At 42.3% G+C, this 72,089-nt stretch overlaps 1 protein-coding gene across 1 annotated transcript; it reads left to right on the top strand.

Moving 5' to 3' along the window:
- Window positions 1-33,819: 33,819 nt before the first annotated feature.
- On the top strand, window positions 33,820-66,662 carry eya1 (EYA transcriptional coactivator and phosphatase 1; the record flags this gene model as incomplete). The annotated part of the gene is made up of 16 exons (XM_080489899.1): window positions 33,820-33,943; window positions 35,938-36,015; window positions 37,633-37,699; window positions 38,093-38,238; window positions 39,102-39,224; window positions 43,233-43,315; window positions 43,905-44,091; window positions 44,622-44,761; window positions 45,509-45,592; window positions 49,050-49,139; window positions 59,267-59,325; window positions 59,423-59,583; window positions 59,804-59,918; window positions 60,271-60,392; window positions 61,176-61,276; window positions 64,442-66,662. The coding sequence occupies 16 exons, from the start codon at window positions 33,820-33,822 to the stop codon at window positions 64,520-64,522; spliced, it is 1,761 nt and encodes a 586-aa protein (XP_080346025.1). The 3' UTR covers window positions 64,523-66,662.
- Between the last annotated feature and the right edge of the window lie 5,427 nt (window positions 66,663-72,089).

The raw sequence follows: 72,089 nt of genomic DNA, 5'->3' as shown, positions 1-72,089 counted from the left end.
TTTACGACCTTTACGCATCTGTGCGCTCTTTTTTTCCCCCCTCCGTGACGCAGCGGAGCGAGAAAATCACCTTAAAGTCCGAGTTTCTGGAGCGGGAGACCTGTTGCATGCAGTGACTGCGCTGGAAAAACACGCAGAAAGGGTAAGAATCGACTTGTTTGTTGTGTTTTTAAAGTGTTTTCCTCGCTGTCTGTAGTTGTTGTGTGTGAGTTTGACTCATGGCGGATTGACAGCGTCGTATTGAGTCTTTTCCAAACTGGGCGGTGACACAGTGAATTACAGGGAAACATCAGCTGAGCAAAGATCTGTACACAGTGATCATGACAAGGGCAAAGTCAGTTTCTTTTTTTATAAATGCGTATATTTGTATGTTTTTAATCTATTTTAATTTCTGAGTTATTCACTTTGACTACTTACATGCATTCTCACATTAAACACACAAATATGCACAAATGATAACTCGGGGAAGAAGCAATAGATTATAGTCACATTAGTTTAGTTTTTGGTTTTCACTACTTTAAATATTACAATAGCATATACAAATCTAGCACATACTGTATAACTATATTCGTCTTCCCATCAGTCAATAAATAGGTCAGTAGTCTCATCCCCCTGGATCCATTTACCAGCTAATACAACTATGAACTCACTCACATCTCTTTAACAAATGTTCTGATTTCTTAAGTGTCCATGTAGTTGACATCAAATTTGACCTTTAGAGAAACTGCAGTGAGTTTGAGGACAAGTGGACCACACTAGTAGACTCCAAAGGTTTCATCAGTGCAAAACAGTAAAAGTACAATATGGAAATGTCTCCACTTGCTTTGACAAAACATGAACACGTTCATTGTTTTAAGTCCAGTTTCAAAATGTATACCATTTAAAAAAAACAAAAAGTAAAATAAAAAGTCCTGCTGCAATATCCAGTAAACAACCCAAAATCAATCATTTGTGGCTCGTCATTTCTTTTTTAATTTCATTGCAAACAAAAATACTTGTGTTTTATTTGCTGAGCGATCTGGTATTCTGTCTGCTGCAGTGTTACTGCAGGACTTCTACAGCCTTCGCTTCTTATACATTCATTCACACATTACAGGTTAATAAGGGAGCAAAGGTTGAATACATAACAGTATGTTCCCAAACGGATAAACTAGAAACAACATTTACTTTAATGTCTTCACGCTCAAATTGACCTTCTTGTGGGCCTTATGTTTGAGACCACTGACTTAGTGCTCTACAGTCTACAACATCACATTTATTTAAATTGTTTCTATGTTTTCTCCAATCATAATTGATCATTTAAATGACAAACTCTTGATATGGTTATGTTCAAGTTGGTTTTTGGAAGTAATATGTGGTTGGTTCATTGTATGCACGATATACACGATTGTGTTGTAGTTCTGTAGTGTATTATATTGTACATATATTGCACATATTGTATTATTGAGTTATATGCATGTTTAATGTGGGATCCCCTTCAAAATTGGTTGTTTTATCTCAAGGGGCATTTCCCTTCAAACATTACATTAATTCAGTCGTATTTTAGTTTATTGGTAGTTTTATGACAACATTTTCAGGTACTTGGATACAGTTTGCACCATGTATTCTGCTACTTTTTAAGTGATACTGCACAGGCCCACAATCTTAAGTTAATGTTTATCTTGCAGCCAGTAACTTTTTCCATCTTCCAAAAAACATGTTTTAATCTACATATGTTTCCGATAAACTGTCATAGTGTAATATTAGATTCTGTATTGTTTGAGAAATGTTTGCGTTTTGTAGGAGTAAATTGAATAAAATGTCTGCTTTTGCCAATGTAATAAAAACCCTGGTGTAATTGAAGCTAATGCTCTGAATACTTTTCCTTTCACAGTGGGTTACAGCAGTCAGAAGATCACTGAATAGATGGAACAGTAATGACTAATTTGAGTACTTTTTTACCTCTGAAAGTAGTTAGTTAGTGTTTTGTGTTTAAATCACTGCATTGCTGCCCTATAATTCCACTTTTCTTTTCTCTCCATGTGTTGACGGGCCTTAATAGCACATGTTGCATGAAGAATCATGGGTTCAATCACACAGAATCCAGGTGACGCAGGTATAGTCCAAACTGGATAAGGGACATTTGTCAAAATATCATTTGGCCTAAGTTACCAGCAGTTGTACTTCGGCTCGGCGCTCATTCATTCTGCCCTGGACAGCAGTCATTTTTCTGTTTAATTATTTCCTCTTTCGCTGCGCCCCACATTCGACAGTGATGGATAACAGGTTAAAAATGGACATTTTCTCCTCAGTTAGTGTATGTTGGATTGAGTCAGGCACGCATGGCGTTCCTCCCTCAGACCGAAGCGCCTTGGAAAGATTCTGTTCCCCTCTGCTTTTCCCATTCCAATATGATACCGTTTGTCTTCATTTGCTTCTGAGTGGACGTTATTTTCATGATGTATCGCTCAAGCACATCGGCGAGACAGAAGTGTAGGTTATGTCAGCGATATGCCATCGCGATCACAGTGTTTTCAGAGAGCGAGGCCTTCTGCTGGTTCCCCAGGACTGAGCGAGTGTCTCTCCTGACCCACTGTGGAAAGACGGCGGTTCCTCCACTCTGTGTTTTCCTTTGTCTCGCTGAACAAATCGTCAAATACCAGTAGTTGTGAGGAAGCTGCCATATTTATACACCTGGTTAAATGTCATTATGAGGTTACTGCTGAGGATTGAAGGACCAAAGAAAGAGCAAAGCTCATAAGTGATTTTTACCTTGTTCATCTGCAGCGTCCTTATTTCTGATTTGATCTCAAGTAATAATATAAACTGAATGTTTAGCAAAAACTAGTGTAAAGGGTTCGGATATAATTTCATCATACATCATTTAAATGTTTGGTTTTTTGTATATTAAACCTATGTTTATGCACTTTACCTCAGGGGTGTCAAACACGTTTTTGTTCAGGGCCACCATAATAACCTTTAAACCGTAAAACTATATTTTGCAAAGCCAAGTAATTACTAATGGAAATGGCTACAATCTCAATATAAAGCCAATTTTAATAAAACCTCCTGGTGGAAAATACAGTGAAATGTTAAAAAAAAAAACATCTTTCGTTGTTGCATTATTCATATTTTTACAAACTCACCCAACATTGTAGCTCGCTTTCATGCTGATATCTCAGCTCGGGTCTCAGTGTTGGATTGTGTCTGTTACTCTAAAAAAAAGAAAATTCTAAAAAGATCGGGGTTTATGTTTAAATTTTTACAATTCACGTGGTGGCTTGGCGTCCAGATTAGAGCCTCCTGCAGGCCTGTTCCGACCCACAAGCCTTATGCTTAACACCCCTGCTATACATCTTTAATCAACCTTTTGATTATTTTCCCAGAGTACTGCTTCTTTTGTGAAATATCAGAGTACACTGAACGTGTCCATCTGGCTGACGTTAGCCAATAAAACTCAGATTATCTCAATTTAGCGCATAAAACGTGTGTTTTGTCTGTAAAACGTTCATTGTGACTTCTTGGCAAAAAAAATCCTTCACTGTTGGAAAGTCTTTTTCTTTTCCTTTCATATTTTGCCATATTTGTAAGGAGGATGCATTTGTGGGATGAACAGTAGTTTGACATTGGCAGAGAAGATGCAGAGGATTTTAATGGATGCTCACATTGTTACATCCCCTCTTTGGGGGTTGCCCTGCAGAAATATTGCCCACGTTATGAAAAGTAAGGAATATCCTCAGAATCCACGACTCTATAAATGACATATTTCCCTGTGATTTGTGCCCATCAGATTTTACAGCTCTTCAGTTTCCACAGGATGATCTCACACTCTCTGAATGCCGTATTTTATAGACCTATTTATTGACAATGTGGAATATCTTGTTTTACTCTGACCTTCTTCTTTGTTGCTTTTTGCGCCGTCACTGTTCGACCTGAGATGAAACAGCTGCAACCCAAAGATTCAGAGTTCACAATTGAGTCCCTTTTAAAAAGTGTGGTTGCACAGCAGGAATACTGCAATGTATCATGTCTGCAGCAATGAATAGAACAGTTTTCATTCACACATGTACCAGATTCCCTACCGTACTGTACATGTGCTTCATGTTTTCTTTAAGACTCGACTTCAGAGGAGAGTTCTCTGGTCTGCTCTCCTTATTTTTGAAGTTACATGCTCCTCCAATTACTGGGGCCACGCAGCCTCCCCTATGGTGTCCTTGGACAGCTCTTTCAGTGCCTGAAAATGTTGCGGACCATTAATTCTGGATTGTCTTCATGTGTTTGCATAATTTCCCCTTCGTAACAATTTTCTTTCCCCATTTTCTCAAGTCTGTGCTCTCCAGTTAATATGTTTCTCTTATACAAATATGTTTGAGTCTTCAGTTTTATGACATTTTTTTTTTTTTCTTTTTTCCCCGACACCACTGACAGTTGTTAAACTTTTACATCAGCCTTGTTTTACGGCTTCCAGCTTGTCAGCTGTGTGCTGTACACAGCCTGCGTTTTACAGCCGGTGTGCTGGTGTCGCCTATTCAAACTCCTCACCTGCTAACATAAAAGTTTACACATGTATTCAATAATCTTCCTTTTATCAAATCTTCTGGAAATATGTAAAGTCACAAACACGTCATAGTTGTCACTTTTACCTTACCATACCTTAAATGTTTTGTAATTTCTTTCCACTCTTTTTTTTAATTTTTTTATTCCAGTTAGACTAATTTGCTGTCAGGCAGGAGGTTGTTTTTGCAACTCAGGCAGACTCCAGAAATTAATTTATCCAAATAACCAAGTCCTCCTGGGCCATGGAGGTTGGGACACTGAAGTGGCCCTGGTAGGGCAAAGCCGTCTTTTGAAGTCTGGAATGTTTTGGCTGACTTAGAGCAGGCGACTGGAGAGGGGGGGATCATTTTCACTGACCCATGGGATTTTTAACCATTTTCATATACTGAGAACAAAACAAAGTGAGGATAAATGTATGAGCTGATTTGCATTGACTTTGCTATCAAAGAACGAGAGGCGGGCACGAAAAACAACAACCCGAGCCTGAATTAGAGGAGCAGTAGTTTCCTCTTTTGTGGATTCGTGCGCGATGCAATTGATGGTTTGTAATGTTTAACAAAAAAATTTGTCGGTATATCAGTGATGTAATTCTGTTAAATCTGTTGCTGTCAAGCTCAAACCACTTCAGGACCTCACAAACTGCAGGCTATAAGGCCTGTTTTTTACAAAAATAAATAAATATATCCAGACATATAATTAAAACCTCATTATTAATGCTCCATAATTGCTAATTAGATGGTCATTTGAAGTCAACCTGAGCCCATATCAACAATCCAAACACTTCAATTATGCACTTTATTTGTATTAATACGCTCATTAGGCTCAGGCACACTGGTGTATAATTTGTTACGTCCACTGTTAGAAAATCTCTGCAGTAGTAACATTAATAATACTATGTCCTATTTATATATTGGATCCTTTTAAAGACTTTAATTACAACACTGAAATGGCATGCTTTTATTAAACCAGCCTAAGGAAATGGAAGTGCAGGAAACCAGGCGGTCTTGAGTAACGGGCCACTTGAGTTTCCAGTGTAATAAATAATTCACAGGTCCTGTGTGATGAGCTGCTGAGGACAGAAATCCCTAATGACAGCTTTTTATAACCTATGACTCAGCTCCCCATTATGCTTCTGACATCCCTACACAGACCACATCCCCTCTGCATGCTCGCTGCTTGCTCTTCTCTCACCCTCCACTGCTTCGCCTGCTGCATTGACAAAAAGGAGTTATATTACAAAGTACTATACATACAGTCACTTAATGAAAGAAGCTAAAATGGAAAACATGTTCGAATTAGATTATTGCAGACTGAATTTATTCCATCGACGCATTATTGGGAAATCTACATTTAATCTTGTGTTTGAAAGTGTTTATTTTGAATGCATTTTTTTTCCATATCAATGCAGGCTAATGGAATAAATAAAGTCTCGCAGCAAATGATCAATTCAATCAGTGTTTGTAATAATGTTGTTATGTCTGTCTTGATGGCGAGCTGACGTTAATCACGTTACTGAAAATGGGAAGATTGCATTGTCACCAGTACGTCTGGCTATTTCTTTAATGTGTCTTCGTCTCAGCCAATTTGCTCTGACTAATTTCTATTATTTCCTTCTTAAGGTGCTTACAGGAAGAGGGAAGCAAAACTCATTGTCTGTTGCCGCTGCGGCTGTGCATGTGAGGTAAGAAAGTCTCGACAAATTTTCTCCACTCTCTCTTTCAATTATAGCTGTGTGATTTTAGACAAAAGACATGCCATTGTGGCGCTCTCTTTGATTATAGCTTCAAGTCTGTGGTGTTTTGTTGTGCACTCACAGACAGCCTTTGTCACGCTCGTGCAACCGCAGACAGTCCGAGATCATCTTCTGATATACAAAATCCACGACCGAAGCCTCTTCACGCAGTCTGACTATGAGCTTCAGCTGCTAACAACCAATAGAAATACAGCAGAGAATGACATGACGATCAAAACAACACCAACACTGTACTCGACGTGAAAAGCTGGACCACGTCCACATTCTCCATCCACCTCCGTAACAAACTTTATCCATGTAAATGAATGCGACTCGATTCACTTGGTTATTTCCTGAAGGCACAGGCGGCACACACACTGTAGATATCATGCGGTCAAACTTGCTGTTGTACCCAAGTTTATGAAATGCTTGTCACAGTGGAGCAGGTAACAAACTTTATATTTCTGCTCACAATGCACAGTTTGTAAGCGTTTCCTACCTGTTTCCCACTATCATAAATTTTAGCAGGCTGTGAGCCAATTTCTTCAAATGAATCCATTATTGGTTTCAGATGTTACTGGCGGAGGAAAGTACATTTGACCACATTTTCACCTGATATGCTCCGTATTTACAATATTGAGTAAGAAACGTACATTTAAGACACATTTCCTACAATGAATTCCTACACATCCTTGCAGTACACGTACTCGGTCACTATTTGGCCATCTGGTAGCAAGTTTTTTTTTTTTTTTTGGGCCCAATTTGCCAACCCCTGCTTTTAAAGTGCAGTGGTTTTTGATTGGCATAATGACACCATACCCCCCTGAGGAAGGTCAGCGTGAGCAACATCTGGGTCCTTTGTGCAGTTTGCAGCTCCCACAGTGAAAAGGCAAGGCCTCATATGGTTTTGGTCGATATCATTATTGTTATCATTTCCAAACCTCAGTTCTCCCTAAGAATAGGTGCTTAATTTTAGATGCACAAAAAGATCCAGTTACTCAGGCCTGCTAGTGGTTGTCCCCGGAGTTAGTGCTAGGAAATAAATCTGGTCGCCTTGATTAAGTACTTGACAATAGAGTTAGCACAGCCCTAGCAGTTTATAGTAACACAACGGACACGGGCAATTAGGCCCACCGAGTAATTTACAGTACTGCTTGCAGGTGGTGACCCGGTACGAGCTTGGGACCACCGTAGAAACAAATTAGGTAGTATAAGCAGAGAGAGTAGCTGCTCTGTTTGACTTCCAAATGAAGCAAAGCAATCAAAGATTAGAAAAAGCTTGACAGGTATTTCGGATTTGTTATGATTCTGTTTTTGTGAAAGCCATAACACATGGCACCGGGTTTTGTTGTCCCAAAATTTTTTCTGGAGAATGAATGATCACTTTTATACGTTGTTGATCTTTTTACGTCAGCATGGACCGTTCTCCTCTCACTGCTACCTATTAATTGTGAAATACTGTAGGTCTTGGCCATTTCATTTTACTGCTTCTTCCTGCTGAACCTGGTGTGAAAGGCTGCTGTTCTTAAATAGGTGTGTAAAAGCAAAAGCGGAGAAAGTTCCCCCAGCGCCAGCTCGCTCCAGCATTATGTCATCAGAGTCAAAAAGGCACCGCTGAAGAAAAATCGCTTGTTTCGCACATAATAGACACCTTAACACATTGGATCATTGGAGTTGGATATATGGCAACTTCTTTTTACTGTTTACGACAGACAGTGGCCGCCTTGACAAGGATTTTTTATTTTTTTATTTTTTTCAGATTGCAGACTACATCCATCTTCTTGTACCACATTATTCAGTTCAGAGTCTTGTTATTGTGGTCCCATTCACACAAAAATGTTTCAAGTGAAAACGCATTGTTTTCCCTTTAGGTTTTGCCTTGACACAGCAACGTTTTGAAAATGATGTACATTTACACAGAAATTGCATAAATGGTGAAAATGATGTAGTGTCCATGTTGAGCCACTAGTAGGTGCTGTTGTTTGTTTTTGAAATTAACTCATCCATATGCCAGACGACAAACTTGCATTGCTTGTCCAGGTGACTGTCAACTATAAAAACAAATTCCACCTTGGGAGGCTTTGTCAAAAAAAGTTGCGTTTTCAATGGCTCCAAGTACTGTTGTTGTGAAACGGAGAGCGGAAACACAATGAAAGTTTTCCGTTGTCGTTTGAAAAGCGTGTTGTGTACACAGGGCCTATATGTAAAGGCCGGGTAAACCTTGGGTTGATTGCCAGTCCATCGCAGGCTAAACACAGAGAGACAGACCCAAACCAACACATGCGCGAGGAGAACATGCGAACTCAACACAAAAAGGCCCCCAAACCAACTCAAAGCGAGCATGCTCACCACTGCGGACTCCTCTCATCCTAAAATACAAAACATTTGGTGTCCAGGGTTTGTTCGATTTTCTGTACTCCACAGGCAGAAGCCTCACTTCAGGTTTTACGACGTGGCACTCCCAGTGTGACTCTGTCTGTGGCTTAGCAGCCTTTTGCACAGGTCAGCTACTGGACTGCAGAGTGGCAGGACACTTGGATTAACTGATCCCCACTGTCAGCACACTGGTCTTAGCGTGGGGTGATTTCATCAAGGCCACCACAGTGTAGTGGTTTCTCTGCTCCCCATGATGGACCACTGCTGGGTTAGTTTCCTCAGCAAGCCTGTTCCATTTAGCAGGGACGCGTCCTGTGCTGCCAATGCACTTTCATCATGTGGTACTCCTGGTAGGTGTTCGATTTGCAGTTTGGGTCAGATTCTCAGGTTAAGTTTATTTTTGGTTAGTTCTTTATGTCGGGCTTCAGAGTTTGCATATCCTCCCTTTGCATTCAGGTTTTCTCCAGACAGTCCAAAGACATGCATTTGAGGATAATGTTTTACTTTGATTGCCTGTAATTCTGTCTGTCTGTTTGTGCCGTCATGTACTCAGGACCGGCTCAGCGTGTCCCCTTCATTGGATTTTGCCAAATAGCAGATGACATGACCGGGATGGATGCTACATTTATGCCAGTCTTGCCAAGCAGAGGGCCTCACCAGACATTTGGACAGCGTGATATATTACTAATCCAGCATGATCACAGTATCAGCATTCGTAATTTTCACATCACAAAACACTGGCTGATAAGTCATGTTTCAGTGCACTGCGCATTCACGCTCTGCATGTCTACATATCTGGCCAATCAGATGGAGCCCTGCTCCACTACATTATGTTGACAAAGGATTGTATTTCACTTCATTTCAACGTCACATAAGACCTGGTGACAACCGGGCAGAAGTAAGGCGCACACAAACAACACGATTACCACAATCAACAAAGCCAGTAAACTGCACAGGATTTTTTTTTTTTTAAAAAACAAGTAAAACACACATAGTTTGGTTAAAATTAGGTCCAAGATGAGGAAAAGCAGCGTTATTTTGAAGTACAAATCCCAAAGTACTAAATTATTTAACGTCATGTTTGTTTATTGGAAGTCATCTTACGATACTTGTCACAACTTTAACTTATATCATGCAGGACTAACAGGCATAAACTACACTTGAGAGCAGATTGCATAGATTCTCCAAAGTCACACTTTTTTTTTTTATGAAATCATAGTTTAAAGATGCTTGTAAATTAGAATTAGACCAATAAAGGAATTAAAGAAAATAAACATTTTGTACAAATGAAAAACCTTTTCCTCAGCTTCTAGTTAGAATCATTTGCATCGACAGTGAAGGAATGTCACCTTTTTTTTTTTTTTCCCCCCATGTATTTAATATCTAATCAGCACTTATGCTGCTGATGTTTAATCTTCCATTAGCCTTTAGGTGACATGTAACAGCATCAGCCTTGTTGTCTTGTTTGCCAATCAGAGGCAGGTTGAGTGACAGCCACAGAACAGCACATCTCTTATGTAAACCCTTTCTCCAGCGCCACGAAATTAGAGTGCCTGTTGCTACACACTGCTGCCTCCTGCCCTGCTCCTGCACAAATGAGAAAGTAAAGCACTCTGGTTCAGAAGTTCACATTTTGGATGCATGCCGGAACTACTTAAAGCCGGTGACGTTTTTCAGGGAACAGGTGGTCAGAGTGACATAATTCTGGCTCACCGTTGTGATCCTTAGAAATTAGCCCCTGTTACTCTGCCAGAATGGTTATTACTCTGTCAATATCCATGAGTGCGGGTTTATCCGACTTTTTATTAATATAAATAAATGAAGAGATAACATATTACCACTTGCACTTCTTTTCAGCTGCTTGAATCTTCTTAAATATTCCCGTAAAGATACAAATCACACACACGCACTGTCATCTTTGACATGTCTCGAGGCTCGGCTGAGAAAGTTATTTATTCTCATCCACTGTCAACTACTGGCACATATGCGTTAGAGAGGAATGCCATTCAGAATGCAGAAAATATATTTAGTTCTCGCCAACAGACAGCAAAAGGCACCAGTGGGTCTAGCCCCGGTGTGAGAACAGTTATTTCTGTCGCAGTATGGACTTTCAATTACTGTAATCTGCTGCTTCACTCCTTCAAGAACCTCAGAGCTGATTAACTATTAACACCCATCAAATGTGATGCCTGCTGCACATATGCAGCAAAAAAGTAGCCACATTTTATTTTCAAATACATTCTTGAAGGGTTTCTTCTTGCCTTTAACAAAATTATTATTTGTGTATCTTGCCTGGCGTGGACATTAATGATAGCGGAATGAAAAATCTGATTGCATGAAAGGGTTAATATGACAGATTGAAGTTATTATTTTGAGATTCTTTGAGCCCATTAATAGGTAGACACTTATGGACAGTGGAAATACCCCACAGCTGCAGCTGGCTGTTGCTCCATCTGTGACCCTCAGAAAACACTCAAACTTCACTACCATTCAGACTTTGAGCCGTACGCACATGTGTCCAACAGACACACACACACACACACAGATCTGTGGTTTTCACTCGCAGTGTTGTCGATCATGCTGTTATGCCAGACGTGTGAATGAAGAATTTATTTTCAATCTGCTTGATTTGTTACCGACATTCAGCATCACATGCAAGTTGCTGGTAAGACCAAAGATTGTGCAGGGTTTTTATTTGAGGCCGCCCTGTGAGGTCTGTGCTTATATTTAGAGAGGGTTTTTATCTAAAACTGGGCAAATCTATTGACAAAGCCAAGTGATTCAACGGGGATGAACTGAGAACAATGCCCAGATAAGTGAATTACCTACCGGGTAGGAACACACAGGGGTTTTGTCCTAAAGCTATAGGCAACTGACAGGCCATCTGTTTGCATTAGGAAACAGTTGAGCAGCTCCTGCAAACACAACTTATCCTGTTTAATTGGTGCATAATTCCTGCAAAGTTGTCATATGTGTCTGTTTTTCTTGCCCTGTGCAAACAGTATAGAGGAGTGTGAATGGCCATTGAGTAGTTAAGTGATGGCTTCTCTGGACGGCCCAAAAGTGGCAGGAACTGTGTAAACATTCCGGAGTCTTCGGTCAACAAAGTCGTATTGTTCTTTTTGGAGCAATCGGCCAGAGAATTCCCTTCAGAATTCACGAGCGCCATAGTCGCATGCGTCCAATGAAAGGTATAGAATTGTTTGCGATCAGCCTACATGCATGTCATGCAAATTTAAACACAAATCGTTTCTTTAAAAAATTATAGTTAGTTATGAGTTCAAAGTGACTAGATATATAGAGAGAGAGATTTTGACAAAAATGCTATGGGTCTGATAAACAATGCTAAAATGCATGCTTGCACATCGGTCAACAAAGTATAACAAAGGATTATTAAAGTTATTTTCTTTTATGTTAATACTTGTGTCCATCATGGAAAGATTGGATGAGTAGCCGCAAGCATACATTTAAATCTGATAGCATGGAGTTATGCGTGTTGATGGGAGAAGTGAACCAAGATATCAGATAGTGACAGTTAAAAATAACTCAATTTGGCCCCAAAACACATACAACACGGTAGATAATCTGTCACGAATTTGACGATGTGGGAAAAACATCAAGAAATTAAGAAGCAATGGCAAGACCTGAAAAGAACAAAAGAGAAACTATCCTCTAATAAATGTGATCGGTGGAATCAAGAAAGACATTTCTGCACAATAACAACATCAATCTCTGCCGAGCATATTTTCATTCTTCTTTTAAATGTTTGGAATGCAATTATAGTCAAAAACAATTGCCTTCAAGCTTTATAAATCACAGTTTGTGTGGTCAGTTAATTTATTGACATAAACGCCCATATCTTGCAGCAGTTAGTGTCAAGTCAGTAAATCAGCTTCCACATGTGTTTGCGCATCATATCGAGTTTGCAGGCATTTTTACAAACCTTTATTAGGTCTGGGCCTTGGGACAAAGTTGTACCACGAAGCACAATTTCTAATCGCAGGGAAAATTACACTAATGTGGATTGGTTTTGGAAGCAACAACAACACAAACCAGACATTGTTTTGGGGAAATGAAGCATTAAATTGTTCAGAATAGATCACAGTTCCTCCAAACCACTCACTGCTTCATTTGCACCCCAGCTATGCCAGAAAAACAACATTTTTTTTGATTCATTTAGCATGCTACGGTCATTGCTCCCCTAATAAATCTATTGTGGTAATCTGGGAAACAAATGTTTTGTTTAGTTTTTTTTCCTTCTACAAATGATGCATAAACCAGTGCAGCCATTTTGGGATCCGCAGAGTGTTAATGGGGTGCGGAGCAACAACTTCTTCTGCAGTCAGACAACTGTTTGGGCTTAAATGTGCAGTGACGCCTCACCACAGTGAACCAGCTGAAGGAAGGAAGCTATCCGTTTGTCATGATATATAATGATTGATGCCCCAGCTCACTGAGGCGACAGCATTCCTGAGTGTGTTCATTATTATTAATGGAATGCAACAGAAAATAGAGAAAATCTCACGACTCAGCTGGTAAAAGTTTAAAATATCCCTGCACATAATCGTTGTAGTGACCATTAAAATGGATCATCTTTCATGCATTTAATTAAATGTATTGAATAACTTTCACTGAGACTCGGTTGGTGTCTGTTGCCCTGCATTAATGAAGTGATTCACTAAAGATAATGTAAGTGAGCAAGATGCTTGGCAGATTTCGAATGAAACACAAATATGGATCATAGGAATGTAATTCCACACACGCAGCATTCGTTTCCTTTCACAACTATCTCTGCTCAAACTTTGGAACAAAATCCATCAGTGTGGACTAAAATAATCACAGATAAATTCCTCCCCCTGGTCTCTAATTTGCAGCCGTGAGCCAACAATACCTTCACCTTCTCTCTGTGCTCAAACTTTTTAAATGTCCTGGAGGAGTTCTTGTTTGAGTCCCAAACCTACTGAGATCTCTAATGAAGGCTTTACCTTCCAGGCAAGCATATTTCTCCAAATGACAGTAATTTACATATGATGTATTTAGAGAAGGAGAGGGCAGGCTAATTCTATTTGGAGATTTTCCTTTGTTTTAGGAGTCATTAGCAGCTCGCTCAAATCTAATTTTTACAATTTCATCAGGCCATCTTGGAAAGCCTCTGTGAGCTCATCAGAGAGGAGCATTTATTGCTAAGTGTTCTCTATTGCATTAGCACACAATAAAGCGGCCAGGGACTGCTACAGACGTTTATGTGGAATCCAGTTAACACTCTGCCAATTCGTTTTTTATTGGGACACAATCAATTTTTATTCATTTTAAAGCCAGAATGCTTTCTTTCATTGTGTTCCTACCCCAGCTTATTATGCCCTAAACTAATTACTCAGTTGTTTTCACAAAATGCTAATGTTTATGTTGAAGATTTCCTCTTAGAAATAGAGGCCTGACGTGCATGTGCATACACTTCCAGGTCACTTTAACCGTCATAATTGCAGTCATTTCATTTGTAGAAGTGCGGCGAGAACAGCGAGGTTTTAATGACATAAATTTTAAGAATTCCAATGAGAGTGCTCATTCAAAAAGCAAGGTTTGGCATGCGAGTCAGTGAATTATAACTTGGAGAAAACAAAAAAGGCTGTCCTCAAGTAGTCATGTAGTCAAAGCTGTTAAACCGTCAAGAGATGTTTTGTCAAAGAAGTGTCATTGTCCATTGTCCATTTTTGAAAAAGGGAACAATGTGAATGCACATTTTGACTTTATCCTCAACAAAACTTCCTCGTTCATTTGTCTCAATTGTTTTGTTATAAGAGTGGCACAGTGTGTTATCTCTCAAGTGGAAGTGCCGGTTTTCAGTCTAGACTTACTATTTAAATACTGAAATAGACCCTTGATTCGGCCTATTCCGGGAACATTTGATCAACATGCTTGTTTGCTACCATAACAGACAACATTGTGTTTTGGAGCCCTGTTGTTTGTATGTAAATTGTAGTAATACGCAAGAATCGTATAATTGCTGTTTAAAATGTCTGTGGATGAGCCAGCACTGCCTGAAATGATCACGTCTGTAGATGCTACCTTTGGTAGTTTTGCTATTTACTGTTACTGTTTGTTTGGAGGGCTGACGGCTCTGCTCGTGTGGTGGAGATGTGGCTTCAAGTTATCTCAGTGCGAGTTATATGAGTGCATCCTCACTGCGAAGTAATAATTAGAGTGCTTAAGTGCTCCTGGAGAGAAGACAAACCTAGGTTCCCCTCCATCTCTTCAGCCCCTCCTCTTCTTCACCAAGAAAGTCTTTAATGGCTCCCATTTGACTCTGATATCCTTTATTGTTTGGTATCAGATGAACACCTTGTACCCTTCACCACTTGCACTGGATCACATTGGACCTTAAGTGTAATGTAGGCATGAACTCTTGCTCTTTGTCTTCCTCATCTTCATCAACCGCCAGCGCACCGTTGTTTTCCCATCAGTGAAATGCACGAGCATCCTGGAGCTGGTATTGCATTTCAACATGCACAAACGGAGAATATTCATAGCCGTATCCTCAAATGACATTAAGTGACATTGCTTGGTGTACTCTGAATGTGTGTGTGCTTGCGAGAGTGCACAGTTTCCACACACACGCACAGCGTGTGTGTGTGTGTGTGTGTGTGTGTGTGCTGATATTTTTCTATTCCAGTTTTGGGATTTGTTTTGCAGAGGGCTCTGGAATGCTTTCAGCACATTGACGAGATGACAAGTTATCATTGATCTGTCCTTACTTAGTGGGATCCATTAAATAATGTATGTGCTCCTGTGCATTACCATTGCACTCTGCTGTCCTCGACCCATTAGAGGAGTAGGGCATGGGGCCCTAGTGGCTCAGGGCCCTCAGAGGTCCTTGAGCTCTTCATTTAATTAAATTATCCTATAATGAAAACTCCCATAATGAGATTAATTTTAATTATTTACTAGTGGCCGATTTGAGGGAGAGGCTGCATTAATAATGGATGAAAGGGCTAAACATTTTTCAATTCATCACCTTTTCCTTTTGTTAAAGGTGCAATTTATTAAGTGCTCTGCAGCTGCTGAAGCTACGGCGGGTGGAGATGTGGACAGCCAGGCGCAGAGGTCAGTCCAGCCGCTGAAATACTTCACTGTCCTTCCATAATGGTGAATTTTATTGCTGAAGCAACATACTTCTAAAGCTCATTTTGTATTATGCATTCTCCCGAGCATAAATTACTTTTTTTCTTTTGTCAAGACTACAGTATGGTCCTCTTTACTTTCTTAAAGCTTGATGAGTTTTATATTAATACCTAAGGCAATAATCACAATGATGCCAGCAATTCTCCGTTGATGTTTGTATACTTCCATCAGATTGGCATGTTGATTCCCCTTGTGTGAGCACATTAGAAGACTTTGGTGTCTGGCCAAGAGAAAAAAGGGGAAGATTGTCCACCGTCACACTGTGTGAAACTGTAATTAGCTGGCTTGGTTAATGTGCTTATTTGAGTTCTCAGGCAGCAGAGATAGCAGCACAGTTGAGATCTGTAAGATGATACGGCGTTGAAAACAATTACCTTTTGTGATTTAAATGAGCGCATTTCACATCATAAGTTCTGTATCAACTGACAGAAACATATATGCAGACAGAGCGGCAGAAGTGGCTCGAGGCAGGAGACAAGAATGTCATTGGGACGGTGAGCTGGGTGCATTTATCAGGCCTTCATCAATAGTTGATTAATAATTCAGCCCGAGTCTGGGGCTTCTTTAGGACAGGGTTTCAGCTAGCTTGTAATTTTGTAAATTGCATTGTCATCATGCAATGGATGGGTCAGGCTCCTCTGAGTGTCACAGCCGTGAATCTTGTGTGGCCCCTGGCTTTTTAGAAAGAGGTACAGCAAGAGTTCAAACCAGATGTGGCGCTATTAAAGTCTGATATTCACAGAAAATGCGCAGTGAGTGAAAGCTGTTGACATGATAAACACGCAGAGAAACAGCGACATTAAAAACACTTGTATGTGAATAAAGTAGGCTCATTTGTGCTTGATGTTATATGCATGCAGATCTGCACAAAGCTTTCCATCTTTTCTCTTTTTGTTTGCCTTGTGGAAGCTAACAGATACCGACTACTTTGCAGTACCACTGGCGACCACTGGGTCAGAGCTAAAATCAGAAGTGAATAGCAATTGGTGTGAAGCTGGTTGAGACCTCAAGGTGTTTAACTTTAACGGGCCTGCAACGGTAGCATTTTTCAGAAAAGTTGTGTTTTCTTCCGTTTTGGAAGCATTTTCGGAAAGTTCTACTTTGGGAGATGTTTTTAAAAAGTTGTCATATAAATGAACACCCATAACACAAAGAAAGTGTTTCGCTTTCACTTTAAAACAGTGTGTAAATCGGGCCTCAAAACCAACATGTGTTCCTGTTTTTTCCACCTTTGTTAATTTGCCTAAAAACAAAGTGTCTTCTTCTTCTTAGTTTTTGTACAGCGTATTGATTTAGAGTTGCGCCCTCTGCTGGATTGAATGCCAAATGCTCAATCCATTGCACAGACGTGCAACGGCAGTGACACTGCACCATTTAAATCTTTGTACTTATGTAAACGTCTGGGCAAAGAAAGAGTTGGAGGCTCATCCTATAATCGAGATTAGATTATTTCTGTACTATTCAGAAAGGTACTTCTTGTCAAACCACCAGCCCCATTCTTTGTCAGATTTCCCCGACATACTTCCCCCAGCTTACAGGAAACAAACAGGCGTTTCTTCCTATTGTCTCTTGTTCAAGGTGCCCTGGCCCAGGTGCAGCTGTAGCAGAGCAGTCCAGTGAATGAGCAAACCCCTCAATTACCCCGAGCCTGCTCTCTGATAACTCCCATTCAGCCAAATAGGCCCTCTAATTGCCCCAACCAGTATTACCTGTTCCGCATCCCAAAGTACACTATTCTTCCTCATTGTTACCCAGGCAACTGGAAGTTTTCGTGACCTATAAAAAGTTGCTCCTCCTGTAACTGATCTGAGGCCATGTGGCTGTTTGTTTCCATGGCAGGCTGCTTAGCTATTTATAGGTCTATCTAGCTGCTGGTAGTAGACGCAAAAAGCGTCACTAACAATTTTATTCATGTGTGTAAACGAACATAAGTAGACTGAGAATCCTCCAGAGGCTTGCCTGGATGTTTTGAGAACACAAAAACACCTGGAACCTCAGCAATGGAGTCACAAAACCAAAAGGAAGAAGACTTCACACTCGTTTTCAGTTGTTCTTCCCACCATCTGCTTATTCAACACAGAATGAGATCCTTGTAACAAAATGCGGTGTTTATTTTGGAATCAGAGTCAATGCCCTGGACGACCGGAATTTCTTTGTTGTGGTTTTACCAGAGAAGTGAAAACCTGCTGGTATTGACGAGTCATACATGCATCATCAGAGGTCCCGGGTAGTTCACCACACACAACCCCTCACTGTGTACGACCATCAAAAGGTTAATCTCGAAACCCTTCATATTGAAGTGATAATTTATCTCTGATTCACGGGCTTGAAAAGGTATATGAATTATCAAAAGTGTCAAGTATAGAGTTCATGAAGACATCTCCCTGAAGGCAATTGGCAGCTCCAGTTTCAAAATCTGTCTCTCACCTTTAAAACTACACCCCCTGTCTGTATCCAAAGAGAAATGAACAACATGATGGGATTTTTACTTTTGTAAACTCTTTTTCTGCGTATTTGTGTCCACATGCAAAAATATATGCATATATTGCAAACATAGATATAGTGTAATTATTTTCTAATATTTTTATTCAAATAGTAAAATATTTATGTATTATGTATGTATTTAGATTTATTCCTCTCAAATTGAAATATTTAAAGTCTTATTGGTTTCATTCTTTATGGTTGTTGCTTATAAATCGCATAAACTCCAAATACAATATATCATATAGTTATTATATTTTATGAGATCACATGATTTTACTTATTTTTTAGAAACAGAGGCCATAGTCAGCACAAAGCTGGACATTGTTTCACCGAGAAACAACTGACTAAACAATCAAACTTTAAGTTGTGATATTTTGGGATAAACCTGTGTATATACTTTACTATTTTTTGGTAGCAAAATCTAGATGCGGTCAGAAAAGCTGGAGTAGAATAAGATTTAAAGAGGCTCCACAATAGATGGAATGAGATGGGCTTTTCAATGAGGTGAGATGTCAATAGGAATTCATTTAGTTTATGGCCTCAGTACATTACCTGAGCTTACAATCAACCATTCTCATCTTTAAAGCTTTACATGCTCACAAGTCTGACTTGTCAATAAATTTTGAGCTTTGTGTCGACTCATAAACTGATCTTTTATCATTCCTTTCTTTTTGCGCTTTGTTTTAAGTGAAATTACACTGTAACTACAGAGCCTAAGGTCATATGTATCACATGAATAATACTATCAGGAAAATTTGTCAGCTACTATAACACTGTTTTCTTTCAAATGTGTTCCTTTTTTAAATGAGATGAAAAAATTTTCGCCCAAGCACAAAGAGAGTGTTCTCTCAAGACTGCATTGCAAATTCAGTTTCCTCACAGAGGAAGTCGCCTCGCTGCTGAGCCACTGCTGCTCTCAGCACATCAGACATGGTGACTTTCATCGTAATGTATTTGATGAGGAAGAACTGCATTAAGAGGTCTTTGGAGGGGGTTCATGAACGTTTCTTCTTTAAAATTAAATGTTAAAATTAATGTTAAAATTAAATATTTTGATGTAATATTACAACTTCAGATGTTGGTAGTGCAGCAGTATTGCTCAAAGGAAAAACAATGAAACTGATGAATTTTGAGATTTGACAGTTTTACAAGTTGAGTAAAAATATATGAATTCCATATTAATCTACTCTTATGTTATCCACTAAAACAAGGTGCAAACAATAGGAGTTGTGGTAAGTTATGGGCTGTTAGAATTAAAAGTAGAATTATAAAGCAATAATCTTTCCACAATGTTTCCAAATGTAGCAATTATCTTTTTCCATAAGATTAAATGTAACAAATATCTTGTTCTACAATGTTTTCAACAGTAGCAATATTGTTTTTCTACTATGCTTTCAAATGTAGCAAATGTCTTGTTATAGAATATTTGAAGTTCTCCTTGTATTGTTGCTCACAAATTCAAGAAATGACTTCTTGGTTCATAACAGATCCTCCGTGACTCTTCGCCCTCGCCCCGTTTTAGTTTTTGTAAAATAGGTCGGACAGGCCTCCCTGCCCTCTGGATGTTGGTCGTGCAGCAGTAGTGCTCATGGAGAAACAACAAATGAAAGGCTGTCTCCCTGACTCACGGTGACTGCAGCAACAAGTACCAGGCCCATACACAGAAGTCACCCAAAAATACTTTGGAGTAATGTATTACCATATGCCTCAAGTTCCAGTGTGTGGGATTTCCATCTACTGGCGGAAACTGTGTGTAGTATTTCAAATTGTTGTACCATTAGTTACTTGTAACTGATAATAATAATAATATTCAGAATAAGCAGGGCCTCATCTATTTGGAGCTGAGAAATATTCATCTAAGAGAGGACTTTTTTTTCTTCTTTTTTAATTTGCAAAATTTCACTTGAACGTGAGCAGCATTAATTTGGTAGAAGTCAACATTCTCGTAGATAAATGCTACTAAATCTGAACATGTTGGACGTGTCTTCAAGCTGCGAGTATGTCACACTGCCTTCAAGGCTTTGAAAATTATGTAGCTCAGCATGTTGCCTGCTGTTGTCAAAAAATATGTGAGTGGGGCCTTCATAATCCTTCAGCTTCACCTTTTTTAGAGTGCACATGCACGAGGCGGCGGGGTGGACTGATAAGCCCAGCTGTTGGGTCTGTCCAGGAGTTAAAAATTACTGAAAGCCGGTGTCCAATAGCACTGCCCATTCATCACTGCAAATGCCCGAGATGCGATTACTCGCACTTCATTCTTTGAAAGCAAATGGAAATGTAGGTTAATGTGTGGTCTGTAATGTTTATAATGATTTCTTCTTTTTTCTTTTTTTTTTTGATCGGTGTAAATATCCTGGCTCTTGCAGTGCTTCTGGCACTATTGACTGTAAAAATGTACTTTCACCTATTGAGCCGCTGAGCAGAATGGCACAAACCCAACTTAAGTGTCTTTTATCTGGCCAATTCAAACAGACGTTTGACCCCAGACATTTGCCTAATGTGTTTTTGTTAGTGGACTCCTGGCTTGACAAATGTCACAGTGGCTGGACGAGAGGGAGGGAGGGAGGGAGGGAGGGAGACAGGGAGACGGGAGGGAGACGGGGACTCAGCCCGAGGGGGTGGGGTTACGAGGCAGCAGTTCTGTCTCTAACCTCTGCATTTTGCACTCTAACCAGTTGGGAGTTGGTGGTGTGGTTAACATAAGTTTCAGAGATGACCCCTCCCCTCTTTGCAGGGCAGACGCGCTGCGAGACGGCCGACGAGCGGCTCGGCCCCCACGGCTCTGCTGACCTGGGCAGCTGTGGAGGAGATGGGGAGTGCCACATTTCTGGCCGCCTGGGTTGCACAAGTCAGAAGGCAGTCCAAGACAGTTGGGACGGCCCTGACAAATGCTGCTATTAGGAGTGCTGAAAATTTATTACTAACATATTGGTATTTTAGGTGCAGCTGATTTAGATTTAGTGGCGTTGTTAGTGAGGGGCTATCTTTAAACCAGAATGCAATATTACTGCGTGTGCAGGAAAATGCTGATGTTAGATGTTTTTCTTCTCTCTTTTTTAAATTGCATTAAGCCAAAAGACATATTATCATAGTATGTTTGATTGAAAGCCTTGGAGGCTTTATTGATAAACTGATGGCGGTCATTCGGGTTAGAGAGATATTTTCTCACTGCTTAATAAGTGCACACTATTCAAATATTCAGTATATAACATACACTGATTTTCATGTAAAGCCACGTATGGTCAAGTTCAGTGCAAAATTTCCTGTCATATATTCAGCACATGAATCACTAAAATGTACATTTAATTGACTTTAATCTTTAAATCTTTCCCTCTCGCTCTGTTATTTCAGCTTTAAAAAAATATTGAAACGTCACCAAACCACACAGTCCTTCACTCAGATATACAAAGTCAAAAGCCGAAAAACTTTCCTTCATCAATTTTGAAATTCTGATTACCTCATACAAAGACATACTGAGCCTCGCCAGCTTCTAAAGAGGACATTTATACCAAACAAACCACTTTGAAAGGACTTATAAAGAAGGATTTAGTCTTTCTAATTTCTTTATCTTTCAGCAGGATATATACTCTGTGTGTAACGGCTGCGGTGATACTTTCAGCCATATTGAGCTCTCCATCTGAGTAATAGGTCTCTGAAGTGTGCTTGTTTGGCTTCTTTTGGGGCCATTGGAGAGCAATAAAGAATCTGTCTGAGGATTTTCAGGGTCCTCATAGACTTTCCCCAGGTGTGCTTCACTGGTCATAAAGTACACTTGTCTCTCACGGTATATTCGCGGACAAATGTGTCCTCTGAGAGTTTTTAACTTCTCGCTAGTTAGCATACACTGTGACAACTACGATATATGGTAATTGTTTTGTAAAGTGTTGAATAGCGCTGTAAAAGTGTGGATTTGGTATGTTATGTTTAAAAAAAAAAAAAAAAAAAAAAAGGATCTTTCACTTAATTCAAAACATGCGTTTGTTTTATTTGGAAGTAAAGTGGCTGCAGCAATAAGGTCGCTCAGTTAATTTAAGTTTGTGACGTCGACTGAGGTTAACCCATTTCCCTTGTTCCTCTCCTTCGGTGGAGGAAAGCGCCGCTGTATCTTCCTGTTGAGGTATGCTATGTTTACTTTTATCACTGCTCTCTGCGAGGCCGGCCAACCCGGTGTTTGTTTATGAGGAATTCAGGCTTCACTCGGAACTTTCATTCACCACTTGAAAGCACTTGACTCGCTACTAATTTACCTTGAGGGACTTCAAAATTATCTGTCTGCACCGTCAAGATCTTTTTTTTGTGGCGACAACTTATCATCATCAAAGATTCTCTGTGGAGTTTAATGACAGCCCGGTACATGGCTAAATGGCATATTGTGTATGCTTGAATGCTACATGCAGGAAAACGTCTTGAAATCAAGGTAACATGTTTGCTGTCCTCAAACTGCCGTTGGTTAGATTTTGTTTTTGCTTTGGTAGTGTCGTTGGAGCCTTGCAGGTTTCTTTTAAGTTATTATTACAGAGCTCGCATAAAAACACAAGCAGAGATGGAACGGTGTTGAAAATGAGCTTGAATTTCTGTTGGTTCATCAGATTAGCCTGGCTTTCTCAAACATAAACCGATCATCCATAACATTAAGACCACTGACAGGTGAAGTTATTAATATATATGGTGATTAACTCTTTATCGCGGCACCTGTTAGTGGGTGGGATATATTAAGCAGCAAGTGAAGATTTTGTCGAGAAAATGAATGTGCTAAAAACAATAAATTTTTGTCAAATGTGTCTTTCGTGGGCCGTGATTAATATCGATCAAAAAAGGCTCCAAAGAAGGAAAAGTGGTTGATCCAGCGACAGGGTCATGGGTGGCCAGGGCTCATTGATTCACGTGGGGAGCGAAGCTTGGTATGTGTGGTCCGATCCAACAGACGAGCTACTATAGCTCGGATTACTGCAGAAGTTAATGCTCGTTCTCATGGAAAGGTGTCAAAATACAGAGTGTGTTGCAGTTTGTTGCGCAAGGGGCAGCAATAATATTAGGTGGGTGGTCATAATGTTATGGCTGATCAGTGTATGTCACTCTATGGTGATGGCTGTTTTTACCAGGAAGCCATGCATATGGAATATCTCGTAACGAGCACTTTTACAAATTGCCATCCAGCAAATGTAACGCCCGACTTGGGGCAGGGGCAAGGTTGGAGGTGACAGGTTTGTGTTGTTAGATCTTTTCCTTTTTCTTTTTTTGCATTTTCTCCTTCATCAATAGTTGAACACTTCACCCGGTAATGCCTGAATAAATATATCAAACTGTTATTCTATCCAAAGTTATCCCAAGTTCAGATTTCCCTTCTTGGGGGAAGGTTTTGAATGTAATGCTTTGCGGAGACATATGTCAAAAAAGGAACTTGATCCCCTCCCGATGTGTGACATTGTATCAACACCGTAGTACCTCTACGCAAACAAGTTTGCAGCATATGCATATGAAAATATTGCAACTGTGTCACCAGGGTGTTAGCATTTTGTTTCATCTGCACCATTTGATCCCCTGTCACGTCGCTCCTGCTCCTTTGACTCTGTTTATATATTCTTTGTCAAGATAAGTAAACTCACTTTACTGAGATGTTCTCCATTGTGGAGCAACTGAGGAAAAGAAAAAAAAAAAAAAAAAGAACTCACCACGAGCACTAGGATTCCAGTTAGATTTACATTAACTCTCAATTTCTTATCTGAAGGCCTGAATCAGCCGTTTGGACTGGAGTCTATTTCCATGTGTGTGAGAAGCTGAGTGGATAACGTATTGGCAGTGGGGGACAGTGCAGATCTCTCTTCACTCTAAATTGCAGGCAGGCATCTCTGCAACCCCACATGAAGACCATTGAGTCCCATCAAGATAATCCTTAATAAAGAACGGCTACACATTTAATCTTAGCTCACTTCTCAAATTTCTTCCTTGATATAGCTTTTGGCACATGGCGCTTTAGCGCTGATGTCAGTCGAATAGTATCAGTGCATCTTTTGTTAAGCTTCCATTTGGCAGATATACATAGAGGGCTGTATGTTTTTCCTATACATGCGCTAAAGATAACTTTATCGCTGTAATTTATGCATCTTCTGATTTCTTTTCACTGAATATTTTAGCACCGTTCAGTGCAAATGCTTTATTTCCCACTTAATGATTAACCTGCTTTTTTTTTTTTTTTACATGAGATTGTTTGTATTTAGCAGCTTTGTCCTGTATTACTGTGAACACTAAAACAGTAAAACCCTAATTCAAAACATGCCACGCAGGAGCATCGGAGAAAAATCTTGAGTTGAGGCGTAAACAACGTGGGATATTTATACTGTGCAATTTGAAAATAACTCACTTGCAAAAATTACATCTCCATCTAATTTCATGCAGCTGCTTATTGAAACATAGAGCCGCTGAATAAATGCAGTAACTTAATTGGCATGTGTACCCCTCTGCTATTAGAAAACGCCACTCGAGAGTCCCTAAGCATCTATCAGTCAATCGAGTTATCAGGAATCGGTTCATTGTGCAATATATTTCATGCTCTGATATTGTAATGCGATCCTATGGATTTACCTGTGGGCAGTTGGTTTGGGAAAAGGAAACGGAGCTTGCATTTCAGGCATGTCCGCGTTGTGACTGCGACGGCGCGTTTGAATCAGTAGTGCAGCTCGGATCTATTTCTGTCAGCTCCTCGTTGACTATACAGAGGCTGGTTGACCTGCTTTCGGTGGGAGCCACGAGCTCTGGAGCTGATCAGGCAAAAAGCCACAAATCCAATGATAATGAAAGAATCAAGTAATGACAATAATCTGAAACATTTTGAGAACAATTTTATTTTTGTGTCGAAATCGTCACCCACGGACTTGAAGGCAACACAGACATACAAGTAGTGCACACATTACTCAGCCCACTAACACAGAACTATTCTTCTCGCTGTGGCTGCTCTTTCTCTCTCACCACCTCTTTAGCATAGAAAATGTATGGTTTCCTCATTCTCGGTTATCATTTGTCAGTATTACTGTTGCTGCTGCTCCCACAGTTTTGATTATGTGGAAATTAAACAATTTGTAAATAGTTCATTGATCATTTAACCTCGGTTTGAGCTGAATGGATACTACTGGAAAAGAAAGAAGGAAAAAAAAAAAAGAAGACGTTTGACCTATTGACGCAGAATCTGTTCGAGTCTCATCACCAGCTTGAATAAATCACCGGTTCGAGCTCATCAGTAGCCGCATGGCCTCGTGTAGCAGCTTCGCACAGTTGAAATAATAACCTGGAGCAGACAGAAGGCAGTCATTACCTTGCGCACAGACGCTGGGGTGTATGTGTTGACGGAGGACTTCCACTAGAGTGCTGTGGAGACGGACAGAGCCGAGCGAGCCCCTCGGCTGCAGCTATATCTCGGGCTCCCCATCACCTCAGCTAATGACCTAACCCCTTGTTTACTCTCTGAAGTCCGTCTCTGACTGAAAGAAATCCTGCAATGACCCGAGACTTAGGAGAGAGACGACAAAAAAAAAAAGTGCTTTGTGGTGGAGGAAGAAAAAAAAAAAAAAGGAGCATAACAAAAACAAAAAGAGGGGGTAGAAGAAAAGTGTGAGCCCTCGGGGTGTGTGAGCAGAGCTGGCTGCTCCAGTGGACAGAGAGCTGCCATTTCATTGTCTTTGGTCTCCGCTGATACAATCTGGAGAGGACTCTATTGCTTAAAGCTGTGAGTGAATGACATATGGGGAGCTGGTGTGAGGCTCAACTCCCCCGTGCCTCCTCCAGACGCAAAGTCTTCCTGTGAGAGCGCCGAGCAACTTTTTCTGCTTTTTCAAACGGCAGCAGCCTCCCTCTCCCTCCCTCATTCACTGCCTTCCCTCCCTCCCTCCCTCCCACCCTCCCTCCCTCCCTCCGCGTTGCTCCCTCACTCTCTCTCTTTTTTTCCCTTTTCCTCAGACACTCACTAGTCACTGCCTGAAGCAGTAATCGGACAACTCTCTTTCTCAATAGGACTGAGTCTCTTGAGATACCACGCGGGGCTCCATGGCTTCAAACACCTAAAATGAAAAAGAAAAAAATCGTCTTGTAGTTTACATTTGTTGTGCTTCAGTGTGCTTCCAGCAGCCGAGAAGCGTTTTTGAAAGTTTGCTGTCCGTGCTGCTGGACTGAATGATCTTTCTCTAGAATTTTCTTTTTTTTTTTTTTAAAGAAGATATAAGAAGGGATAAACACAGGGATTCAACCATAATTGTAGTGAGTATGACTTTTACTTCTATCTGATGTTTGACATCTCCTAACTGTCTTGTCTTGATTTATTTTATTCGTGAGTCTTAAAGTGTGTGTGTGTGTGTGTGTGTGTGTTATGTGTGTGTGTGGAATTGACTCTTTTATTTCATACTTTTATATCCACATTTACTTTCACATATCATTCATAATTGTAGTGAATACGTCAGTGGAAATGGATTCCTGGTTTATTTCTGCAGACAATTGTCAGGGTTTAAACTGAATGTACTGCACGTCTATTATTTTCAGAAATGAAATACATTTTAAATGTTTACATGCGAATATCAGCTTAAAAGAAAGGCTTTTATTTTCTTATGGCAGCTGTAATTCAGTGATAATGACAGATGATAACGTTAAAAAATACCCTTCTCTCACATAAATGTTTAGTTGTAATTTAGATGATGGTAAATGCAGCTCATGATAAAGGAGATTTTAAAAACATGATCGTATTTCATTTAAATAACAATTTGGAGTCATGTGTATGTGATAATTCCTTCTAAACTTCATTTTTATTATACACGCTATATAAATATATATATAATATATAAATATATATCATACATGAATCACACCAAATATGATCGTATTTTTATTGTAGTTAGTGTTTGAAGTTGAATATTTTATTCAAAATTTACTCATATTTAATTTTGAAATACTGGTTTTACATGTTTCCTTATCTATATCAAAAAAGCCCTTTTCAATCTGTAAATCCTGTAAACATTCTGTGCATATTCTTTAAAAGAAAATTGTTATTCTTGTCAATATAATCGGCATTGTGGGGAAAAGAAACGATTATTGTTTGACCCCGTTTACAATTTTGATCAGGCAAAGAAAACACTCGATACTCTGCAGCAGTTTCCTTTTTCTTCTACTGGCAGAACAAACAAAACTAACACAGTTAAAGCAGCTGACATCCAATGCCATCTGCTGAGGCCAGGAATGCCGCGAGGAGACCTGAGAGGCTCTGAGCGTCTGACCGGGACGACAGGCCTCCACTCCCGGCCGTGCTGCGTCTCCGCTCGCCAGTATTTCACGTGTAGTGAAGATGAGTCACACGCTGTAATCACCAGCCGCTCTAATTGAAGGATGTTCTGGTTTAATGTAGCGCGTACGATCACAGGCTCACATCCCGAGTCAGGGAGATACGTGTGTGTGCGTGCATGCATGTGTATGTGTATGTGTATGTGTATGTGTGTGTGTGTGTGTAAAAAGCCATTTCATGTCTAAAATGGTTCCTCTTTCCTTTTTTCCATCCTCTTAATTCCTGTCATTTTCACACGCCTTCCCGTCTTTTCGGTGTTTAGAGAGGTGCGCGTAGATGAAAGAGCGGAAGCGGGGAAGTTAGTAGAGGCTGCTTCCAAAGTGGCCTCCTCTCTGTGTAGACAAACATGACAGCGTGTGTGACCGCCGGCTGCAGCCATTCACACACACACAATAACCTTATTTATCCAATTAACAGATAATGAGCGGGCTGATTTGAGGCTGTTTGCACTGTGTATTTGCTCTGCGCAGACAGACGGGAGAGAGATCAGGGTCTCCTCCGCTCGGCTGCATGTTGAGCTGCGGTGTGTACACGCAGGAGTGGTCGGCGGTGGCATTGTTTGCCCAAGGACCGATGCCTTCCGTATATGGACGAGTCCGTGCCCTCGTCCTCTTCTCTCAGAGATGAGATTAAAAACGGTGAAAGACACAGAGGCCTAATTGATCCCGCTTCGGTCGGCTATTAGGGAGGAAGATGGAGAGGTGGAGAGGGAGCACGAGAAAAGGAAGGAGGTAATAGGGGAGCTCCTAATAAGTAGCCCATACTGGGTGATTAGTGGGCAGAAATTGTTTACTAAATACTGCGGGGTGTTGTTTTGTTAACACACCACTGTTTGGAGCTGAACTATTGGGCTGAAAGAGCAGGAAATGAGCTCTCTGGGCTTTTACTGACAGTGGCCAATATGAGTCCTCAATCACTTAATACCTGCTGGTGTGTGTTTGTTTGTAAATTGAGAAAAGTTTACGTTTTACACAACAGTGAGGAGGGCCACTCCTTTTTCAAAACAGTTTTCTGTGCAGATCACCTTTAAAAAAAAAAAAAAAAAAAAGAAAAGGCAGTTTTTTTCATGTACAGAAAAATAACACACTTATTTGTAACCTTTCTTTGAAATGCGCAGTTTAAAAAAATAAATTCTGCCACGTGTGGATAATAGTGACATCAGTACAGGAGATTACCGTGTCACACTTTAGAGAATTAAAACAATTCACAGGCATTAAAGTGTTAAAGTGACTTTTGTCCCTGAACTTTCTTTCATGCCTCCCTTGTAAAGCCCCTCTCGCTCTGCAGTGGTCACGGTGGCAGGCAGGTTGTGATAAAACTTCCACCTTAAATCTTGCTCTATGGCCCCTCAAAGGTGAAGTGGCCTTCTGGAAATAATTTCCAAGGTTGAAGAGCACAGTATTAACAGATTTAATGTAGCCATCCAGCGGATTGCTGCAACACAATTTCAGATTTGAGTCGAATGGGAGAAACAAATTGCGCATCAGCAACAGAGCACATCTGTTAATAATTGCGCTTTTAATTACAGGCAAAATGTTAGATTGTGTGTGGCGTGCCATGTGCTGTCAAGATCTGCATGTAAACTGTGCTAAAAATGTTTGGAATATTTCACTATTGTGTATAAGGACAATTAGCTATGTATGCAATTAAGAAATACCAAACAAATCACAAGTAATTGTCTTTTTATTTACAAATCAATTCATTTTGATGTCTGCAATTTTTTTTTTATTCTATTTTGAAAAGACCAAAAAAAAAAAAAGAAAACAACATCAGATAATTTTAATGATTTCATTATAAATGTGCACTAACTATGTGAGTGCTAAAAAAAGAAGAAGAAGAAGAAAAAAGGTCCATCCACTGCATTTTTGGCAGCCGTCATTTTTTTGGCGAAGTATTGAGACACAAGTGAAGTGTAGCATTTTGTAAACTGTGCCTAATTCCACTCACATCTGTGTCCAATTGTTGTCTGCATCTACATTCTTTGCGAGTGGATTTATTTTTCCTGGGCCACCATGTGGATTCAGCTGACCAGCTTAAGTGAGGATTAGTTGTTTTAAAGTTAGATTTTGATTAAAGCGTTGTTTTGTAAAAAAAAAAAAAAAAAAAAGTTGTAACACACAACACATGGTTTACATGGTGTTGAAAATTAACAGAGGGAGCAAAAAAAAAAAAAAAAAAGTACAAAAGTGCTTGATTTATGCAGCATGATATTTTTTTTTTTCAATCACAAATTCAGCAAAAAAAAAAAGGACATTCAACCATGTCTGTGTTAAATAGCTTGTTGCTTCACTGTGCAGCACAGGGAGGGAAACAGTTTGTGCCAGATCAGACAGCCTACATGCTGAGATGATCCCTGCTAAAAGCTTAGCTGGGACTATATTTACCTTTTGGAAATGCAGGTCTTGAAATAAGTGAAGCGAAACAAAAAGGCCAGCAAACAAACCGTGAAGGAAGCGTGTTGTGGCACTTCTTCCTTTTCCCTCTCGATGACACTCGCAGCGCCTCGTCTAACCAGCGTTTTTTTTTTGTTTTTTTTTGTTCTTGTTGCTTCAACGACCCAGCAGTTCAGGCTGAGGTACGAAGCACATCAAAGATGCTGGATGTAGGCAATCTTCTTAAAAACAAAGAAAAAAAAAAACTAAAGAAGATATGATTTAGTGGTGAGGAAGAAAGGCTTATTTCTGCTTTTAAATCCCTGCCGCCCTCCTCCTCCGTCTCCTCACCTGGCTGGTTTCACCTGCTGGCAGAGGCTGACACACCAGTATGCTAATGGCTTTATTGGCCTGCACTGTTGCACAGAGACGCCAGCCACCACACACACACACACACACACACACACACACACACACACACACACACACACACACACACACCATACCACATCATCCCACCACAACACTCTCTCTCCACAACTTCCCCCGGCTCTACAGCCCTGTTAATGCACTATGGCAAAAAGATGTTTTTCTTTCGTCTTCACGGATTTTACCTCTGTTGAATTTCTTCATATTGTATTATCTCTTATTATATAATTGGGTATGTTTTGCGTCCCTCTTTGACGATTTCAATATGTAAAAAAAAAAAAAAAAGCCAGAAGAAAACTTTGCTAAAGCACATGAATGAAAATAAAATAGAATTTTTTTTTTTTTTTTTTTCCTAGGATTTCTGCACCAAAAGCAGTGGGAGAGAATGTAAATTGTAAAGCTGGAATGGTATTCATAAAGGCTTTGCCTTAGTGTGAAGAGCAAAGCCTGGTGGAAAAAAAAAGAAGAGAAAAGAAAAGAAAAAAAACAAAAACCTAAGACCATGCATCTCAGGTTACCCTGGCTCATGTAAACAGTCAGCCATTAAAGAAATCATGCCAGTATTTAAAAAAAAAAAAAAAAAAAAAAAAAAAAAGCATTTTATATATCTGTATTTTATTTTTATTTTCTCCTGACCAGCAGAATACCTTTGACCTTTTTTGGACCCTTTATTCCCATGGTGGGCTGGAGTCAGGTCTAATATAGTGTTATAGCCATGCAAGTATATGGCTCTGCTTGATGTTTGCGGAGAGACAAGCAGAGCGGGAGTGGACAGCAAAATGTAACTGTCAGCTAAAGGAGAGTAATAGAGGCATTCGTAGCGTCATAGGAAACATATGTGGCTCCATATGCTCTCCATGTTCTTGTTTCCAGTCTCCTTCATTGTCTGAGATGCACCACTGATTCGGGGGCCTCTAAAGTGCCGTGTGTGTGTGTGTGTGTGTGTGTGTGTGTGTGTGTGTGTGTGTGTGTGTGTGTGTGTGTGTGTGTGTGTGTGTGTGTGTGTGTGTGTGTGTGTGTGTGTGTGTGTGTGTGTGTGTGTGTGTGTGTGTGTGTGTGTGTGTGTGTGTGTGGAGGCATGAGTTATGTGTTCTTGTGAGCTACAGAAAAAGTCATAAGCATTTATTTTTGCTGCAAAATAGAAAAAAAAGTTTTAAGTGTATTTGTGTGTATGTGTGCGTCTCTTTCTAGAGTTTTGTTCAGTGTGAGAAGACAGTGAAGTTGGAAAAAGTGTGTATTTTTTGCGCCGTGCCCCGGCCTCAGGCTGGGGCAGGCCTGTGGGAATCGGCCCTGACGGCCATTAGGAGCTGTCAGTATGCCGGCAGGAGGAGTGCTGATAAATTTCAGATAGTGTCAATTGCAGATGAAAGATCTGCTGGAGATGCTGGGGGTGTCATGCTTGACTTACCTCTGCTCAACAAGTCCCATCTTCCCTTCCAGCAGCAGGCCACCTCAAGCAGGAAAATAGGCAGGCTCTCCCACCCTCACCCCTTCTTCCCCCAACCCCTCACCCCCTCTGCCTACCTCCCCCCCCCCCCTCCCGCCCCATGCAACACCCACCACCCCTTCCTGCTTACCTTGGCTAAGCCGCTTTGCATGTTGATTGGGGGAGGGCTAATCCAGTTTGCAGCTGTCGTAGACCAATGATGAATCACCTTTCCGTCATTTGGCCATGCTCCCCTCGCTCAGGGAGGAGGGAGGACCTGGAGGAGGAAACAACAGTGGAGCAGGGCTGCGGCTCAGACAGAGACAATGTGAGCCTCTGTTCTCCCGCTAGCCCTCTCTTCCCATTCTGCTCCAGAATAACAATAATGTTTTCTTAGACAAGCCTTTTTGTGTCATGGATGGCTCCGGACTGTGACATCGAGCTGCAGTATAACAAGGAGTGACATTGTTCCTGCCGGGGCAGGTGGAGGCAGAGTACAGAAAGGGAGTGTGGTTTGGGAGGACTCAAAGCCATCTAGCTCCAGGTAAGAGCAGAGTTGTGCCTCTGCCAGCAGCATCAGAGACCTGCAGCTCTCCGTGTGGCAGCACAGATTTCTTTAGCCTTTAGACGCTGTGCTGAACAGCTGTCAACATTTCTCTGTTTTTTGATTTGAAGATTTCTTTGCCTGGAAAAAAAAACAAAGTTTTGGCAAAGTGGGATCAAGTAGTTTGTTTTGTGCATCTTCAAGTGTTGTGTGTTGTTTTGGGGGAGAGGAGTAAATTATTACATATTTTGGGGGAAAATTACAAGGCAGCTTATATTGCTGGGAAATACATAAAGTTTGAAAGTGATCTTTCTTTTTTTTTTCCCACTTTTAAATATTGCAAGAAAAACTCCACAATTTCAAAGTTATACTGCAAACTGTTATAATATGAGGCAAATCACAATCTAATCTTTTCATCACGTAATTCAGTTTTTTCATGGCATCTGATATCACTCAGAGTGAATTCAACATTTATCTTTGTGGCCTCGTGAAAAGGCCAATGTTTACTGATAGGAGCGATATCCAGAGCCCTGAAGTGTAATTGAAAATGGCAGTATAATGTACTAAACATTTTATCCTAATGTCATCAGCTGGCTGTTGCAGTGGGAACGGTGGCAGAGACAAATAGGGCGAGAGAGTCTGTGGCCGTACTTCTCAATCACTCGTGCCTCCCTTTTTTTTTTTTTTTTTTTTTTTTTTACTCCATTGTCTACACTCGATCAAATCCTTTTGAGCGCACAAATGAGAAGATAGAATAATGTTTTCAGTGGCGTGGTCTTTTCGTATAAACACAGAAACAATTAAGGAGCCTGCCAGAGCAAACACATGCCTCATGAGCTTCTCATCTGCCCATCGCTGAGGCATACGCGCTCATAATCAAGCAGAGTGCTGCGCGTTTAACAGGCACATTAACCAATTGTCTCGAACCAGCAAACATCTGTGAACGGTCTCCATCACCACACAACACGATATACACTTAAGGCCGTTTTTGTACCGGGGCCGGGTCGACAGTAAACATTTTGTGTTCACATCATTTAAATCTGCCGAGACTGTTGAAAGGAGAGAAATGTGAGACTGTATTGTTTCTATTTGTTGTGTAACTTGCAGTACGTTCTGCGTTTGTTTTCTTCTTCTTTGGCTTCACTTAAAAAAAAAAAAAAAAAAAAAAAAAACTTCCAATTTGGTTGAAAATGTCAGCAAACTTTTTTTTTAAATAACATTTCATCTACTTCTACTGGAATACATCGTGGCGTCTTAATCATTTTACTACGATCGCTTCTGGATTACGTGTATTGTCCCCACAGCGTCAGAGCTCAGTGCCTTCCCCGTGAAGCCAGAGTGATATGTGTAATTTGATTTGGTGTGTGTGTGCGTGTGTGTGTGCGTGTGTGTGTGCGTGCGTGTGTGTGTCTCGTCAGGTCTATGGAAATGCAGGATCTAGCCAGTCCTCACAGCCGAGTAAGTGGAAGCAGTGAATCTCCTAATGGTCCCAACCTCGACAACTCGCACATCAGTAACAATTCCATGACACCCAATGGCACTGAAGGTATGTGTGCAGTGAGCTTAAGTTTAGCTTTTTCAACTTCTTCCCTATATTTTCAAATGTTACAGTCTGAAATAAATTTACACAGGATCAATGCAGTCAAAGTGTTTTACGGCTAAACTGGCAGGAAAACATTTTAATACCTATATTTTGCTTCAATATACGATTAGATATACAAAGTTTTGCTACTTTATAATGTAGAGTCCTCTCCAAATATTATATTCTGCTTTGGCATTTGTAGCTTTCACAATTCAGTGCATATACTAGTTGTTTGTCGGTGCGTATTAGCTGTTTATTTAAGTAGCCATGTAATTATTCAAAGCCCACAGCATGGAAATGATGGCGCTTTGCATGAGGTCTCCGATGTACATAGTTATTTACTCAGGTGATTCGCCTCTGCTTTAAATCTGAGCCTTTGTTTAGTGAAGTAGTCATGCTCATGTCACAAACCAACCTACAAACCTTTAAAAAGCACCCCCTTCTCACGTCATGTGCGGGTCAAACTTTGCTCCATGCTCACGGTTGATTTTCTTTTTTTGTGTGTGTGTGTGTGTGTGTGTGTGTGTGTGTGTGTTTTTTCATGACGCAGGAGCCGTAGCCACGATACAGACTGTCATGTGTCCCTTTTGCCATTCTTTCTTTCCCATAGGTGATAACATCACAATGCTTACCACTGCAGACTGGTTGTTAGGTTCTAACTCACAGTCCGCTGCAGGTTTGTCTACTTTCAGTGACACAATGAAAGGACAATACTTGGTGTTTTCCCCCGAAACTGGAAGCACTCCACTCACAAAGATCTTTATAAAAAATAAAAAAAAAATTAAAAAAAAAGTCTTGTAAATCTTCAGTTTATCGGCTGCAAATGTACAAAACTGCCTCAACTATTGTGCCTTTCATTCAAAACATCTTTGGTATTTATTGTCTTTTTTTTTTTTTTTTTTTTTTGTGGTATTCTGTCCCAAGCATGGTTTGATGCCAGACTTGATTCAAGTGTTTATTGATTGGTCCGATTGTGAGCTTGTGTTTTTTTTTTTATTTGGTTGTTTCATGCTGAACACAGTCGGTCTTGTGTGCTCTGTGACCCGGGTGTGTGCCGGTTGCTGCATGCTCGTTGCCACTATATTTTCATTGGTGTGTTGTTCCAAAGAATGATCTCTCGGCAACATGTGTTTCCTCATCGGGCGAGCAGCGCAGAAACATGTAAAACATGACAGCAAGTAGCTTCTCCAACCATGAGGGATTCCACTGAGCATGACTTCCCTTGCCCACATTGTCAATTTGTTTTGCCAGAAAAAGAAAGGAGGAAAAAAAAAGGGCGGGGGGGGGGGGTTCCTTCAGCTCGCCTGAAGTGAAATGGATTGATTTCAAAGATTTCTGAGCTGTCAGATAGCTGTGAAATTGTCTTTGGAAATCTATCGCTGAGCTATATAACTGAGTCAAGGTCAAACAGTGTTCGCTACACTCTTAAAAAGATTTTATACATCATATATTTCCCTGACATTTCAATTGCAGTTGGCTAAACCAGTCAGCTCTTTCTCTGTGGCTTTAACACACGGCGACAGGAACAGTGTCTGTCTCATCCTACATTTGAATGCAGAATGAGTCTGCTGTTTATTTTTCTTGTTTCACAAATTTATGTAAAGTGTGATTGATATTACCTAATAAAAGTAACTCAAATTAATGCAGTTTTGATAAAAACGACACCAGCTAATCAAGGAAATTGTCTCACGTAGATATATAATTTAAGTGCTTGTATTAAAGCAGTATAATTCATCTCAAGAATATACATTGCTCACAGCTTTCAAATAAAGCAACAAGTCAAAATGTATGATAAATATACATTTACATTTTGGGACCAGATCAAATAAAAAAATTTAATAAAAAGACTATGTGACTGTGAAAGTCAGGTCGTCCAATAGAGTCGAGTGGATCTGCTCTCTGTATTAACCATCATTGACTTGGTGCTTTTGGTTGAAATGTGGCTTTTCTGTTTGCAGTTAAAACAGAGCCAATGAGCAGCAGTGAAATCATCACCTCAGTAGCAGACACCTCTCTAGACAGCTTCTCAGGATCAGGTGAGATGTGAAGTGTGTGTGTGTGGGTGTGTGTGTGTGAGTGTGTGTGCGTGTGCACACACTGCGATGGTTCCCATGTCACTGTAGACTGAATTAAGACCTGTAATGCACTGAGCCTGTCTGTCCAGTGGAGTGACACGACGTCCCACTGGCCGTCACTCTCTACGGACTGTCACCCTATCACCCTGTCAGAGGCGGCGTTTTCACACCTTTCTTTCAAACAGACACACACACACACACACACACACACACACACACACACACACACACACACACACACACACACACACACACACACACACACACACACACACACACACACACAGCTAAATAAAACCAAGGCTACAGAGTAGAATGAACATTGTCTGAATTGCAACAGAAATAGAGGAGATAATAATTTTTTATTTTGGCTTATTTTTTGTTCTGACCTCACTCGTGTCTTCATATCATCCCTCAGCACCCGGATACTTTATCTATAAACAGTTATTCATAGCACCAACTGTGCCTGCTATTACCTTGCCGCTAATTTTGCTGTATTTCCTCGACTGTTTGACTAAATATTCGATACCTGAAGCCAGAAGCGCGTGAATCGCTGTATGACTTTTGTCTCTGACAATATTAATGAAACTTGGTAACCTTACACCTCATATCCTCCGCGGGGAAACCCAAAGCCCTGTTCAGAAGAGCAAGTTTTGTGCAGTGGCAGGTGCTGCTGATGTGGGGGGAAAAATGCTCCATGTTAATAATGTGTGTTAGGGGGTGATAGCGTACGTTGCATACAGTTAACGCTCCCCCAACTAAATCCCGTATTTTACATGTCTTGACCAATTAGACAGATGCTTCCAAACTGCGCCGCTTCGCTGCATTTACCCGGGGAAACTGAGATTGTTGCTTGTCTGAGTTGTTTGGGTTTTTAAAATGCATGTTGAAGTAGTTACAGGTATAAGAGCACCTCTTGTTATACTTTTCTCTAAATAAAATTCTATCATGCATGGATGTTTTTGGTGCATATTAAAACTTTTTTAATATTTGCTATGCGTGTTAGGAAATACTGATTCAAGCAACATTTAACTTACTTTCCATTTTCTTTTCAGAAGTAGAGGAGATATTCAAAATGTGTCAACTAACGCCTGCAGATAACATTAAAGATAGAATTTCCAAAAGATGAAATTGATTTTGTCTGTGGCTCTTTTCTAACAGCACCGCGGAGCCAAACAGTCGTTGAATAATCATGCAGTAGCGCTCATTACCTGCAATCAGTGATGTCACTTCCAGTGTGGTTGTGGCTGTAAAGGCCCGAGGCTTTGGAAGCCACAGGCCGAGACTCATTCAACCCATCGCCGGCGTGTTTACACCACGGGTAGTCATAGCAGCCTGAAAGTATGTCAGAGATACACGGGTCAGCAGAAGAACCTGATGTTTCTACCTGATTATTTGACTTCCTTATTGCTCTCCAGATTTCAACCTTAAAAAGAAGGGTTACCAAAATAAATAGAGTAATGCAGTGTAATTACTGTTTCCTTGGAATCCAGAAGTACTGTTGGCAAAAAACAATATTTACCCTATTCCATAATGTTTAAATATGTGCTTGCCTCTTTTCTTTTTAACTCTCCTCAGCTATTGGAACCAGTGGCTTCAGCCCAAGACAAACTCACCAGTTCTCTCCGCAGATTTATCCGTCCAAGTAAGGTTTCTTTTATTTTTCTATAAAAAAATAAGCAGCATCCAACTTCATTTAGATCTTTAATTAGATCCTTCTGCTGGATCGGGGGCTTTCTCGGACTCCCTTTGTTTGCCTGGATGTCTGCAGCTTACACACTCTGAAATCCCTTCTTATTATCATCTTGGAAAACTTTTCTTTGTCATTTATTGTTCTTTCTCGGTGTGTATGAGGTGTTCGATGTTATCCGTCCCAGTGCTTGGCTCATGTTTGCAATAAAGCAATGCAATCACAAGGAATTTGTCAGTTCGCAAAAGATGGTTTTTCTAGGTCTGGGGGTAAAACATGGTTTAATTTTTTCCTTCTTTCCTTTCTCACTTTTTTTGTGTGTGTGTGTGTGTGTCTTCACTCAAATAGCAGAACATATCCGCATATTCTTCCTACCCCTTCATCCCAAAATATGGCTGCGTATGGACAGACGCAGTACACCACAGGAATGCAGCAGGCCGCAGCCTATGCGAGCTACCCCCAGCCTGGCCAGCCCTATGGCATCCCAGCTTACGGTAAAAAAATGAAATGAAATCACAGAATCATGCTGCGCAACAAGTCTTAATAATGCCAGTGATGTTGAAAATTGTGTTCATGTGCAGAATGAGGACGGTCTTTCTCCTTTCTGAAGGTCAACAACCAGCGCTCAGTCTAACCAAACCATGTTCCCACAATCCCTCCGGCAGGAGCAGGCGAGATGCTGAGTTGTTGTTTAGTGCCTGCATACTCTCCTCCACTGCAATAAAAGAGAATTTGCTTGTGAAGCTGTTCAGATAGAGCGGAAAGATTAGAGATATAAATCTAAAAACAAAAACTGGTTTCTTCTGGCGTTGCGAGAGAAAGCACAGAGTACATGGCTCGCTGTGGACTTTATTTGTCCAAAGTCTTTAGAGTGTTTTGACCCCACAAGACTCTCCAATATGTGCAGGAATTTACTATGTTTATTTGAATGGAGTCCTGCAACCTACCGTTGCATAGGATTTACATTGTGACTGATTCGGCCAAGAGAACGGCCAGTGTAGCTCACAAACTCCAGCAAAATGTCCCATTGCACCTTTTCACATGTGACCTATATTGGATAATGATAATAACAGTTGTAATTTCTATTATCGTAAACTTAATCACAATCCAAACATTCATTCGGATTCTAAAGCAGCCAAGTAGTCAGCCTCTGTGCCACTGTGACACAATCCAGTGCAAGATGAGAAGAAAAAATCAGTTATCACATAATCACTGCTTATCCATTGTGATTAGAGTGTTATGCTAACAGAGGCGCTGTCCCTTCGCTGTGTCCACTGTAATTTAAACCTGTGTTGACTGTTGTCTGTGCATCAAACCGATCTGGTGTCACTAACTGATTTAGGTCCATTGTGGACAGGCATAAAGACGGAGGGAGGTCTGAGCCAGTCCCAATCCCCGGGACAGACGGGCTTCCTGAGCTACAGCTCTGGCTTCACCACGCCACAGACAGGACAGGCCCCCTACAGTTACCAGATGCAGGGTGAGGACATCTTTGTGGAGTTTTTTTTCCTTTTTTTTTTTCTTGTGCATACTCATAGATTTACACGTTTATTACACTTTCTGCAAGTTTTGTGTCACTGGCAATCAATTTTTTTTTTTTCCTATATTATTTGTAATGTTTGACCCACATCTTTTAAGTTCTGTTGTGAAAATATTAATTCAGCCCTCGTTCAGTATAATTGTTTTTGTCTATCTTTTTTTTATTTAGCCTTCCAGTGATAGGCCTGTTTCTGATTATATGGCACACACACTGACAGGCTGATACACAGCACAGCCCTCGTCCTCACCCCAGCCGACGGCTGCATCCCGGCGGTGTTATGTGCAGCCACAACGGCTGCCTCCCTCTCCTCTCCTCTTAAAAGAATCAACACAGATGGAAAAAATGGCAAGCACTTAAGAGGCACCAGCCATGTCGCTCCACAGCCTTTGTTTTTTCTCTCCCTGTGATCATATTTGTATTTGTTTAAGAGCTGAGACCAAAGAGATTTATGGCCTTGAAACCGATAAAGATGAGTTGTTGCGCCCCACTCTCCCTCCTTTTTTCTTCTCCTCCTCTGCGGTCGTACAGTTTTAAGTGTGCGTCCCATGCCTCATGCCCAAGGTAGTGTCTCTCAACTATTTTCTGTCTCAGTCCCACCTGCGAGAGGAAACGAACTGCAGCTCGCCGCCAGCGTGAACCTTTGTGTGCTCTCCTTTAATGGCTGAAGTGTGACAATCGAAACATCGCCACATGTTGCTGAAAAGCCTCCGGAGCATCTAACAATAAATAACGCCAGCTCGGCAGCAGATGTTAAGCGGGGAGGCCTCGTTTCCACGCCTCTTAACCAAATACACTTGGCCACAGTGAAGATTTCTGAAGCACCTGAAAAAGAAGAGTCAGAGAGAGAAATGCACTGAGAGCAAAGCTGCTTTTCTGCCCTCGGTGGTTTAACCTTCGAAAAGTGTTCTCAGAATTATGCCCTTTCTTCAGCTTCCTCTTCATCTACCCCCGACTCTGCCCCGCTCGCTCTTCATGTCTCCTGCTACCTCTCGCCTCTTGTTAGCGTGAAGTGTGTCAGTAATTGACAAGCCATGTTAGATGACAGATTGACCACTATTCTGTCTTCTATGGGTTCTCTAACTGTGGCTCTGGCCCTCCGCCACACCATCATCATTACTCTTTCTGCCCTATTGATCTGCCTGGGCAATGTGCCTCAGGCCTGGGTGTCCCAACCAAACACTCATTTTCCACATCTGATACTGCCCCCCTCTTTCAGTGACCAGCCTGTGGCCAGCTGTCAAGGCAGAAGACGATTAAATTAATGCTTTCGCTCTTAAATTTCTCATCTGACGCCACAGAGCTTTGCATACGCCCAGAAGGGGTGCCCTCGTGTCACAACTGGGTAAAAGTTTTCTCTGCGCCTCACTCGTGCAATCACTTGTGACAATGTATTTTCTGTAAAATGGTTCAAACTTGAGAGGTGCGTTGATGCCGTGCTGATGGTGAGACTGAGCAGATGCTAATTAGGTGAATAATTGGATTCCAGTGTTCTGTCCCAATGGCGGTACGAGCTGAAGAAGCTGAGGCCCTCGTTGCTTTTTTAAAAAGAGAGCCCCATCTGGACTTGATAGCCTATTCCCAAGTGGGGCATACAAACTTCTGCTACAAATATTGTGCACTGATGATAGACATAGCCCATGGCAAGGAGACTGATCAAGCAAAGCAAATGGACTTCCAATTGTGGAGCCAGAAGGCAGAAGGGAAGGAGGAGAGGAGGGAGGGCTGGTGTCTGGTCTTGAGTGAGTGAACTAACTGGAGCAGGACAGGGGGAGGGAGAGAAAACATGCCCCCCGGGGGAACCACAAGACCCCCTCTCTCTCTCCCCCCACCTACTTTAACCAGCACCACCACTCCGAGCAGCATGGGTTCATTCTCACTGGGCTGCCAGGGGTCCCCTCGGCTTTTATGTGGCTCCTTGTTCTCCACACAGCAACCCTCAGACCCGGCCACTGAGGGCTTTTATGACTGTTTGAACTGTGCATTAGGCTAATTTGTTGTCCTTCACAGCCTCACTCCTCTCGTGTCTGTCTCATTGTTTTCTTGGACTTTCACTTGATGTTGAACTTTCCGCAGAGAAGACAAAAGTTTAGCAAACGCCCCTCCTGTCCTTGAGATGTTAAACAACATACAAAAAGAGAGAGAACCTTGCTGATGTGAGTTGCTGTAGCGGCCGGGATGAAATCCATATTTGAATGCTTTGCGGTGTGCAATTGTTAGGAACAGTGAGTGAGAAACTACACAATCAGCATAAGCTTTGGAGAGATTTATTTTTCTCCTCAGCTATACTACCTTTCATACCCAAACCATCACACTACCTCCTCCACCTTCCCTCACCCTCACAAACTCTCCCAATCATTCCCCCTCCCCGTCTGAAAGCTGCTTCATGTTTGTCACGGTGTGGGAGGGCCCTCCTGATGGGACCAATGACCAGAGGATGAAAGGAACTCCCTCTGTTTGTCTCCGACAACAAAGGTGTAATTACTCCCTCATTTAAGAACAGTAAATTTGTCTCCTGCCTATTTTTCACTGAAGCTGTGGGATACCTTTTTTTTTTTGCCAATTGAAGACTCACAGTGTTGATAAGTGGGGAAAGCTGTTGCAGTGTTCATTAATGTCCCCTGTGGCTGTATGGACAAGCAATCCATCTTTGTATAGGCAGAAAGGAGGGTTGAAGTCTAAGAGCGATGCGTTTGAAGGTTGTAAGAAGTGCAGTGATGCTTTCATGCATTTTATGAACGTTTTATAGGATTGTTAAAAAGTAAATTACTCAAATCTTAGAAAGATATCATAAAATACGGACACAATTGTTATTTCTATAGACTTCTACATCCTGCTTGTGTGTCTCGATGTGTATGTTTTGCATTGAGAGCTTCAGCACATTGAGTCAAGCCATCTCTTGGAGCTAAATGCATCAGCCTTTAGCTTTGAGTGCTTTGTAATTTAATGTTCTTCTTTTTATAAACATACAGAAGTTCTTGCTGCAGGCAGGAGTACCACAACTCAGATATGAGTCTGTTCAGCTCCATTTTCTTTTCAGCCCTAAACCAGGCTTATTATGGTGTACCAGTGTACTGCGATATCTGTCATTGTGAAAATATTTGAGTCGAGCTGCCAAATTTAAAGTACTTTATTCTCAGAATACAATTGAAGATACGTGTTCCTATAAAATCATTCCCTTTACTTTGTTCTTAAAAGTCATTTAATGGTCATAATTGCAACTTTACGATTCAAAAAGAGTTTTTCCACCCGTCTTTGATTTCCTCGTCCTGCCGTTTCCTGCTTTGACAGTACAGGTGTGTACTCGGCAAGGATAAAAAGAGAGGTAGTGCCCCAGAGGGCTGCGACTGATCTTCTCCAATATAACTCTTGGCATGTATATCATTAAGCCATTAGATGCTATCAACCCCTTTGAATGATTTAATTACCCTGGAGGTATATTCTTTGAGCAAGTGAAAAGCAAAGCATACATTGTCATTGGTACTGGATTTCAGCAGTGCTTCTCACCCTGCCCACATCTCTACAATGCCCACCGTGCACCCCCCAACCCCCATCCCCCTCCCCCGGCACCCTCATCTTACCTCCGTCTGGGTGCATCCATCGTTTTCCACCCCCTTCACTCCACGCCACCCTTCGGTGGCTTACACACAACAGTCCCTTGTGTGCCTCTCATTGTGCGGGCTTGGAAGCAGGTTGTTCTGCACCCCCACCCCATCATTCATCAGGTCTGATCCAATCACTGATAAGATAGGAAGAGGAGGGAGATAAGAGTGCTCCTTGAGGCTTACTCTCTGTTGCCCTAAATGTGTATAAATGTAAAAAAAAAAAAAAAAAAAGCACAATACTTTATCTCTAACAATCTGTCTTCTTATTTTTCACCTTCTGCTGCTGCATGTTATTTCCCGTGTGTTCATTCTAAACTCTAAAGTTGTAAAACTGTTCATTTTGAAGGTGGTACTTTCACAACAACATCGGGACTGTATGCAGGAAACAACTCCCTGACAAACTCGACTGGCTTCAACAGCACACAGCAGGTAGCGGCGCACTTCCTCCTCGTCTCTCCGCTGCTCTAATCTGGTATCAATATGCAGCTATCAGTTGTTTTTTGTTGGAATTGCAGGCCGGCAACCTGGAAATATTTACAAAACAGGCATACCCAATATGTTACATTTCATCCGCGACACATTCAAACATAAATCACTCACAATGTCAAAAGGCTTTGTACACAGGATTATCTTTTGTACCCTCTCCAACACATATATATGCCACAGAGGGAAAGGGGAAAGAAGAAAAAAGAAAAATACAAGACAGATCGTTGTCCAGATGTAGGACAGAACAGACATGTGTTTGCATTTATTTTTTGGAATCTGCTCTGTAAAGTAGCAACACTACGTGAGGGCATATCTCGGATTACTCTGCCAAACCTCCTACTTATTTTCTGCAGGCCAACTACTTTTTGTCCCCCTTTGCTTCTCCAATTGGGATAAATATCTCTCCTCTACCAGCTCATTGTACTCATAGCTCCCTTATTGCTTGTTTATGTCCATAATTGACCTTATCTTTGTCTGTATGCTTTTTTTTTTTTTTTTTTTTTCTTTTCCCTTACCATGTCTGTCTCCACAGGACTACCCCAGTTATCCAGGATTTGGCCAGACCCAGTATGCTCAGTATTACAACAGCTCACCCTACACTTCACCCTACATGACAAGTAACAACACCAGCCCCAGCACGCCCTCCACCACAACCACCTACACCCTGCAGGAGCCACCCGCTGGTGTCACCAGCCAAGCTCTCACAGAAAACCCTGCAGGTAGGAGTCAAACCACAGTGTGTAGCTGGAATGTGTTTCTCTTTCAAACGAGCAGCGGCTGAAGTGAACATGCTCATTCTCACTGTGAGTAGGAGACTCTTTCAGCCTGTATTTAGGGTTTAATCTGATGCGGCAACGATATTGATGCATCATCTGGCAATTGAGTTTGTATGTTCATGAGTTGTGCTTAATTTTATAACTTTGTTTAAATCATCAATAATAAACAATACCATCATCTAAACTTAATGTCTTCTACTTTAGATGAATGGCGTATCTAATGTTTCTACTTGACATGTAATCTGTTATCTCATGTTTATTGAATCAGAATGAAGCACAATAGCTTTCAGCATATGTTCCACGGCTGATTTATTACAATATATATGTTACCTGTAAGCCTGAATAATCCCCTCTATGTTCTGTATCAAGACAAATGGTCACTTAAACGTCTTGCCTTTTCTAAAAGCAAATAACAGCTCGTCTTCGATACACGGCGTTGATACTCTTCCTCCCTCTTTCCTTCCTTTCAGCAGAGTACAGTACCATCCACAGTCCATCAACCCCCATTAAAGATTCAGATTCGGATCGATTGCGCCGGGCCTCGGATGGAAAGTCACGTGGCCGTGGAAGAAGGAACAACAACCCATCACCGCCGCCCGACTCTGACCTTGAGGTAGGGTGAGCCCGCTACCTTGGCGACAGACAGCCTCGCCCTGTCTGAGGCACACGGACACTAATCCACTTACTATATGGCTGCCACATCAAGTTTAACACTTGATGGGCATTAATTCTTAAAGAGTTCATTCCTTAACTATAAATGCATTATTGATGCATTGTGGAATATATGACTCATCACTCAGCACATATCTTATATAAAGTTCTCGTGCACGCCTGGTAAATAAACAATAAGGCACATGATTAAATGAGCCATCACAGAAGTGAATAATGTATTTATATAAATTCCAGTTATTGGAGGCTGCTCATTAGCTAGAAACAACAATGGGGCCGTTGCCCGCTTTGATAGCGGCCATATGTCAAAATAAACGCTTCATAGGTCTGAGGGCTCTTCATTAATTTGTTATTAATTTGAGCGTGGATAATAGCAGCCACCATCGCACTGACATCACTGCATGTTAACATATCTAGTTAATTAGTTTGTCATTATTGATTACTCTAATGTAAAGGGCACGGGGTGGAAAATGTGTAGCGGGGTGATGAGAGAAGTGTTGCGGTGACCAACCCAAGCAAATGGATCCTGGTCCCTGTGGCACACAAAAACACGCTCCTGGCCTATTGACCAGGAGGATCACCTTGCAGGCCTACAGAGTGCACCATTGATTTTGCTTCTTTTCTCTCTGTTTTTCTTTGTTTCTCTACCCCCCCCCCCCCCCCCCCCCCCCCCCCGCTCCCATCTCTCCAGCGAGTTTTCATCTGGGACCTGGATGAAACAATCATCGTTTTCCATTCCTTGCTCACGGGTTCTTATGCCAACAGATATGGACGGGTGAGTGACGTCAGACTGTGACAGTAGTTGTGGACTTCATCAGCAACACAAAAAAAAGTAAAAGAAAAAAAAAGTGTGTGTGGGGTGGGGGGGGGGGGGTGTCACAAAGGGGTAATGGCCATTGACCAGAGGATTGATTTCCGTGGGTTTTAAGTCTATAGTGAGAAGACAACAGAACTCAATGTACAGATAATTGTTTCTTTTTTTAATAGGTCCAATGAGGCCTGGCAAGTATTTGACTGCTCTTTGCAGCTGTTGGAGCTATGCATGGCTGCTCAGGGCTCGGCTGCAGGGTCTCACAACAGTTGCACTCGGGATGTCTATTGACACATCTTGAGTGTTCCTTTCTCCTTCAGAAATGCCACATTGTTAGTTTAATTAAGTGCTTCTCAATCCATCCTTTTCAGGCCGAGATCTCCCCAGAGATCCTGGCAGCAGACTGAGTCCGCCACATGTAACTTCAGTCACAACTCAAACTAGAGCACTGAGATTCTTCTGCCCTCATTAGGATTCACGTTTAACTATTTATACGTATGTATATATAAATCTTAACAAACATATATTATTATCATCATAGGGGAAGGTCATTTTTCCGTCCCATGTTACTGTGTATGCTCATGAAATGAAGCGTTTACTTTTCCAGGCTTTGTTATTTGTTGTTGCATTTAAATTGGTTCTCTAAATTTAAACTTTCTAAACAAACAATTTGGGAAATAAGGGAGAATCCTATTCTCATGGTTCTGTTGAGGTCATCGGCTCTATATGGCTTTCAAAGCCAACCATCCTCTCTGTATTCGCGTCTTTAGACTCATTGACAGAAAATGTCCGGTAAAGTTTGAATTCAGTCTGAATAAAGACTTCAATCGTCCGTCTGTTCCAGAGCTGTTCCGTCTCGCTGGTTGTTTTGGACACAGTTGTGTCTGGTTTTGAAGTTGAAAAAGACATATTGCTCCTCATGTGTCAGAGAGCTTAGTGTCTGCGGCCCATGCTCTGCGCCTTTGTTCTGGTATGAGGGGGTGTTTGATGGGGGCAGTGTTTTGTTTTTGGGGTGAAAGAGGGCTGCCCCACGACCCTCCACTGTTTATTTACTTTATTCTCGGCCCTGCATGCTGGGCAAAGAGAGGGCTGAGGCTTAAGGAGCCGCGGCTGTGTGATGAGGGGCTCACACACACACACACACACACACACACACACACAGACTCATGCGTGCACACACACAACCACCCATAGGGTCTCCTGAAACAGGAAACACTCCTGACTCCATAAGGGCCCGCTTCATCAGACCTCATATAGGATGTGACAGCCACTAGAGTTCCTCTCACTCTGTTTTCTCCTTTGTTCCTTGTTTTTCTTCTCCGTTTGCCCATTTCAGTCGCCTCTTTCCAAATGTTTCTCCTTCTTGCCGTGTTCCCGCTTGTTGCCACGTTCACATTGAGGCATTATTGTGAGGGGCAGATGGGCGCCCTCACAGCGACCACAGAGCACGCTACATCAAAGCCTATCAGAAATGCGGATCTGTAAACTACCTCAGAAGAGAAAAGTGAAACAGACCAACATTTCCCACAACAACTGTCCTGTTCCTCCACTTCTCCTCCCGCTTGTCTGGCATCTATGTATTCCTTGTCTTAGTGCCGTCAACAACAACAACAACAACAAAAAGTTAGCTTCCCCTCCTCACCGCTCTGTGTTTCCTATAAATAGACGTGTGTCTGAGTGCGCGCACATCCACACTTTCTCTCGCTGACTGTGACCTCCCACCCACTCTCTGTGACTCCTTTTTTCTCCCTCCCTCTCTCCCTCATACGCACATAAACACACTGCTGCTCTTATCAGCTCTTTTAATTGGCATCAAGGCAGCTCACCCCATAAAGCTGATGGCTGAGGCCAGCTGTGCTGCCATTGGGCTGGCCGGAGCTGGAGCTTAAAGTGGGTGGGGATGGCGGGGTGTTATTGGTAAGGGGGGCTCAGAGTCGGAGAGAGATGGGGAGGGAGGGGGTGGGGGGTGGACTTGGCGCCCCCACGGAGACACTGACATCTCAGGACAGGTGGTGCTGGAGCAGTGACAGCAGCAGTACTTTGGCCTTCTGGCCTGCTTGTATTCTTAACTCCCTCACTGACTGATTGTTTAGATTTAATTGGAAAGGATTCACTTGTGCCAGAGGAGAGAGCCTTTTCCCACCAAACAAAGCCCGGCGACGCTGGCGCGGCCGACAGTGCCACGGCTGGGGAAGAACGAGCTGGAAGCCTGTTGATGTAGGAGGCTAATTATTTTTGATGAATTCGTACTGAAAGATTGATTCAAACTGGGTGGTTAAGAGGAAAGAGAAAGCCCCCAGAAGTGGGGATTGAGCTCTACTTGTGTGGTTTGCACTCTGTCATTTTAGTGAAAACATAAGCATTGTGGGGTGTGACAGCTAATCAGTGGAGAGCTCAGGTGTGTCTTTAGGTGGTTTAACTCTGTAATCCCAGCTCCTGGTCCTGCCCGGCCCGTCTTTGGTCTTTTGCAGCTGCGGCAAAATCGCCTCCACAGGCGGCCATTGTTCTCCTGCATATTCAAGACAATTTGATGATTAGAGATTAAAGATTTGAAAAAAAAAAAAAAAAAGGAATGCATTTCTGTTGAATTAATTTCAGTTTTTCTAATGTCCTATATCCAAAAGTAGTACAGAAAGATCAGCTTTATACAAGAGCGTGAGCAGTTTTAATTATTCAAAAAAACTGTAATTACACAAATTTTAAAGGGAAACTACATTGGGGACTTTTTGCCTATTCATTAGAGTTTTAGAGGGAAAATCACACGATTGTCACAGGCTCATTAACTATTTACAGTGTAGTTCACTCCTCTCTGAGTATTGTCTTACAGACAGTGCAAGCATCTCACCATTACAGCATGTGTCAGATTACCCACAGAGATCATGATTTAAGAAATAAAATTGCAGATGTGCCTCGTGCTGGGATCCTCCACGTATAATGATATAATTACAAAACGACTTGTATAATTGCAGGTTTTTTGTAATTACATCAATCAGAACTCATTGCTGAATTTCTAATGAACCATCATGGGAATAGTGTTGTATCACTTAGGGAGCAGTCAGATGATGCATCAGCACAAATATGCGGGGAATGGACTATTTACGATGAGGCTGTGACCCCAACTCTTCTAAATCTACCACCCTTCCTAAATAGAGACAGGCTTTTTACTGCATTCATTCAAGTCTGTGGCATTTCTGATGACTATTCTGGTCCCTTTCAGGGGCTCGTAAACAGAGGCTGAAACTTTCAAGTCCGCCTAATGTCTTCTTTTATGGGAGCAGCCCGTTGTGGAATTTAAAGGGATTCGGTGTTAATTGAGTGACTTACAGGCAGCATCATTACTCACTCAAATGCTTGATCTGCTTCCTGGACTTTGTATATATGCATATCAAATTCAGAATTTTTTTTTTTTTGTCTTTTTCAGGACCCACCAACATCTGTGTCGTTAGGCCTGAGGATGGAAGAAATGATCTTCAACTTGGCCGACACACATTTATTCTTTAACGACTTGGAGGTGAGTCTATTCATGTGTCTCTGCTATTTCTGTTTTTGCAGTATTACCCACGTACAACTTGTCAAATCTAATAAATTTAGAGTGCAGATTTAACCTTTTGTTAGGCAAGTGACCATGTACTCCTCTTAGTGTATTTCTTGGGTTTCTTCCAAACTAACAAAGGTAAAACCCGGACAGTGTTAGAAGATATATGTGTTATTTTTGTTATAATAGCATGCACGTGTTTGACAACTTTGCTTCAACTAGTCCCACTTTGTGCCCGGATTGATGAATTTATCTTGTGGAAAATGTGAATGAATTAGCTTTTTGGACACAAAAAAACTACTTCAACTGTATCTATATTTAAGCATTAGCCATTATACTTATTATGTGTATGCTTGGTTTACTTTTATGAATAACACACTGTGTTATGGAACAGTAAAAGTAAAGGATTTTAAGACAAGAAACATAGAAAGACATGTGATTTTAGTTAGTTTTTCATCGGTTTGCAAGAAATTGGATTGTATAATTAGTACGTAAAGTTGTATCTGTATGCTGACTTCAAGTATTAATAGAAATATCTTCCTACCCTCATGGTTAAATTTCAGTCTACACATATTTTGGTGATTGCATGAAAACAATAGTTAACCAGAGAAAAAAACAGTGAAGCTACCAGCCTGACCTGCTGAGGCAAAGCTTCATCATAGTCTGGAAGTGATAAAAGCATGTATAAAAGATATAATAGGAATAAAACTTCAATGATACACAGTGATCAGAAGAGTGAATACAATCCCAAGCCTAAGAACAATGGGCTTTTTTAGTAAAAGCAGAAGCAACTGTTTCCAACATGGAGCCTGTGTCTCAACTATCAGTCCCATCGGGGTGGAGTATTACCTCGGAGCCCAAGGGATACCACAAATTTTACATCTTCTGTCGGTCTCGTGGGTCACCGTCACTAACCCCCCCCCCACACACACACACTCCACTACCACCACCAACCTCCTTCCCACTCCCACGGCGGCTAGTGTAATTTGTCATGCTCCAGCTTTCCTGTGACCACTCTGTCTGTCCGTGGTTCCTGGTGGGTGCCTGGTGTCGCTGTCCACTTAAACCACAGAGCCTTCTGTCACAGCTTGAAATCCACCCCCCCCCCCCCCCCCCCCCCCCCGATTCATGTAGTGTAAAATCTTCCCCTGAGGCACCGGAATAGAGGGATAAGGGGGTAGGGAGGTGTGTGTGTTGTGGGGTGGCAGAGTATTTGCTTCGCTGTGGGGAAAAGGGAAAGACCACAGGGTCAAGGATGCATATAGGCTTGGAGAGCACATACAGAAAAATGTGTCACATTTATTCGTGCCTATGCACACGTGCACACGCGAACACCGCCCACAAACTCATCCAGATGTCAGACACAAGTAACTATCAATGTCCATCACATTAGGCAAAAAAAAAAAAAAGCAATTTATCCATTCAATTCTCCATCCACAGCTTTCGCCTTACTCCTCCAGTGAATCTGATCCCACTGACCCAGTGCTTTTTCCTTTGTGTCCTGCTTTCTACTGACCTCACAGGAGAGGAAATGTTTTGTTTGATACTTAAGTGTGAAGAGATCTGTGGCCGCTCTGCCAAGTCTCATTACTCACCAGCATGTTCGGCTGAGTTACACGAAGCAAACTCGAAAAGGAGGAACAAACAAGAGACAGAGGAAGAAAATGTTCGTATGGCCCCAGACAGACGAGTGAGTGAGAGTCCAAACGCAGTCATCTTGATCAAAGTTAATTGGCTGCAATTGGCTGGTTAAATATTTCCTTATGCCGTGGCCATGTAGAATCCAAACGCGCTGCACTTTATTTAATAGATGTGCCCCAATCATTTGAAAAAGGAAAAAAAAAAAAAAAAAAAAGGGCAGTTTGTGACAACGCTTAAATGTGGTTTCGCTCAACATCTGTCCTGTGTTTTGAATTCTTTTCATGTGTTATGAAACTGTTCACAGATGAATTGGCAGCTCGGGCTGCTTATGAAATTATTTAAAAACCCAACGCATGCATTTCTTCTGGTCCATCTCAATAACACAATTAGAAGCTGTTGTTTTGACACTTCGAAGATTTTTTTTTTCCCCTAACCGAAACTGGAATTAAATCAGGACTTAAATAGCTGCATGTGGTCTGCTGGAGGAATGCTTTTTAGGCTGTCCAATGTAAAGAGCTCTCTGCAATGATTGTCATTAACAATCACACCAGAGGAGGAGTGACATACTATTGAAGGCATATTGATCTCTCCTCTTAAACTGAGCTGGGGTAGTCTGAGTGTTAAGTGCCAGTTCTCAGCAATGCCTAACCAGTTGTGTTTCCTCTCTGCTGATTTACAGTCCTCCATCTAAGATAGAGCTAAATGGAGTCCAGCTATAAATACCACAGCCAGCAGCAGTTATGTATTTAAGCATGTGCAGAAATGCATATGGTCCATCTAATTTGGTCTAAGCCATAAAGGGAGACCCCAGAGGCTGTGCAGAAACACAGGTGCAGAGTTAGTGGCCAAACGGTGTGTGAGCGGTCCATCTAAGTCTTAACACTGTCGCCCTGCCAACCTCTGCACAAGGACATTAAACAGAGGCTTGACTTTGTGAAAATCCACGATGCAGAGAGTGATAAGGTTGGCTTTTAATTTTTTTTTAAGACACAAGAGCCTTAAAATATCATAATTACACATAATATTGCGCTTCGTCTTCGGAGGAAACGGCACAAGCAATGCCCTTAGTTTGTGTTTTACGTGTGTTGACGTGTGTGTGTGAGTGAATGGAGGCCGGGCTGTGTTGATGGAGCTGGTGAGTGACGATTCAGGGGAAAGTCATAAAAAGAAAGAGGGCATGCCGAAGGGGTCAACAGGGATCAGTTTCGCCCTTATGTCTCTCTGTCTCCTTCTTTTTCTCCTGACCTTCCTCTGGATCGGCGCTCTCTTTTTTTGATTTTCTGAGGTGGGTCACAGAAATGTTGACACTTCTCCAAAAAGCCCAATCCCCCACTCTCAACCTGCAAATTTCTCTCATTGATTGTTTCAAACCATTTCCCAATCGGCCTTTTAACCTTTTATGGGGCACGCGACCTTATTTGGTAACTTGCAAATTTCCTTTAAACAGAAATGTTAGTGCATGCCGATACTGAACATAAATTATTTTTATTAATACAATTCAACCAGCTCAGTCACTTGAGAACAAGTTCTTATTTGCAATAACAGCGGCCGAGATGCTGATATAAAACAGAAAGGCCGTGAAGAAATTCATTAAAACATACTAAAAAGCAAATGGTCAAAGGTGCAATGATCGCTCATGTACTATATTTAATTTAGACAACTTGTGTCCAAGTCAGCTATGTAGAGGACTATTTTTACAACAAATGCCACCTATTAATGTATAGGGTGTGAAAACAAAGTATGAACGGTTTACAGAAATCCTGTAAGAAATGTATGGATTTTTTTAATCTGTTATAGCACTATCATATTTTTGTTGTTCATATCCTTACAGCCTTCTTTTTATTTTTCATGAACACCTCAGACTAATGTGTGTTTCAAGGAGCAACACAATATATACAGTTAAAATAAACAACACTAAAGCCTTAAAAATATATTGATAGTTTTATATAACTGAGTCATTAAAAAAAAAAAAATCTGAATTAATAGCAACAGCATAGTGATGTAAAGATTTATCAATAGCTTACAGTGATATTAAATGATTTGTGGTTGTTTTTTACATTAAACACGTGAGATACTGAAAACCTTTTTTTAAATATACTTGTCAGAATTCCTGAAACAATCTTTTGCTCATAAATCTCATATTTGAAATGCAGTGAAGCCATTCTCAGGCCAGCACTGGGGCAAGGTTTGCATGTGGAGTTAATTGATGGCCTACAGTGATGTGTATAATGAAGCCCACTGAGGCTGACTTCACTGGGAAGACTGACAGCTCCGCTGCGACTCGGGGTGTGAGTTTACTGTAGGTGTGCTGCCGTGGCCAAAACCTTAACGTGGAGTCGTATGTGGGAACCGAGGGCCCCTCTCTCTCTCTCTCTCTCTCTCTCTCTCTCTCTCTCTCTCTCTCTCTGGCTCGCTGGCCCGGCCTCCTGCGTTCCCCTCTCAGTGGGGTACGAGGGCTGCCGTCTCCCGTCTCCTTGGGTGAGAAAACAACCCCTCGCAGTCTGGAGAATAAAGGGCACAGGGGCAAACTACTCACAGAAAGAGGTGGGGGCGAGAGAGGTCTCTAAAGGTGGGAACATTTTAAATTAGTCCACCGAAGCCTCCGTGCTGTGTGCACACACACGTACACGCACGCTAAATATGTGGTGGTACACACACAAACATGCATACTGGAGAAGCACTCAAGAAAGCATGCGCAAATAAACACACACACACACACACACACACACACACACACACACACACACACACACACACACACTAACCTAACCTGCGTAGCGATCTTGTAACACTGTAAGCTGACTACCTTTTATAGGTCCCAGGCTGCAGTCACGGGGTTGAAGCCTGCTCTGTCACTCTCACCCAGGGGCTGCCTGTTAATGAGAGATGCTGTGAAACGCACGGTTACCTTTTTCCTAGTGGCTGAAATGGTCCTCCAGAGCCTCTTAGCGTGGAGCTGCACTGTTGGTTTTATGTCTCACTGTGGAGAGTCAGATCCCCTACTTGCCCTTCCATGTGACTTGGTAGCTTTATTTTATTTTCCCTGTATCATTTTTTATAAAATTTTGTTTCTTGTGAGGGAAGATTTAATTCCCAGTAAGAAGGAACATGACGCTGACTGTAATTTTGACTCAAGTCATTCAGTTAATCACTTACAATTAACGCTGGAGATGTGTGACTGATGGTACTTTTTAAAAAATCTGCAGCTGTAAAAATATTTGAAACTTTCAAGTCCAATTTCTTTGGTAGAAAATTTGAACACCCAAACCAAATCCCGCCATTTCTTACACGGTCTATTTTGTCAGATGGGTCTCCTTTTGCTCTGCACACACTGATGTGGGTATTTCATCATTTGCCTGGCCACTGACACAGCACTTCTTTCTCTCGGCGCGCAACTCCATCCAGTCCCTCGGCGGCCCACTGATGTGTTTTTGGAAAGACTACATACAGAAAGTGGAGGTTTCAGAGCCACCCTGTCAATCTTCCCTCCACCAAGCTCCACATCACCCACACCCTCTCCCCGCTTCTCCCAACGCAGCCGATACACACTCCAATGGGAGTTGAGGGCGCATGGAAAATACTGTCCACTGACAAATGATGATATTCAAGAAAAGATTCCGTTTTAAAATCCGACGCAGCACCTGCCCAACTCTGGTTAGGGGAGGAAGAGAAGAGAAACGTGCACAGATTTGTCCAAACAGTCTGCTTGCTTGGTATAAACTTCACTATGGATACGCTCATTGCTGGGGGAAACTGCTGAAATGACTGAGATTTGATATAGCATTTAATGTTGCTCTCCTTGAGGTGCGGTTTAGAGCTGAAATGCCAAAAATAGGAAATACACCCACCATGCTCTCATCCATCACACATAACTAATTTATTAAATTCACCGCCTACCTGTGGGGGTGTTTTCTTTTTTTTTTTTTTCTCCAAATTTTCACATACAGAGCTTTAAGGAGCACTTTGTTGAAATGTACTTTTGTTCTGACCAGAGTTCCCCCCTCCTCCTCTTGTATCTCCTCTCTTGTTTGTGGGATTTTTTTTCTCTCTCTCTGTAAAACCAGTATTGACTCCTCTATACCTGTGCTTTGTTTGGCACCGCTGTTTGAATTCCGTGACTGTTCAAGCACAGATTGTGGATTGGAATGAAGTGGGTTTGAAGAACTCTCCCTTTGTTACCCACATCCTGTGTTTGACCCCCAGATAATCACAGCCCACCCCCTTCTCCTCCTTCCACCCCTCCCCACCCAGACAGGGGTGCCTGTGGTGGGAACAGAGAAGGAAGTTGCTGGGGGTCACAGACCAGGGGGGGGATGACAGCCTCTGCCAGTAGAGTGGCGGTATTGAGAACCTGCGAACCATGGATGAGCCTTTTTCACATGGCATTAGCCTGTAGGGTCACGATGATGGCTGTTATCGCTCACACTGTGGTTTCTGACCACCCTCCCCCACCCCACGCCCCCATCCCAACAGAGCACACAGCTCACCTGAGAAACAAGATGAGAGAGGGGGAGAGAGGTGGGAGGGACTTGTATCCAAAAAGTGGACACTATTGTATGGAAGTGACCTAGACCTTCAAAAAAAAAAAAAGAAAAAAAGAAAACGAGCCGATCTAAGAGGGAGTTAACATGGAGCTTTCTGTGTTTGCACTAACATGCATTGCAGAGTTGCCGCCGTCTTTCTTCTCCCTGCCTCTTGACTGCTGCAGTCACCACTCTCGGCTCTTTCCAGGGCTACAGGAAGACTCAGGCCGTCATCACTGATTGCTTAATGACAGATGCCAAGGGAACAAAGAGGGCTCTGATAACTTCCTCCCCAGTGAAAGGTTTTCGGCAGACCAGTGGACAGACAGAGACAGAAAAAGGAAGAGAGAGTGAATGATGCAGAGATGGAGGCATCCTGAATTCAATTCACCAGCTTTTTGTGTGCGAGTGTGTTCGTGCAGATAACGGCTGCTTGGGAGCAGAAAAGACTCGGATTGAGGAAAAAAGTTGCTTGCTGATGAATTTAACAGAAAGACGCGGTGTTTGCATAGGAAGTAATTGCAATGGCTTCTGTTGGAGGGTCTTCACTCCTTCGTACAGTAGAAACATCTGGTGTGAGTTAGTGGTGATTGTAGGTTTTACAGAGACCACTGTTTGCTTGGTGAGGGGAGAATGGAGGGGTTCAACGGAAAAGAGATGTTCAAAAGGTTCTAAGAATTTCTCAGACATCGGCCCTCGATGTGCCACCACGATGACGGCCTGTCAGCCTATTGTCCCGCTTACACCAGCAACATAATAGTATCGCGCTCTTTCTTCTTAGAAGCCTTTAAGTGAGTCGGTGACAGTCATTTCAAGTGGATTATTTTACAACATGGAACTGATGAAGATTTTCGTCACACTCATCATTCTTTTTAACTTCAGTGTTTGTCAGAAACAAAACTGTAAAATCCACCACCCAATTGTATTTCTTCCCCCTGAAACCACTTCAACCTGCACTACTTATGGTTCTGTGGTGTTTACGAGGCCTTCAGAAGCGGCTCCTAATGAGTGTGTGTAAGGGTTACTGTACGACATTACCCACAGCCACCTTCTGTATTAGCTTTTTTTCCAGTCGTCCCGGGGAGCCAGTGCAGAGGTTTATGCCAGGCCCAGCTGGGAACAGTAATCGTTGGAAGTCTGCACACTCCTCCAACAGCACCCCCCCCACCCCCTTTCCTTTTTATTCCCAGTTGACACAAACTGTCAAGCGTCTATCTGGAGGTCCAAACCCGGTCCGCCTATTAATTACGTACAGTAACACAACTGTAAACTGTGTAAACACGTAAAAAAAAGAAACTGTAAAGTGGCAGGGTGACGGGCGTTCAAACCGTAAAACCCAAACCCTTGTATTTTTCTTGGCCTTTTTAAATTTTAAGACTCCATATTAGGTGAGGTTGGATGTGTTTATTAGCTTTCAGGACTTGGATCAGCCCTTTTTGGAATCATACTTAATCAGGCTGCAGTTTTAATGGCTCCAGTTTGGCCTAATTACTGAGACATATTTATGTGCGTGAGGTCAGAGTTGAGCTTAAGCCACACAAACTAAAGTCATTCTATAATTAATATGCTGAATAATATTTTTCCCCCAATATCTGTTTTGGTTTATGTACTAGCTGTCACACCACAACGGGGAATTAACATGAGGAGCTATTGTCGACAAGGTACTGGGAGGCCCCATGCAATTTGGGGCTGAGCTGAATGGTTCTGAACCAAAGTAGTAAATTAGGTGGCAGGAGCTGATTGTCGGCAGATTGAGTCTAATTCATCAGCAGGTAATTACTGGATAATAGACGCATTCCAGTCACTTGCACCAGAATGAGACGTCTTGGAAAGGAGGCTTTATGAGGGGCTTAACCGGCCGTGCTGTAATTGTTTTCCTAAGCAAATAGACATGCCTCCACATTTTAAGAATTGAGCACACCGAGTATGTTTGTTTTGTTCTGCTCAGTTTGTAGATTTATTTTCGGAGCATTGTCTTCAAGTCTTGTGGCATCAAATCCTTGAGACAAATTGCTGTTTTCTTCAGCAGATTAGATATCTGCTGGTGAGTGTCTGGAAACAGATTGGACCCTCAGAGTAACGGGCCCCCTCTTGCACCCTGGTTCATTTGGCAGTCCATCTTCAGAGTGTGGTGCTAAGCGTGCACTCCATGTGAGGTCACTTTGGAACCCCCCCCCCCCCCCCTTCTTAGCCTTTACCCGTTACCCTGCTCCATCTCTACCTCTCTACCCTTCCACCCCCTTATCGGGGTGCCGGAGCCCCGGAGAGGAGGGGAGAGGGGTCGCAGGGTCAAAGTCTTTTCCTCTTTGGATCTCGGGGCTTGCTGGGAGAGGCTTGGCGAGAGAATGGCTGCATTAGAGTTGGGGTTGGGGGTCAAGATTTTAATTCTGTTAAAGAACAGCTGGTTTGAGTTTCTCCTCACGTCTCTCTCTTCCCTCCCTCTCTCCACAAATCCAGGGAGATGAAAAATTTGTTCAGAGGGGAACCAGTAAAATAAAAAAGGTTTACGGTCCAAAGCCCCTACCCTTACCCTGCTCTAGCATTAAGAAGGAATGTAATAACGTCAGCATTTGGCCTCAGTTAGATTGACTTAAAACAAGGAAGTCCTTTCTGTGTTTGGGTGTCTTAACAGCCGGATGAAACTTAATTAAAAAGCCCCAAAAAATTGGGAGGAATTCTCTTCCTCGAGTTTCAGTTTGCATGAGAAATTATGATTTCTCACATAACTTCAAACAGGTGAGACGAACCTTCCAAATTAAAACATGTAGCGTTCCTGAAAAGTAGAAACGACATCAAAGTGATATCAAATGGTCGTTGTTATTCACACTAGATTATGGTTGACTGAAACTAATTTTCAAATTAGTGTTGCATGAATTTCAAAATTTTTAAGCCTCGAGCAAGGGTATTGGTTAATTTCCTGTTGTCCAAACTTCCAGCCACACCAAGTGCAAGCTCAAGGCGGCTGAGCTACCCCGTCCCTCTTCTGCCCCACGTGAAATGTGTTGATCTGAATGCCAAGGCAGGACTCCCTCACATTTCGAATGCCTGATGGGGGCGGGGAGAGCAAAGGCAAGGGGGAGGCACTAGAGCTCTCCTATAAATGGAAAACTAATAACAGATTTTCAGTCTGCTCTCTGCTGCGCTCCTCTGCCGGCCGGCTGGCTGACTCGCCCCGGGGCCGTGTTGGTGTGTGGCGCAGCAGCAATCAGAGGTCATAATTTCATTGGCGGTTAGCATCAGGTTCAATTTTTCTAGTAGGTTACATTTAGCAGAAAGTCTGGATTGTGTTACTGTGCACCGGTGGAATCAATGCAGAGCTGCAGAATCCCTCCACCTTTCCAAGAGGAGCCGGGTACCCCCAAAGGGGAAGAGAGGCAGTGTGCACACATGTTCTGGAGATCTGTACACACACGCACACACACACACACACACACACACACACACACACACACACACACACACACACACACACACACACACACACACACAAGCACAGACCATTAGCGCCAAGGCTCCTTATACTTGCGAGCTTTATATTACATGGGAGTATTACTGAAAATACTCCACTACTTGGAATTCATTTTACCCTCCACTTTATATTTATGTGTGGCCTTGAAACTCCAAAAAAAAAAAAAAAAACTGTTGGGGAGTTTGGTGGATGTATGGTGGAAGAAATAAGTGAGGACAGTGGTGTAGCAGTAGTGGGGGCAGACGATGTGGTGAGATGGAGGCAGATGATGTGATGTGGCGACCCCTGACATGTTTAAAACCTTCCCAGTGTCTTTTAGTCTGATTAAAAGGTATTTTTTAATTGTACAATCGTCATTGGAAAAAATTGTTGTTGAACCAAAGAACATGTTCCTCAATAAGTTTTTAGTGGAAAATGACCTGGAAAAGAGTGAATGAAGTGAAAATATCTTCATCTTTTGTGTCTTTCAGGAATGTGACCAGGTACATATCGACGACGTGTCGTCTGATGACAACGGTCAAGATCTAAGGTACAGCCCTGATCCGTAATTCAACAGTAGCATATTCTCAGATGTCCTCAGTGGGAGAGCAACGTGTGCTTACAGATCCTTTCTTCTTGTTTTCTAGTACGTATAACTTCAGCGCTGACGGTTTCCATGCAGCAGCTACCAGTGCCAACCTATGTCTGGCCACAGGCGTGCGGGGAGGCGTGGACTGGATGAGAAAACTGGCCTTCCGCTACAGACGAGTAAAAGAAATCTACACCACCTACAAGAATAACGTTGGAGGTAATCCCCGACACACAGTGCCACTCCATACAGATCTGTCCAGTAGAAAATGAGCCGGCAGATGGACATGCCCTCGTTGTGTGGGCGTTAGTGCGAGCGCGTGTTCGCCCGTGTGTTCTAACAACACACACGCCACACAACTTGGTCAGGGTAAATTTTGAAAATTTCAGTGGTATTCGGAGGGCCGGTCCAACCCAAACAATGTTACCCTGCGTTTCAGGTCTGCTGGGCCCAGCCAAAAGGGAAGCCTGGTTGCAATTGCGAGCAGAAATTGAAGCCTTGACGGACTCCTGGTTAACACTGGCACTGAAAGCACTAACATTAATCCACTCAAGGTAGGACTCCAATGAGGAAAATTGTACCCGGTCCCACACACCGCACATATATAAACTTGTACGTGGTGTAAATAACCTGACTCCTTACTCCTAAGCTATTAAAAAAACATGCGGCGCTCTGGTTTTGTCTTTTTGGACAGCCTTTATCTTCTCATTTTGAAAAATGCACTTGTGGATTGATGTACCTTGAAAAAGGAGCTGTGATCCAATCCTTCACTGCCGGACGTGTTTTAAAGAAATGATGCATTGCAGTGTCTTTACTTTCAGCACACCGTGTTTTCCTTTGTCCTCCCCAAGAGAGATTTAGAATGATGTCACCTCTCTCCTCTCCTCCTCTGTCTTTCTGCTTCAGATCAAACTGTGTGAACATCCTGGTGACCACCACGCAGCTCATCCCCGCCCTGGCGAAGGTCCTGCTCTACGGCCTGGGAATCGTCTTTCCTATTGAGAATATTTATAGCGCAACCAAAATAGGTAAACGCTGGATTTCACCTGTCATGTGTGAAATATATATTGTTTTTTTCCCCTCCTTTTATTTCACCTTTTATGCTCTGCGAAACCTATATGGGTTTTATTTCACTTTAGTGAATGTAAACTTTAAAAACACGCACGCTACCTAAGTGACAGGACTGAGGCGTGGACGGGGCGGGAGATCCAGTCACCGGAGAGGGTTGATGTTCTGCTGTGGAGGAATAGTCCTAATCAGCCTGGGATTATTTTCTTGGAGCAGGGCCTGTGCTGGGCCTCTCCAGGCCTCCGCTGCTCGATCTCTGCATATGAAACCACTTCTGCACATTTATGTCATTCCAGAGCAAGAGGACCCCCGCCTCTCCCTCCTCCTTCTCCTCCCACCTTCCCCCCCCCTTTTTTTTTTCACTGTTTCAAATGCAAAATAAACATCAAGCTTCACTCTTGCACCATGTTCAGGCCCGTCAGTGCAGAACCGCAGAAAAGGGGATTGAATACCTGCTTGTTCCTCTAACAGGAAGCTGCAGCATGCAAGACTGTTTTCCAATTTTTTATTGTTGTCGTAAATTTGAGGTGGAAAAGGGCCACACTAAGGGTTTTAAGATCGCCCTTATCTGCTGGCCGATCTTATCAAATCTCCTTCCTGAACTCAGTGTTTACACTCGGCCCTGTTTTGAAGGGGCTCTTGTCACCCGGAGCCTCTGAATCAACGTGGTGTTCAGTGTGAGTCATTGCGAGTGAGGGACTGCTCAACGCTCCACTAATATCCTGCCCTCCACTCCTTCACAGGGAAGGAGAGCTGCTTTGAGAGAGTAATTCAAAGGTTCGGGAGGAAAGTTGTTTACATTGTTGTTGGAGACGGAGTGGAAGAGGAGCAAGGCTCAAAAAAGGTAAGAGATCTTGGAATAATAGATCCCACTTACAATACACACAGTTGTATCATCTGGTGAAAACATTCATTGGAAATGCACAAAGCCAGGCGGAAAGACAATGTTTGAACTGCTGATTACTTTCCGTACGGTCACAAGTTCATCGTGAATGAACACAAAAACATTGCTTCCATACCATCCAGGAGAAAGGAATCGGCGTTCCAGCACTCCCCCAAAACTGCCTTGCCTTGCTTTCATTCCTTGATCCTCTTATAAGGCGTCCAAGTACAAGAGAGAGAGTCGGTGGTGTGTAATCAGTGCTCTTCCTCCGCCATCTCAGGTTTACCGAGCAGGGGAGGGGAGAGATGGCATAATTATATATTCCTGCTCGGTGCCCTGAGCAGTGTGAATGCTGCATGTGTAACGCTAGACAAGCCCTTTCAGGCATGTTGAAGGCACATCGTAAATAGAGCACGCATAAAGGGGACTTAAATCATTGTTGATGAAATTAGAATATTTACTGCCGGGACCAGCCTGTTAGCACGAGATGGATCAAGAGAGGCCGAGAGCTTTCCAGCGGGAAGACGCCACAGTATCTGTTCGGAGGACGTCTGATTGGCCCTCTTTGAGTTACCTGTTGGCTCTTGCTCTGCAGCTTGTGTATTTCTGTCTCGTTTGGATGTAAACGAAATGACTCCTGACGCATCCATTAGCAGATTAATCAGCGGCCCAGCAGCATACTCCCCTGACAGTCACAGAGAGCCGCACTGTCAAGCTCAGACACAGAGTTTGCCTTTGATACGCTTCCAGCTCTTTTCACCTGTTTCACAGTAAACCACGGGCAGAAGTGTGGATGAATGTCAAGTGATCAGACAGTGACTTGGGATAAGTAACAGCCTTTACTCTGGATAAAAGTGTAAAGCAATAGCTCTCTCTTAGGAAAAGCGAACACTCCCTGGGAATGTGGTCTTCGTGGGATGCAAATATTTTTACTTGGGCTTGAGTTGTTGGAGGGTGACATTGATGGAGGGATAAGGTGTTTTCCTCCCCCATCTGAACGCCGCGAGTCCCATGACACGCCATGCAGTAAAAGGTTTCTGTGTCAACATCAGAGGGGACGTGGAATAACACAACAATTTCACCCGTCAGGAGGTGCATATCAGACGTGACACTGCGTGGAACTACAAAAGCGAATGTCTGAAAGTCCTTTTGGCCCCTCAAAAAAAAAAAAAAAAAGAAATCCACAATCCCTGAAACAATTCTGTCTTCAGTTATTACCTTCGCCTGGGAGAGAAGGGAGAGATAACATCTCCAGCTTTTAAACTTAAAAGGAAAGACAATTTACAAAACAAAAAGCAAAGAGCTTTTTAAGGGTCAGTGCAGGCTCCCCTAAGCGGAACATACGCCTGGGAGAGGCCATACCTTTGATAAGGGGAGGGTAATGGGCTCCACACACCGCGGAGCTGAGGACTCTACCTGACAGGCTCCTTTCATTCTCTGCGACTCAGGTTTCTCCTCCGTCCTATGCTTGGGAACAACAGCTCATTTGCACTGTCCTAAACACACTCTGGCAGGCAGGAGGTTCATTCAGAAGACACCGTGGGGAGTTCATTTCTGTTGAGGTTGAAGACAGCTTCTGGAGGAGTTTGGTGCTACAGACCTGCACATTTGATGCGGCAGAGAAAGTAGTTGGAGGTCCAGACATTTGGCTGCACAGGCGAATACGCCAGGGAGCAAAGGGAGAAGTTGGGGTGTGTTATTGATATGATTGCTTTTCCATGGCGAGTGAACCAGGCCCAGTTTATTCTCTGAATGAATTAAATACATTTTAACGGAATGAAGGACACTCACCAAAATATGGGGAAATTTAAAGGATGATTAAATACCAGATTGTGATTAAATTATATTTTAATACTTTTTTTAATACTTTGAAACAGTGTGAATCTCAACCTTCACCTTTTTGTGTGATTTTTATAAGAAATAGAATTTGTTGAAAAGTGTTAAGTTGACCAAAAAATAGATTAATGTATTTCTGTAACTGATCAGCTTTACAGTTTTGAGCACTACTGTTAAATTAAAACATTAAATAAGATTCTGGGGATGTTTGAAAAGGGCCACTTGCAATAGTTTAATGTATTCAAGAAGGGGTAGTTTTTTCAAATTTATCTTGAGTGTTTTTTCTGTACTGGAAACACACAAAGATTTAGATATGTGCTAATGTTTCCCCTCTTTGATTTAGCTTTAACAGCACTATTTTCATCCTATGTTTTGTGTATTAATGGATATTTCTTTGCAAATTAAGTTAGATCTATTTCATATTGTCTTGCAGATATTTAGAAGGGCATCAGGTTTATCTTTGTTTTGGGGGAAAATACACAAGAGGTGTGCAACTTTTACCACAAAAATAAACATTTCTTACCTCAACCGACCAAATAAAATTTGTCTGGGGATGCAAAACTTATTTAGTCCTTGAAATGAAACAGCTGTAAGACATATTATTAGGAATCACTGACACTGTTACCAAATATTTTCAGCAATTTTGATATTCTTTATTATTATTATGCTTCTCCTTATCTGAATTGATCCAGTCCGCTACCGAAGAGCTGGAGTCATAAATTTAAGCTGGTGACATTGTGGGATTTCATGCATTTTTTTTGATCTGATTCAAGAGTCATGTCACACTTCAAATGGGAAAATATGAATTATTTTGAAATATTTTCTGCTAAGCAAAAATTAAAATACCAACCGATTAATTATAAGATTTGCATTCATTCATGTGGTTTTATAAAAGACACAATGAGCCACAGCGGTGGCTGTTGGTTGCAGATTTCGTCTCTATACTGCTCAAGATTTTCATTTATATGACGTATGAATGCACAAAAACACGCCAACTTGCAAATTAATGAAGATAAACAAAACACTGTAATACTTTGGTATTACCTTCTCGAGTTTCAGTTTGAATAAATGAGGCAAAACAACTTTATTTCTATGACACATTTTAGCAAAAAGGGCAATTTAATTTGCTTTACAATAATTAAACATGATTTCCCATGATTCCTCTGCTGTAAAGTTGCTCCACGTCACTGTTAGAATAGGCACACACATGATAAGAAAGGTCATTTCATACACAAAACTAAAATATTGTTTGAAATCTAAACTAAAAAGCTGCTTTTGTTGCTTCTGCAGCACAACATGCCCTTCTGGAGGATCTCCAGTCATTCGGACCTCATGGCTCTCCACCACGCTCTGGACTTGGAGTACTTGTAGCACTGCACCACCACCGCCGCCGCCGCCACCGCCGCCTTGCCTCAGCACATCATGCAACCTTTCACCTTCGCCCTCCGGCCCCGTCCCACGCTTACCGCAGAGCCGACAGCTCAGAAAGAACCGCCCCACCCCCGCCCCACCGTCACCCCCTGTGCTGCCTGGTGTCTTTCACTGCATCGGAAGAAAAAGAGGAGGATGGAGAAAAGAAGGCTGAGCACACGGCCTGACGTACGGCCACACATCGTCTTAACCCTTAATTTTTTTCTGCGAGAGAGAGAGAGAGAGAGAGACAGAGAGAGAGAAAGAGAGAGAGAGAGGTGAATTTACTGCGCTGCAGCTGCTTGCCTTGGTTACTGTGAATTGGCGGCTTTCTGAAGCTGTCAGAGTGTTTTACGGCCCCCTGCTTGTGCCGGGACTCTGTCGGGGTTCACACCTGTGAGGAGAGCAGAGCTACTGATGGCCTCTCCTGCCTCCACTCACCTCGCCCGCCACGCAACTCCGCTGCAGTAAACCGCAGGCCCGCGACTACTGGCGGTGACGTTTCTCCATCCCCTCTGGCACGTCCCCCTCCGCTCATCGCCTCCTTATCTGTTTACCCGCTCGCCTCCCCCCGCCGACACGGGACAGACAGACAAAGCGGCCGAGCGCCGACCTGGGAGTCCTGTGCTTCTTATTTATGAATGAGACTTTGTGAGTGGCTCCTCAGCCACCGAGAAGGTACCTCCACGACAAAAGACTCGTGCCTTTTACAAAGTACTGTTGATTTCCACCACAGCGAGAGGACGACATTTATGGAAGAAACAAAAACAAAGGGGTTTTCTAATAATTTAAGAAAATAACAAAAAACTTTATTTACAATGCTGAGACAATCGTGTACAGAGGAAATCTCTTTTTTTTTTTTTTTTTTTCGTGTGTAAGTTTGTAATCACTGGACTATTCCTTCCTATATTCATTTAGGTACACGCTCTTGAAAGGTAGCAATGCTTTTTCATTAAAGTTGGGGGGGGGGGGGGGGGAGTGGCATCCCGTCACACATTGGCTTGTGGGACGCCTGAAAGTGTTGATGTGTTGGAGTTACGTTGGATAAACAAATGTGTAGATAATGGGATTTTGTGATAATTTGTTTTGTCAAGACCAAAAGCATGGATGTCAAGTGTCAAGGACCTCCCTTTTTGATTCTGTGATGTTTCTCGTCCTTACAGGAAACTTCAGTCACACCTTTATATGGATAACAGCTCTCCTCCATCCTTTTGAGACACATTGAAGAAGGGAAAGAGGTTGTTTTTTTTTTTTTTTCCAGAAAGGTAGCTCACAACATGTGTCCTTAAGGCATTTCACCAGCTTGCAGCCCTGACCCCATTATTTTAACCTAATTCAGATAAAGGTTTTAGATACGGCAATGGGCAATTTCCTGCCTCCTGAGAGCCAACGCAAGACAAATTTAAATAAATCGGGATATTTAAAAAGAAAAAAAGCTGGCTTGAATAGGTTTTATTATATTTTATACAAGCACTATACCAACACTTGTACAGCAAGCATAATTTTGTATGATGTAGTGTTTTTATTTTGACTTTGAAAATACATTCTGTGTCCCTCTTTGAAGTAGCTGAACTTACACGGAGCCCTTTTTTTTTTTTTTTTTTTTTTAAAGCGCTTCTACATCTGTGGATGGGGAAACCATAATTAGCATTGAGAAAAAAGCCACTAACTTCGAGGGGTTTGTGAACATACAGGACATGTGCTATCGACTGTGAATTTCTTAAACAGAAACCAACTTGTTGCGTTTCTATCTTTTTCCCTCCTTTGCACATGATCACTGTTGGCCTTTACATTTCAAGTCAAATCCCCCCCCCCCCGTCCTCTGGAAACAACTTCTCCCCCCCGCACCCTGGGGCATCTACATATTGCTGCTAGATCAAGGTAATGGTAGGTAAATAGAGGAAATGTTTTATAGATTCATACAGCACGCTTTTTTTATTATGTTGCAATCATAAATGCAAACTGGAAATACTTTACACTACATGGGCCTCATTGTGAAAAACGCAAAAGATTGTCGTGTCTGCAAAAATATGTGTACAGATGTTTTTGACATTATTATTTGATTGTGTTTAAATTAATAAAAACTGATTTGTGAACTGTTAAGCGTGGCTTTTCTTTGTTTTTTTTGTTTTTTTACATGTAATTGTGTGCAAATATGGCCAGAATACCACCACTGTCCGTCTCCCCCTCCCGAGTGTCCAGAATGACACTGATGCCACTAATCCTACCAGGAAGCAAACAGAAACTGGAGCTGACACAAGTCTAGACCAAACAGTCACATACCAACATGCTTGTCGTGTCCTTTGAATCCACACAATGGCTACTATCAAATACTTTTTAATTTTTTTATAACGAGCGAAGCCTCGTCTGCATAGCACATATCTTTGGTACTGTTGTGGTACGTTTCGCTTGACTTTATTCATACTTTTTTGTGGTTCTGTCTCTCTTAATTGCACGTTTTACATAATTCCCGTGAGTGAGAACAAAAATTTCTTGACGACCTCAAAAATTTGAAGCGTACTTATTTTGAGGCTCCTGCGCTCAAGCCAACATCCAACCCCAATGTTTGGAATAGCTCTGGCCTTAATGGCATCCATAGGAGCCCCCGTACACGATTTGCATTCATCAAATGCCTCCGATTCACTAAGAGGGGAGTTATTTTAAATAATACATGAAAGATATTTATGAGGCTGATTTTATGAGGTGGTCAGAGGTAAGACAGTACAGCGTGTAACACAAGCCAAGATGGGGGGAAAAGTGTCCGACCTCCAAAACCACACTGGAGAATTAAGCATGCATGGAATTTTATTTAAAGCCGCATGGCCCGTTTAATATCCAGATCAATTATGTTTTCAGATGGAGTGGGAGTGATGGTCGGGGTGAGGCCTGTGTGTCTGCCAGGCTCCACAAAGCAAAATCGGGGCACTGCCGTCGGAATGCACCAGCACAATGACCCCTAATGTGCTTTTCCCACTCCTGAACAGCTGAAAGACTGAGTAGCGTCTGAGGTCCCGGCTCACTCTCTTTCTAGGAGCTCTCTCACAGAATGGACGTCTGTTCTCTTTGATAAGTTTTCCCGATGCTCCGAGTCCTGGCAGCGAGAGTCAGACACAACCAGACTAGACGTTTTGTGAGAGAAAAAGTGGGTGTTGATGCATGGCGGCCAGCCGCTCTGGCTGCTCCGACAGGACAGAGGAGAATAAAAACAAGAATCGGGTTGTGTCTTTTTGGCTTTTGTCAGTTTCCTGACTCTCAATCTTTTACCAGCACTTTTACTCTCGATAAAACTTTTGAGACGGGGGATCTCGTGGCAGATAATATGTTGTGGTTGCTTGTGCTTTAATCAGCCTTTACCATTTAATTCTCCAGAGGTCTGATCTTCACTGAACTCCCACCAAACCCCTCATGGAAATAAAGGGGCCATTACCTTACAGGTCCAGTCTTGGGCATTGCTCTCCGGGACATATCGAGAGAGTGCCCGCCCTCCATAAAATTGTACTGCAATAATAAACAACGCCGTAGGTGATTTACGACCTTGCCCAGACAGTGATTTCATGCAGATTTCCATGGAGGGGGCCCTGTGACGGTGCATCACAATTGAACTAATATTGTATTACATGCATATCAAACTCCCCCCAAAAAACCCGATCCACATCCACATGAGCCACATCTCTTTTATGAGCAGGAAGCCTATTAATAGGCCGCTGTTCGCTTAGTGGCTAGTGTGTCTCAAGTTAGGGGAATTTGTCTCTGCAGCGAGCATATGTCTGCAGATTGAGACAATGAGAAAGACGGGGAATGGGACCGATGAAATTAGACCAAAAAAAGAGGGTTTCTGCTCAATCTAGCATTCAGAACCTCATCATGTCGGGTTGTGTCACTTTGCATCTCTTTCTTCTTTGTTTGGCTGATGCCGTTTGTCCTGAGGCAAGACAGACGAGCCCGCCGTCACTGATTGCAGCTCCTCCTCGAATGGATTCAAATGAGAAGAAGAGGCTGAGTGCCAGGTTTTGGTTAATGGCGGCAGAGAAGTGAGTGGCGGACCTGTTGTCATGCCGCAGCGGGTGATGGTGCTAAACTCGGCCCCTTTGTTTACTGTTTGTTTACTTCTCAGTTACCGGGACTTGACAGGCAGAGGGGGGGCAGGGACAGCTGGTGATCAGGAAGCTGTGAATGCCAGGGATCCCGGCCAGGAGCGTCAACCCCGGAGGGGCTGGGTGTCCATAATAACTATGGCGGTTTAATACAGACGGCAAGTGAATCAAGACTGTGAAATGTCGTTAATGAAGGGTGGTGGATGGACGATTTAGGGCCAAAAACTCTTGGTTACGACTGTCAGTTGACTTCGTCATGTAGTTGTTACCGCTCTTGCCTCAGCACAACTCAACTGTTATGGTCTTTCTGTGCCGAATTTGCATGATTTTCCTGTGGATGTGTGGGTGTTTTCAGGGACATCCAGCCTCCTTCCAACCTTTGGAAGTATTTTCTCCCAAGATGCAAATATTTCCCACCAACATCTCGTCAAATATGTGTAATGTTCAGTGAACAGTGAACACACATTCATTCTTTTCTACTTTGTTAAATACATCTTGCCCCTTTTATTCTGCAGCCATGAGTAGGTGGTTCAGTCGGTAGAGCCGGTTGTTTCTCAATCACAAGGTCCTTGAGCAAGACACTGAACCCCAAACTGCTCCCAATGGATGGACTCTGTGCCTCCATCGGTGTAACAAAAAGAGCTTTGGGGGCTGTTAAATCAGTGGAAAAGCACTATATACATGAACTCTATTTCAACTCCATTGAGTTGAAGGAAAAGACCAATAATACCTGAAACCCGATGACGCTCACTTTTCTATTCCACTTCAACAGGACCTTGATAACAGGCAGTTTGATGAGCTCAGGACCCATTGGTCCTCCTAACAGCGACTTGTCCTGCTTCTATTCTCTGCACTACTCTTCTGCACACGTTCACCAGTAATATTGGCCTGATATGTTGGATTATCAATAATGTCTTGGTGGTCACAGAAGAATCCAGTCATTTTCGTGTCCATCGGTGTGAAGAAGGTGAATGGGTTGAGAGACACACTGCTTCTGGTTTACGAATCCAAGCTTATGCAAGACTATTTTTACCGTAGGTTTGTGTTCGAGATCGCGCAAAATACTGAGAATTCAGACAGAAGAAAACGTCAGTGTTCATTATTGTGTTTATTATTATTTATTGTGTGCAAATGAGAAGGTGGTGCAAATGTCTCAGGCTTCAGCAGAGACTGTTATTGTGACGAGAGGCATTTCCAGCTGGCTCGTGAATATGTGCACTTTATAATAGGTTCTTTTTTTTCTGTTGCATCTCAAACTTTGTGATTGATCGTCTCCAAGGTTGATGTTTTTATTATTTTGATAATCAGATTTATTGCTGAATGTTTGATGCCTTCTTCCACCAACACGTCCAACTTCACATTTCTGTGGCGCTCCAGCCGATCACGCCACGATGGCCGCAAGCAAACCAAGACTAAAGTGATACAGACTGAAGTCGATTTTACAAGAGTAAAAGGGGTTTAAAACATGCAAATCCTGCATTTGCATACCTGAATTTTGGGCGTGATGTTACTCACAGTGTTATCTTTAATAAATCACCAAGAAAAGGCACAAACGCAAAGTATTATGAACGTGCAATTTAGCATGCTTTATGCAGGATTTTAGCAAATCAGTAAATGTCATTTACTCCAAGCTTGCACTTACTTTTGTCTGTGTGACATTCATTACATTAAGTTTAGCAACTTATGCAACTTTTTGAAACTTTGAATATGGCGACCAAGGCGGGAGCTTTTGAAAATGCTCCGACTCCGTCTCTGTGAAACACTGCGACTTCGCATGTGCGGCACATCCGTAGTCAATAGTTCTTCTGCACATGTGCGAGGAGATAGACAACAGAGTGTGAAGGCCTTAGGGTAACTAAGAATGACTGGGATACGCTATGAATAGGTTACCAGAGGAAGACACACAATCGCAGATGCATTAACACACAGAGGCTTACCTTACCAAAACAAACACGCAGATCTTGACAAAGCCAGGACACGAGCACAGGGAGAACCTGCATCAAGCCTGTGATAGAGCGCGCACATCTTTTTGGAAGTTGAGGCCGTAACTCTCTGCTGCACTCCTCCGAGGGAAATAATCACAGCTCGCTGCAGCATAGCACACACTGAAACCCATTAGCAGAGCAAACCCACCAACAAAAGTGCACTTTCGACCTAACTTCTCACCGCAGCTCATAACCGCCGCGAGGCTGTCACGTTTGAGTTGTAACGAGGGTGAGCAGCAATACCAGGGCGTGGGGCCTGGAACGATGCTGCCCGTCGGCCCCACCTGCACCTGTGGTCAAACACACACATACACACAAACTTGTATTTACGGGGCCCACCGCACTGGCCCACTTGAAGGTGAGAGGCAGAGATTTATATGGCGAGCTCAGGCCACCCCACAACTGCGAGTGAGTGTGCACGTGCGTGACTTCTTGACTACTTTCTTAGCCACCAGGTCCCTGAGGGTTTATTTTGCCGCCCCTCCAGACCTCCCTGCACGTTGCGAGTGTGTACAGCGTGATTACGTGTGAAGTGTTGTACGGTGGGGGTGTGCGTGTGTTTGCGAGGACCTCCCTCTCGGGTGTTAATTGGGCCAGCTCTCCGCAGTCAGGCCTCGGACCGGGCCAAGCTCCCTCCCGTCTGTCGGGAGACGGGGCCCTGCAGCCATTTTAATAAACTCTGTGTCATCCATTAATAACACAGCCGCGGGTCCCACCTCGGCTTGTTTTTGCTCGATAAGTCATGGGGGATGTTTCCGTTCTACTCTTATATTTTCTTCTATAAAACTGAAATGAATGAAAGGTGAACTCTGTTTCTTTGGGTGGCAGTGAAAGTTCTCCCTCCTTCATTTCTTTTCTCGCTTTCTGTTCTAAAACTGTCCTGCTTCTGTTTTATGTCCTGAACGAGTATTCATCCAAAGCTTTTTACCTCACTCTGAGTTGTTCTTCTTGCATTTTTGAAGGATTAGTTCAGCAATTTGGTGGACAATCGTCCCAGCGAAACCTTGAAGCAGTGCTATTGTTAGCCAAATAGGAGGGAAACTCTTTCTAAGAACTCTAAGCACATTTTCCAAAGTAAATGAGCTCTGTGGCCAAAATGTTTAAATATATCTTTACAGCCATGAGCCTCCATTGGAATGAGATGCTTGACCTTTAATGTTGAAAACCTTCCAGAGGGGCAGTGGAATCCAGGATGTTCGTGAAGCAAGCTTGTAACCAGAAGGTTGCTGGTTCAAATCCCACTGCCAATGGGTCGCCAGGCATTAACACTAATGCTCAGGTTGCATAAGAACGGGAGCGCATGATCCACAGTGACGACCATTAAAAGCTGCTGACACGCACGCACACACACACACACACACACACACACACACACACACACACACACACACACACACACACACACACACACACACACACACACTACTGAGCATGTGCAGAAGAACCATT

Source organism: Lipophrys pholis (assembly GCF_963383615.2).
Source record: "Lipophrys pholis genome assembly, chromosome: 20".
In the NCBI taxonomy this organism is placed as follows: Eukaryota; Metazoa; Chordata; class Actinopteri; order Blenniiformes; family Blenniidae; genus Lipophrys; species Lipophrys pholis.
This window is presented reverse-complemented; position numbering and strand designations above follow the sequence as displayed.